The sequence below is a fragment of the Nomascus leucogenys genome, chromosome 17 (genome assembly GCF_006542625.1).
Source record: "Nomascus leucogenys isolate Asia chromosome 17, Asia_NLE_v1, whole genome shotgun sequence".
NCBI lineage: Eukaryota > Metazoa > Chordata > Mammalia > Primates > Hylobatidae > Nomascus > Nomascus leucogenys.
This window is the reverse complement of record NC_044397.1, coordinates 48,472,518-48,544,606: the sequence shown is the minus strand read 5'-3', so window position 1 is coordinate 48,544,606 and position 72,089 is coordinate 48,472,518. Positions and strand designations below refer to the sequence as shown.

The following is a 72,089-nucleotide window of genomic DNA, read 5'->3' as shown; positions in this document are numbered from 1 at the left end:
AGTTGTGAAAGGTTTGTAAAAAATTAAATCTTGTAAAAGAAATTCTTTGTGTTAACATATTGGCTAAAGTTAAAGGGGTATTCAGTTTTTTTTTATAAATTGAACACTAGAATAAAAGAACAGCTGGTTTCCTTTTAATGCTCCTTCCAAGAGCACTAATCTGCTTTTTCACAAAAATTGTAAAGTGTTATCAAAGGATTATAGGAATCTTACCTTATGATCAAAGTGATTAAGACTAGATAGATTTGCCTATAAGATTTTATTAAGAATTAGGTTTGACATCAATAGTGCACTAATGCAAGGGTGAGATTTAACAAACCATGAACAAGATTTTCATGTGATATTTAAAAAATGAAAGATTTTTGTCTGCTCTTTTGAATAAACTGGAGCAAAACGAAAAGAAAAAAAAGATTATTTGGAAAGTGAAGTCTTCCCTCTATTAATGAGTAAAGGTTTTTGCCTGTTTAAATTTTTTTTTTTTTAAGATGGAGTCCTACTCTGTCACCCAGGCTGGAGTGCGGTGGTGCAATCTTGGCTTACTGCAACCTCTACCTCCTGGGTTTAAGCAATTCTCTGCCTCAGCCTCCTGAGTAGCTGGGATTACAGGCACATGCCACCACGTCCGGCTAATTTTGTATTTTTAGTAGAGACAGGTTTTCACCATCTTGGCCAGGGTGGTCTTGAACTCCTGACCTTGTGATCCACCCGCCTTGGCCTCCCAAAGTGCTGGGATTGCAGGTGTTGAGCCACTATGCCCGGCCTTAAAATTTTTGAGTTATCATTTTGGTTAATGAGTGACTTATGATAACATGGGATTTGATATTTGACAAACTTTTAAAAATCAAATTATAAATTATGTATTTTTCTTACCTAAATATCTTTTAGACATTAGATCTCTTAAAGGACAGAAATGACATTTGGCTTATTTGGTATAAAAATCATACAGAAAGAATTGTCAGAAAGCATTGTCAGGCTGGGCACAGTGGCTCACACCAGAAATCCCAGCACTATGGGAGGCTGAGGAGGGTGGATCACCTGAGGTCAGGAGTAAGAGATCAGCGTGGGCAACATGGTGAAACCCTGTCTCTACTAAAAATACAAAAAAATTAGCCAGTTGTGGTGGCAGGCACCTGTAATCTCAGCTACTCAGGAGGCTGAGGCAGGAGAATTTCTTGAACCCAAGAGACGGAGGTTACAGTGAGCGAGCTGAGATTGCAGCATTGCACTCCAGTCTGGACATGAAGAGCAAAACTATCTCAGAAACAAAAAAGAAAGCATTTATTTTCAGAGTTAGATAGATACAAGCAGCCCTCCTCCAAAGATTGGTTCTTGATTTCAGTCCCCTATTCACACCCTTTATTGAGATGAGTCTCCACTTTCTCTGTATCAAACCCTCCCAATAAATCTAAGATGAAGAGAATGGAGCCAGGCAGTGTGCTGCCCAGGGAATCCTCTAACCCCTGGCCCATAGACAAACCCCATGCATACCCCCTCTCATGCTGCACTACCACCAGTGCCACCAGGGTTAGGTTTTGGTATCAGGATGGTGAAGGCCTCATTAAATGAGTTAGGAGGAGTCCCTGTTTTTCAATTGTTTGGAATAGCTTCAGAAGAAATGGTATCAGCTCCTCTTTGTACCTCTGGCAGAATTTGGCTGTGAAAACATATTGTTCTGGGCTTTTTTTGGTTAATAGGCTATTTATTACTGCCTCAATTTTAGAACTTGTTATTGGTTTATTCAAAGATTCAACTTCTTTAAAAAAAATTTCAAAAACAACAGATAAATCTAGAATTTAATAACAGATGTACCATAGTTCTTAAAGCATAATTTTTTTCTCTCTCCAGTCTCCCATTTTACTAAAGACAAATCATGGTATGACCAAGTTGCTTTATTATACTTGGCCTGATTATTTGTATAAAGTGCAGCAAGAATAATTATTTTTACATAGGTTTTAAAAATTGGATTTGATGAAACCTTGTTCCATGAAATGAATCTCAGATAAGACTTTTTAAAGCTGAACCCAGCCATGAGTCTATACTCTCAAATATGAGTTGCATAAATTTCTCTTTTGAGATCATAGGATAACTTGGGGCTCATGAGCCTGTCAGGAAGTGACATTAGTTACTTACCACAGGTTAGGAACCCTGTACAGGGACTGTGTAGACAAGGTATAAAGCCAGTTTTCCCAAGGGACCTTTATTGGCTCTACAAGTCAAGTTTGATTCCTTAAAGGAAAGCATGCCATTCTAGTCAAAGTCTTGGCAAAATAAATAATTTCTCCAATCGTGTCCTGTTACAGAAGAAAACATTCTTTTGCACTTATGCAAATTATGTTGCCATAAGTTAAGAATACTCACAAATAGTTTCCAAATTCTGGAGAAAACAGGTAGAGATAAACAAATGTGCTCCAAATTTTGTTTACAGAAGTATATTTTACTCAATTGCTAAAAGCTATAAACAGCTCAAAATAAAAGTTTCCTGGACTCTGAAAAACAAAACAAAGAATCAGTAATATTTTAAGCAAAGTAAAAAAAAAAAGATTACTTCAATCTTATATTAGTTTACTCCATGCAGTTATGTCCTGTTCTGCTTGATATTCATGGACATTTCTGCTCTCCATGAAAGTCCTGAAAGTTTTTTCTTTATTCTAATGCCAAAATTTCCAAATTTATCAGAAATCTGCATTTAAGAGCACCTGTCCACGTCCTATAGCTGATTATAAATCACCTTTCAAAGAGGATTAAAACAAGACAACAATTGTCTGTCGATGACAAAGAAGTCTTAGGACAGCCACTATTAAAGCCACAATTGACAGGGAGATTTTGGTTACTTCTGTTGCATACAACAATTTTACATAACAATTATTACTATTAATAACATACATAAGTCATATCAGAATTATAAGAGTTTTCCATTTTTTGAAACACATACCAATAACATATTTATACAAATACAACCCAAGGAAAGCCAAACACCATTTCATATTTGACAATGGTTTCTTTCTTTCTTTTTTTTTTTTTTTTGAGATAGTGTTTCACTCTTGTTGCCTAGACTGGAGTGCAATGCTGCAATCTTGGCTCGCTGCAACCTGTGCCTCCTGGGTTCAAGTGATTCTCCTGCCTCAGCCTCCTGAGTAGCTGGGATTACAGGTGCCAGCCACCACACCTGCCAATTTTTTTTCTTTTTTGTATTTTTAGTAGAGACAGGGTTTCACCATGTTGGCCAGGCTGGTCTCTAACTCCTAACCTCAGGTGATCCATCCTTCTTGGCCTCCCAAAGTGCTGGGATTACAGGTATCAGCCGCTGTACCCAGCCTGACAGTACTTTCTGACAATTCTTCCTGTGTGATTTTTATACCAAATAAGCCAAATGTCATTTTTGTACTTTAGGGGACCTAATATCTAAAATAATTTGGGTAACAAAAATAATTTATAATTTGATTTTATAAAATTTGTCAAATAGCAAATTCCAGATTATCATAAATCACTCATTAACCAAAATGATAACTCAAAAATTTTAAAAAGGAAAAAACCTTTACTCATTAATAGAGGGAAGACTTCACTTTCCAAACAACCTTTTTTTTTCCTTCCCTTTTGCTCCAGTTTATTCAAAAGGGCAGACAAAAATGTTTCATTTGTAAAATATTACATAAAAATCTTGTTCATGGGAAAAAGCTAAATCTCACCCTTGCATTAGTTGATGTCAAACCTCATTCTTAATAAAACCTTATAGGCAAATCTATCCATTCTTAATCAGTTTGACCATAAGGTAAGATTCCTATAATCCTTTTATAACACTTTACAATTTCTGTGAAAGAGCAGGTTAGTGCTCTAAGGAAAACCAGTTGTACTTTTATTCCAGTGTTCAATTTATAAAAAACTGAATACCCCTTTAACTTTAGCCAATATGTTAACACACAGAATTTCTTTCACAAGATTTAATTTTTTACAAACTTTTCACAACTTGATTAAACTTTCAGCACTATTTTACCTAACTTAAAACAATCCTGTTAACCCTTTAATTTAGGCCAAAATAATCCACATTCCCATGATATCTTGTAATGTTTTACCAAAAACACATTTTACTTTTTTTACATACCCAGCATGTAAAACTGTTTTTATTTTCCAATGATTACTAAAGTTATGTAAACTAAAATATACCATGGTTTTTATTTTTCTAATAAAATATTTGATTTAAGCTCTTATTATTTTTAAACCAATTAATCAAAGCTCTTTCATATTGCACACACAACACATATAAATACATAGATTTATATGTGTTTTGTATTTTTAGTAGGGACAGGGTTTCACCATGTTGGCCAGGCTGGTCTTGTCTTCTTCCAGCGCAAGAAGATCAAGTACCTGTAAGATTTTTCATTTGTCAGTTTCTTAACTGGATTACCACCCTGGCTTCAGGGTGGATCCCTAGGAGAAACAGGGCCAGGAAAGCAAAAACCAAGCAGTTTCTACAGCCTAATAAGTAGGCACAGCTGGAAGGCAAAACAGATCCTCCAAAATTAAACTACTATTTTTATACTAGAACCTGGATCCCAAGAAGAGGCTAGCTATCAGCCCATCTCCCACTGGCATTTTACCTCTCAGTGCTGGGAAGGAACATTTCCATATCTTCTAGGTGGCCAAGAGCACACTTCACTGATTCAAATGTGCAAAAAGCCGAGTATCCCCCCATAGCTGCCATTTGCCATCCCTAAATGTACATTTCCTACCCAGTTATTACATATCTAAATTCTCTCATAATGTGAAGTAATTTCTGATATCCTGGGAAGTAGAAACCATCAGATAATGCAGTGCAAAATGGAACAGAGCCTTGGACTTAAAGAGGGATCTATCCACTTCCAGTTCCTGGGGTTTCAGGAAGAAAACAGACGTTTTTCCCAAAATGCCTATTGTGGCACCTCCTCTTTTTTTTCCAAGGACTTCCAGGCTGTTAGAGCTTGAATATCTGCAATTCATTAAGCCAACTTTTGGGCCAGGCACGGTGGCTGATGCCTGTAATCCCAGCACTTTGAGGGGCCGAGGCGGGCAGATCACTTGAGGTCAAGAATTCAAGACCAGCCTGGCCAACATGGTGAAACCCCGTCTCTACTAAAAATACAAAAATTAGCCGGGTATGGTGGTGGGTGTCTGTAATCCCTGCTACTCAGGAGGCTGAGGCGGGAGAATCGCTTGATTCCAGGAGATGGAGGTTGCAGTGAGCCAAGATTGCACCACTACACTCCAGCCTGAGTAACAGAGCAAGACTCTGTCTCAAAAATAAATACATAAATAATAATAATAATTAAGCCAACTTTTAACCATGATGCTCTTTTTTTAAAAAAAATTTATTTAATTCTCTTATTACTTGACTTTAGCCATGCCAAACTGCCAGTGTTTCTGACTTTGGAACTTTACTAACATAACCTCCCAGGCAAAACCAATAAGCTTTTTTGTTTTTGTTTTTTGTTTTGTTTTGTTTCGTTTTTTGAGACAGAGTCTCCCTCTGTCACCCAGGCTGGAGTGCAGTGGCCAAACTCAGCTCACTACAACCTCCACCTCCTGAAACCAATAAGCTTTAACTAAGGTTATTAACCTAACCACAAGTGTACAAGGTATTTTCAAAAAGGTGGCAAGCACTTTTTACAAAATCTAGAATCTTCAAAGGTAGCTCAGAGAAAGGAAAATCCAAAATGGTTCGTGGAGGGGAAGAGAAGCCACAAATGTTCAGACAGATATCAAATCAGAAAGGACTCATTTCCTAAGCCAGAAATTGAACCCTGAACTCGGGCTGCCACTGTGAGACAGCAGAGCCCAGCTACTGAGCTACAGCACTGAGCAGTCTCCACTGGAGTCTCCCAGAAGAAGCCTCCAGCAACCAATTTGGAGCTTGCAAAGGTTTTTAACTGCTCAAGATCATTTTTAGGGTTAACTGTAACATAAATTTCAAAATTTCTGTATGCTAGATGGTAGAAACCAAGAGAAAGTACTGCCACATGGCTACAAGGTCAGGCTCCCAAGAACATAAAACAAGAGGGAAACTTCATCCATTATTTTGTTGTTGTTTGTTTCAGGGACTTCTTTTTTGTTTCTTTGGTTTTTTTGTTTGTTTTTTTGAGATGGAGTCTCTCCTGTCTCTCAGGCTGGAGTGCAGTGGCACGATCTCGGCTCACTGCATCCTTTGCCTCCCAGGTTCAAGCAATTCTCCCTGCCTCAGCCTCCTGAGAGGCTGAAACTACAGGCACCCACCACCACCCTGGCTAATTTTTGTATTTTTAGTAGAGACGAGGTTTTGCCATGTTGGCATGGCTGTTCTTGAACTCTTGACCTCAGGTGATCCCCCTGCCTGGGCTTCCCAAAGTGCTGGTATTACAGGCATGAGCCACCATGCCCAGCCTGTTTCAGGGACATCTGACCAGAAGTTTCAACATGTGATCTCTGGGCAAGATGGTGGCCCAGAGTAACAGAAAAGATAAGAAAGAGAGAGAGAGAGAAAGACAGAGAGAGAAAAGCATTGCCTATGGTGGAGCAGGAAAGGTGAGGAGCTCAGGAAAGCCAGAGAAAGATCCACGCATTGCAGTGAATCAAAATTTTAGGTGATTGCTTGTTGGTTGTGAAAGAATCTTTTTCAGCAGTCCTATCTGCTCTCAAGTTTCCCACTTTAGGGAGGAAAAAGCTCCCCATGTTCCATGATCCTGTACTTGCCTAATTTTGTCAGCCAAAGCCATTAGCAAAAAGTGCAAGGCAGATTAATCCAAAAACAAGGCCGGGTTCAATGGCTCATGCCACTTTGGGAGGCTGAGGTGGGTGGATCAGCTGAGGTCAGGAGTTTGAGACCAGCCTGGCCAAAATGGTGAAATCACGTCTCTACTAAAAATACAAAAATTATCTGAGTGTGGTTGTGGGCGCCTGTAATCCCAGCTGCTCAGGAGGCTGAGGCAGGAGAATCGCTTGAACCTGAGTGGCAGAGGTTGCAGTGAGCCAAGCTCTCGCCATTGCACTCCAGCCTGGGCGACAAGAGTGAGACTGTGTCTCGAAACGAACAAACAAACAAACAAAAACACAAAGACAATAGTGGTTAACATTCCATAATGCCAAATCTAATCTTAGCTCAGAGGGACTTTACTGAGAGGGGCCTCTAACCTCCTAAATCTTAGGAAAGACTCTAACCTTTTGAAGTTGTGCCTCAAACACAAGTTTTGTCAAGTGTTTTTGCCTTTCATTAAAAGGGACCTTTTATCTTATCCATCTTAGGAGAAACTCTAACTCCACCCAATCCCATTCTTTACCTGGGTGTGCCACCACTTACAAAAAGTTAGCCAATTGGTGATACAGTCTATTTCCTTTGGGTTGGGGGTTTCCTTGGTTTCATCCCTTTGTGATTCACTGAAAAGAAGCTTCCAGAAATGGTCCCAATCCAGAACTGAAGAGTGGGTTCTTGGATCTGATACAAGAAAGAATTTAGAGCCGGGGGTGGTGGCTTCAGCCTGTAACTCTGGCAATTTGGGAGGCTGAGGCGGGAGGATCACTTGAGGTCAGGAGTTCGAGATCAGTCTGGCCAACATGGTGAAACCCCATCTTTACTAAAAATACAAAAGTTAGCCGGGCATAGTTGTGCACACCTGTAATCCCAGCTAATCCAGAGGCTGAGGTAGAAGGATCTCTTGCACCCAGGAGATGGAGGTTGCAGTGAGCCGAGATGGTGCCACTGCACTCCAGCCTGGGTGACAGAGTGGGACTCTGTCTAAAAGAAAAAAAAAAAGGAAAAGAAAGAATTTTGGGTAAGTCTGCAGTGCAAAGCAAAAGCAAATTCATTAAGAAAGTAAAGGAATAAAAGAATAGCTCTCCGTAGGCACAGCAGCAGTGTGGGCTGCTCAACTAAGGATACTTACAGTTATTTATCGATTATATGCTAACCAAGGGGTGGATTATTAATGAGTTTTACAAGAAAGGGGTGGGCAATTCCCAGAACTGAGTGTTTCTCTTCTTTTTAGACCATGTAAGGTAACTTTCTGATGTTGCCATGGCATTCGTTAACTGTCTTGGTGCTGGTGGGAATGTCTTTCGCATTATAATTAGCGTGTAATGATCCGTGAGGACAATCAAAGGTCACTTTCATTCCCATCTTGGATTTGGTGGATTTTTGTGGCTTCTTTACTGCAAACTGTTTTATCAGCAAGGTCTTTGTGAACTGTATCTTGTGCCAATCTCCTATTTACCCTGTGATTTAGAATGCCTGACCTCATGGAAAAGCAGTCCTGTAGGTCTCAGCCCCATTTTACCCAGAACCTATTCCAGATGCAGTTGCTCTGGTTCAAACTCCTCTGACATGGCCACGGAGTGCTGGAATGTGGCTGGTCTGAACTGCAATGTGCTGGAAAGGTAAAATACAAGGGTACATTCAAAGATTTAGCTTCAAAAATGTATATGCTTTATTAACCATTACATACTAATCACATAGTAAAATAATAATATTTTGGAGTAAAATAATAATATATTGAGCTGATTAAATTGTTACAATCAATTCCACTTGTTGTTCCACCTGTTTCTTTCTTTTTTATTTTGAGACGAAGTCTCTCTGTCGCTAGGCTGGAGTGCTGTGGCACGATCTCAGCTCTCTACATTCTCTGACTCCCGGGATCAAACCATTCTCCTGTCTCAGCCTCCCTAGTAGCTGGGATTGCAAGTGCCTGTCACCACACCCAGCTAATTTTTTTATTTTTGGTAGAGCCAGGGTTTCATCTTGTCAGCCAGGCTGGTCTCGAACTCCTGACCTCAGGTCGTTCACCACCTAGGCCCCTCAAAGTGCTGGGATTACAGGTGTGAGCCACTGTGCCCGGCCCCACCTTTTTCTTTTTACTTTTTAACATTTGACTACTAGAAAATTCAAAATTTACATGTGGCTCATATTTTACTGCAGAGGACTGCCTCCTTTTTGAAATCTCAGGCTGCCTGCATGTATTAGTGCGTTTTCATACTGCTGTAAACAAATACCTCACACTGCGTAATTTTTTTAAGTGGCTTAATTGAATCATAGTCCTTCATGGCTGAAAAATCCTCAGGAAAATTACAATCATGACCATGACAGAAGGTGAAGGGAAAGCAAGGCACATCTCACATGGTGGAAAATGAGAGAACCGGGAAGGTGGGAGAGGGGACGTGCCACAGTTTTTAAACCATCAGATATCTTGAGAGCTCTCTTACTATCACAAGAACAGCATGAGGATAATCCCCCCTAATAATCCAATCACCTTCCACCCGGTCTCTGCCCTGACACGTGGGAATTACAATTTTTTTTTTCTTTGAGATGGAGTCTCGCTCTGTCGCCCAGGCTGGAGGGCAATGGTATCATCTCGGCTCACTGCAACCTCCACCTGCTGGGTTCAAGTGATTCTCCTGCCTCAGGCTACTGAGTAGCTGGGACTACAGGCGTGCGCTGCCATGCCTGGCTAATTTTTTTTTTTTTTTTTTTTTTTTGAGACGGAGTCTTGCTCTGTGCCCCAGGCTGGAGTGCAGTGGCGTGATCTCGGCTCACTGCAAGCTCCGCCTCCCGGGTTCACACCATTCTCCTGCCTCAGCCTCCCGAGTAGCTGGGACTACAGGCGCCCGCCAACACACCCGGCTAATTTTTTGTATTTTTAGTAGAGACGGGGTTTCACTGTGTTAGCCAGGATGGTCTCGATCTCCTGACCTCGTGATCCGCCCGCCTTGGCCTCCCAAAGTGCTGGGATTACAGGCTTGAGCCACCGCGCCTGGCCACGCCTGGCTAATTTTTGTATTTTTAGTACAGACAGGGTTTCACCATATTGGCCAGGCCGGCCTGGAACTCCGGAACTCGTTATCTGCCTATCTCAGCCTCCCAAAGTGCTGGGATTACAGGTGTGAGCCACAGCGCACGGACGGGAATTACAATTTGAGATTAGATTTGGGTGGAGCCATAGAGTCAAAGGATATCACTGCAAAGGATCCGCACCAAGGAAGGTCATAAAATCCGAAATTTTAAAATAATTGTCATTATATTATTTCAATTTGTGAATAACTATATTATATATCATTTATAAATGCATATGACGTTATACACAAGGTTAAATGCAAATATCCTCTGGTGTTGGCCTGGCTCAGATCAGGGAAGAAGCCTTGCCTGTAAAGGCTGCAGCTTAGGCTGTTATTTTTACTTCATTCAGCCCGGCGTCTGATCAAATATTCCGTCACTCAGGGCGTGAAGGGTGGGTCCTGAAACCTTATCCAATCAGGGGCCATATATTAGAAACTGTATAATCAGGCATGCAGCTGGAGAGAAGAAGACGTCTCTGTAATTTTATCGGTCCTTTTGTGTTTCTCTGCGTCCAGAGCTCCGGTTCTTCTCTTCACTGCTCTCCGTCCTCTGCTCCTAGAGGTCAAGCCTCTGTGGCCTTGGGTCCTGCAGGTATCTGCAAATTTATGGCTAAAGCCGAGAAATGGTGAGTGCTGGGTCTGGCATCGTGAGAGAGGGGTGGGGGTTGGTTTGAACCGGCTGCAAGTGACTGTAGCAGGGCCCAAACTTCCTCGCAGTCAGCTCCGGAGTCTGAGGATCCAAATCCTCCTTGCCCCAGTTCGGCTTTTAGTCCCCTCGAGCCGTAAGATGGTGCCTGGGCCAGCGGCTGGGACACTGGGAGTTCTGCCTTTTCCCTTTGCAGTGGCTTTGCCCTAGGCTGGAGCCCTCTCTGGGCAGCTCTGCACTCCCAGCGCCTCATCTCACCCAGATTGTGCAGGGATGGGAAAGTCATCAGGGGAGAATCCAGACTCAGGGTGCAGGATTCAAAAGTGGAAAGAGCTGTGGTCCCTGGGCTCCCTAGTTCCTCATTTTTCCTTTTAGAGATGTATGGGAGTCATTGTAAAAATATTAGAGAATTTAATCAAAGTGTGATTCAAGAATCATAGAGCGGGCCAGGCGCGGTGGCTCACGCCTGTAATCCCAGCACTTTGGGAGGCGGAGGCAGGTGGATCACGAGGTCAGGAGTTCGAGACCAGCCTGACCAACATGGTGAAACCCCATCTCTACTGAAAATACAAAAATTAGCTGGGTGTGGTGGCACGTGCCTGTAGTCCCAGCTACTTGGTAGTCTGAGACAGGAGAATCACTTGAACCCGGGAGGCGGAGGTTGCAGTGAGCCGAGATTGCGCCATTGTACTCCAGCCTGGGCGACAGAGCCAGAGTCCACTTCAAAAAAAAAAAAAGCAAAAGAAAAAAAAGAAAAGAATCATAGAGCGCCCAGCTATGGCTTGTGGGTTGTGATCCATGGGAGAGACTTGAAGAAAAGTCTGTTATAAGTTGCATGATGAAGTAAACCAAATTCAATAATTGGTTTAGTACAGTTATTTAGTTTTTTTATTTGTAAGATCCAGGTGAAAATTTATTGGTTACGTCATCAGAGATTCATTGGCAGATTGTGGTTGCCTAGGCCTTAATATTTTCTTCAAGATAATAGTTTCCAAGATAATAATTTCTTCAAGATAATAATTTCCAATAAAACCTCTGCCTCCCGGGTTCAAATGATTGTCCTGCCTCAGCCTCCCTAGTAGCTGGAATTACAGATGCAGGCCACCAGGCCCAACTAATTTTTGTATTTTTAGTAGAGATGGGATTTCACCATGTTGGCCAGGTTGGTCTCGAACTTTGGCCTCAGGTGATCTGCCTGCCTCAGCCTCCCAACGGGTTTGGGTTACAGGCATGAGCCACCGCGGCCAGTCGAATATTTTTTCTTTTACCTTTTATTTTAGGTTCAGGAGTACATGTGCAAGTTTGTTATATAGGTAAAATCATATCATGAAGTTTTTGTGTACAGATTTTATTATCACTCACGTAGTAAGCATAGTACTCAACAGATTTGTTTTCTGATTTTCTTCATCTTCCGACCCTCCACCCTGAACTGAGCCTCCGTGTTTATTGTTCTCTTATTTGCGTCCATGTGTTATTATTTCGCTCCCGCTTACAACTGTATGTTGATACAGTTTTTGATTTTCTGTTCCTGCACTAGTTTTCTAAAAATAACAGTCTCCAGCTCCATTGACGTTGCCGCAAAGGACATGATGTTGTTCTTTCTTATAGCTGCATCATATTTCATGGTGTTTACATACCACGTTTTCTTTATCCAGGCTACCACTGAAGACATACAGGATTATTTCTGGTTTTTGCTATTGTGAATCATTCCGTAATAAACATATGCATGCATGTGTCTTCATGGTAGAATAACTTACATTTATTGGGTATATTCCCAATTGTAGGACTGGGAATGGTAATTGTGTTTTCGGGTTTTTGAAAAAATGCCAAACTCTTTTTCTCAATGATTAAACAAATTTATACCCTCACCAGCAGTGTATAAGCATTCCATTTCTCCACAACCTCACAAGCATCTGTTTGGTTTTTGTTTTTTTTTTTGACTTTTTAGTCTAATTGTTTTTATTTGAATTATTTCTTTTTTCTTCATTAGTCTAGTGTTTTATCTATCTTATTATTTTTACACAGAATCAGCTTCTGGTTTTGTTGAACTTTTTTTTTTTTTGAGACAGAGTTTCACTTTTTCGCCCAGGCTGGAGTGCAGTGGGGTGATCTTGGCTCACTGCAACCTTCGCCTTCTATTTTCAAGTGATTCTTCTGGGATTACAGGCATGTGCCACCATGCCCAGCTAATTATTGTATTTTTAGTAGAGATGGGGTTTCACCGTGTTAGCCAGGCTAGTCTCAAACTCCTGACCTCGTGATATGCCTGCCTTGGCCTCTGAAAGGGCTGGGATTCCAGGAGTGAGCCACAGTGCACGGCCCGTTGAACTTTTTATAGTTATTTAGGTCTCAACCTTCTTCCTTTCAGTTCTGATTTTGGTTATTTCTTGATTTTTGCGAGCGTTGAAGTTGGTTTGCTTTTTTGAAATTCTTTTAACTGTAACATTAGATTTTTAAATTGAGATATTTCTAACTTTTTGATGTGGATGTTTAGTGATATACATTTTGTCCTTAACACTGCCTTAGCTGTAACCCTGAGATTCTGGTATGTTGTATTTAATCTCTAATTAGTTTCAAAAATTTTATTTCTGCCTTAATTTCATTATTTACAAAATAGCCATTTGGAAGCTGATTATTCAATTTTTATGTAATTGCATCATTTTGTATGTTTTTTGTATTGAATTATTATTCTATATATTTTCTTTTTAAAATTAAGGATAGAGAAACATAAGAATAAATAAAAATTCTGGCTATTAATCTAAATGCTGAAAATTATTCAACACTTAGTACCAGCTCCCAGGGTGCCATGAAAATTAAATCACATTATGTGTTATTCCCAGCACAGTGTTCTGTGACATGCTCCAGAGCACATAATAGCTGCTTAACAAACATTTTATGAGTACATGTGTACAGGTTTCCCAGGTGCAGACCTACTCAGATATTGCTGCCTTCTGTTGTCCCTGTAAACTTAAAAAAACCAACAAAAAATATAATATTTCAGGGTGGAGATTGGTTGTCTTTATTTGTACCAGATGTATTTACATTGTGACAAATGTGGTGGGTGTAAGGGACTCTTTGCTGTGCCTGCTTTCTCTCGCTGATGCTAATAATGTGCCTGGGAAAGCACAATCAGCATTTACAGGGGACTTGTTGAAAAAGCCCATTCCTGGACCCTTTTGGATCCTGCAGAATCACTTTGCATAAAGCAGGGCCAAGATTACCAAGTGATTTATAAACTTGAGGGGTTCAAGATACTCAGGAGAGTTTAGTTCAACCTTTGCATCAAAGGAAGGCTGCACTGCGTACCCTGTTTCAGTTTGGTAGGAAGAAGTCAGTGTGGTTTATGCTCCCATTACTGTAAAGAAGATTGCTGGTGTCTGACAGAGGAGGGCAGGGAAAAAGAAACATATTTTAATGATTATGGGGAAGCTCGCTGTTCTCTCATTGCTCTTAAATCTTTTTATTTATACACAACAAAAATGGGTGAATGTTTTCTGCAAGTCTCGGTCTTTCTGCCATGGATGTGTGTGGTGGTAGCAGGTGAATAGGTTGTGCTTTAAAGGCATATTCTCAAGATGCAGGTTTGATATGTCCAGAGAATCTTATCTGAAAATACATTTCAGAGAAAGAGGAGGAAAAGAAAAAAATCTCTTTTTCTCAGGTGAGCATGTCTCAGATCAAGCACAGTGTCCACTCTGCCTTTTGGAAAGCCATGTGTTCAGAACTTACAAATTTTTACATCTCTACTTGTGCTGTTGATCCCTAATGAGTTTGTTTCAACTATTTTTTGTGATTTGTATGATAGTGAAGGGGTTCTGAAAAAAATGTTTTTTCCTATATGCTGTAGCGTTCTATACATTCTCTTCATCTTGGATTCTTGTATGCCATGCAGAATTCTCACCACGAATTTATAACCTGCAATATTTAAAATGTTCCCATTGTAGCTGTTGAACATGAGAAGGTGTGGATACTCAAGATTTCTATTGGGGAAACACAGTTGTCTTTGGATATTAGTGAAAAGTGAAACATACTTGTTGAGGTTTCATCTGTGTGCTCTAGTAGTTCCATGCAGAACAGGGTTTAGAAAATGTTCATTTAAACAGAATGGCATTTATTACCCAGAAAGTTCTGAAAAAACTATTAGGAGATACTTGCTCTCCAGGGTGCTAAACAAAGACTACTTAAAATTACTATTAAAAATTACACGACAGGGAAGTTATCTGCACCTTCAACTTTGCATAAAACTGATGTTTCTTTATAATTAAATTCAGGCCAGGCACGGTGGCTCAGGCTTGTAATCTCAGCACTTTGGGAGGCCGAGGCAGGCAGATCACATGAGGTCAGGAGTTCGAGGCCAGACTGGCCAACCTGGTGAAACCCTGTCTCTACTAAAAAAATACAAAAATTAGCCAAGCGTGGTGCCATGCACCTGTAATCCCAGCTACTTGGGAGGTTGAGGCAGGAGAACTGCTTGACCGCAGGAGGCGGAGGTTGCAGTGACCTGAGATTACACCACTGCACTCTAGCCTGGGCAACAGAGCAAGACTCCGTCTCAAAAGAAAAAAAATATATATATATATATATATATATATTTAAAGTTAGTTACAATTTATTTTTCTGAGAGGAGAGAAATATCACAGCAGTGATGTTGTGTCCTGTGTGCATCAGCACATAATACAACTGTGTCCTAATAAAGTTGATAACAATTTTATTCACTTGGTTCAAGATCTCTATGACATTTTTTCCACTATAGAGTTAATTATTATTCTCTTAATTATTAAGTACACTTAGGAGATTTACTAGCTGAAGTGCATAAACCATCACATTTAATCTGGATGCTGTCCTTTCTTTTTAGATGACTTTTGCATATATTTGTCTTTTAAAAATGAAGGCTCTTATCTTTATTTACAGGTGAGAGAAACTGGGGAAAACCCAGACTCTGCCACTTACTGGATGTTTGACAAAATATTCTTACTAGGCTAGAAACATTGGTGAACTTGCTAAAAATTCAGAAATTCAGACTTTATCCCCAATCTCCTGAAAGAAAATCTCACAACAAAATATTTAGTTTATTGCACATATTTAGACTTAAGAGGTACCTTCCAACTCTGACCGGGTGAGGTGGCTCACGCCTGCAATCCCAGCACTTTGGGAGGCCGAGGTGAGTGGATCATGTGAGGTCAGGAGTTCAAGACCTGCCTGGCCAACATGGAGAAACCCCGTCTCTACTAAAAATACAAAAATTAGCCAGGCATGGTGGCCCACGACTGTACTCCCAGCTACTTGGGAGACTGAGGCAGGAGAATCAATGGAACCCAAGAGGCAGAGGTTGCACTGAGCCAAGATCATGCCACTGCACTCCAGCCTGGGCAACAGTGTGAGACTTGGTAAAAAAAAAAAAAAAAAAAAAAAAGGAAAGAAAAGAAAAAAGGACATATCCATGTTGATGCCCTTAATTTTATAATTTGTCATCCAGAAAATTATCAAAGCTACTGTGGTGTTGTGGATCTTATGCTCTCCTCTTTTCTCAGACTTAGAGAATACTTCCATGTTAAAAATTATCTTAGCGAATAATTTTAGTCACTCTTATAAGTGAGAACCACTTCTTTTTACTCTCTTTTTTAACTTGAGTCAACTAAAAATCTCTGCTTATGGCCATATGGTCTGTTCATGAGTGTTTTTTTTTTTCTTTCAGGAACTATTGACATTCAGAGACATAGCTATAGAATTCTCTCTAGAGGAATGGCAATGCCTGGATCGTGCTCAGCAGAATTTATATAGAGAGGTGATGTTAGAGAACTACAGAAACCTGGTCTCCCTAGGTGAGGAAAACTTCAATACACAATTCCTAATACATTGCCTTTCTCTCTTTTCTAAGATGATTTTGGTAATTTCTGCATTGCATGAGTGAATTTTAGCCCTCTGATTTAAAGAAAATCTTGGGGATTCATTGGTGTAGAACAAATTCTTCAAGATGTTTTATCTTGACCTGAACTTTTCCCTTTCCTGAGCTTGTGTACCTTTTGCTCTGGTTTAGTGGCAATTCCAAAAATGTCGTGGCATAAAATAGCGTTGCCCACGCCTTAGAATTCAGTTGCCACCAATTTTTGATTTAGTAGTACTGAGTAGTGAAATTAAGGACTTACAAATTTAAAATATTTTCTAAATATTTAGAAAGTTCTGTTATGAATCAATATTAATTTTCTAGAATTTTCTATTATATCCTCTTTACTGAGCATAATACTAGTTTGGTAATTAAAGAATTCAGCAAGATTTATATGACCGGGTACAGTGGCTCACACCTGTAATCCCAGCACCTTGGGAGGCCGAGGCATGCAGATCACAAAGTCAGGAGTTCGAGACCAGCCTGGCCAATATGGTGAAACTCCATCTCTACTAAAAATACAAAAATTAGCTGGGCGTGGTGATACGTGCCTGTAGTCCCAGCTACTCGGGAGGCTGAGGCAGAAGAATCGCTTGCACCTGGGAAATGGAGGTTGCAGTGAGCCAAGATCGTGCCACTGTACTCCAGTCTGAGCAACAGAGTGAGACTCCATCTCAAAAAATAAATAAATAAATAAATAAATAAGATTTATGTTACTTTTTTTTCTTAATAAAACAGGTATTACTCTCTCTAAGTCAGACTTGATCACCTGTCTGGAGCAAAATAAAGAGCCCCAGAATATAAAGAGAAATGAGATGGTATCCAAACACCCAGGTAGGTGAGAGCGAATGAAGCAGATGACACAGATGAGATATCCACAAGTCAAGGAGGTAGCCAGTCTTTAAAATGTGGTCTGCGGAGCTGTGCTTTGATGGAAAGAGTTTCTGAGAAGCTTGAGTCATTTTTTTTTTTTTTCTCTCACATTGGGACACCTTCTGCTCCATGCTGTTAAATTCTCTAAGGATTCTACTTTCACTTCAATAATCTTTCTTCAAGTTCACAGTGTGAGCCAAAGTTTTCTTTATGGCTTATCAGGGACTGCACAAACTGACTACTTTGCCATTGCTTTTGGGGACACACTAATATCTGCATATTTTTGAGAAACTCTATGTTAAACCATTTAAAAAAATTTTTTTTGCAGCATGTCTAAAATGTATGAGAATAGTAATTTCTGTTTCATTGGTGGTTGTCCATTTTTCTGTACATGCCATTCTGTTTTTGTTAATATAGCCTTGAAATATAGTTTAAAGTTTTTTACAATTTTTTCATTTTTTAATTTTTATATATGTATTTATTTATTTATTTAGATGGTGGGTTATGATACTTGCTGTAGGGGGATATGCAAGCAGGGTACCTCATGTCTTCATTTTACTGTGTTGCATATTTTAGATATATATTCATAAGTGGTATTGCTGTATTATATAATAATTTCATTTTTATTTATTTGAAGAATATTCATGATATTTTTTATGATGGCTGCATCTTTTTTCTCATCAACAACTTACGTAGGTTTCGATTTCTTTACATCGTCAACATAGTTGGTATTTTAAAAAAAATTATACTGGCCATCGTAATTGATGTAAGGTAATTTTGTTTTGTATTGTGATTTTATTTTGCATTTTTCTATAAATTATTAATTTTGTGCAACCTTTCAAATACTTCTTCCCATTTGTATATCTTTTTATTAAAATTTATTTTTATTTTTTTATTTTATTTTTTTGAGACAGAGTCTCGCTCTGTCGCCCAGGCTGGAGTGCAGTGGCACAATCTCGGCTCACTGCAAGCTCCACCTCTTGGGTTCACGCCATTCTCCTGCCTCAGCCTCTCAGAGTAGCTGGGACTACAGGCGCCCACCACTATGCCCGGCTAATTTTTTTTGTATTTTTAGTGGAGACGGGGTTTCACCGTGGTCTCGATCTCCTGACCTCATGATCCGCCTGCCTCGGCCTCCCAAAGTGCTGAGATTACAAGCATGAGCCACCGCGCCCAGCCTAAAATGTAGTTTAATCATCTGCCCATTTCTTTATTCTTTTCTTTTTTTTTTTTTTAAACAGAATTTTGCTCTTGTTGCCTAAGCTGGAGTGCAATGGGGCGATTTTGGCTCACAGCAACCTCTGCCTCCCAGATTCAAATGATTCTCCTGCCTCAGTCTCCTGAGTAGTTGGGATCAGGGATGTGCCACCATGCCCAGCTAATTTTGTATTTTTAGTAGAGATGGGTTTTGTCATGTTGGTCAGACTGGTCTCGAATTACTGACCTCAGGTGATCTGCCCACCTCAGCCTCCCAAAGTTCTGGGATTACATGAGTGAGCCACCACACCTGATTCATTTGTGCATTTCTAAATCAAGTAATTCAATTATTGTTGTGTACTTCTAGGAGTTGTTTATATATTTTCAATATTAAGCCTTATCACATGTGATTTTCAAATACTGTCATCTATTTCTTGGGTGACACTGTCACTCTATTAAATGTTTTATTTTATTGCAGAAATTTTGAAGTTTAGCCTACTTAAATTTTTCTGTTCTTCTCTTTGTTGCTCATGCATTTGATGGCGTATCTAAGAAAATGGTGCCAAGACCAATGTCATGTCTTTCCACTATATTTTTTTCTAAGAGTTTCATTAGTTTTTTTTAGTCTAAGTATTTTGTTTAAAATATTTTTTGTATATGATGCAATTAAAGCATCCGACTTCATTTTTTCAATGTAGATATGCAGTTTTCAACATTATCTGTTGATGGGATTATATTTTCTCCATTGTCTGCTCATGGCAACCTTGTGGCAGATTATTTGATTATACACAGAAGAGTTCATTTGTGGGCTCCTTATTTTGTTCTATCATGTCTTTATTTGTCTTTGTGTGAATACCACATAGTTATTGTTATTGTTGCTTTTTATTATGTTTTGAAATTATGAAGTATAATGCCTCTGTTTTTCATGTGTGTTTCTCTAGATATAGTTCATAAAAAAATTTTAAACTTTTAGGTCAGGCGTGGTGGCTCCTGCCTGTAATCCCAGCACTTTGGGAGGCCGAGGTGGGTGGATCACGAGGTCAAGAGATCAAGACCATCCTGGCTAACATGGTGAAAACCCATCTCTACTAAAAAATATAAAAAATTAGCCAGGTGTAGTGGCGGACACCTATAGTACCAGCTACTTGGGAGGCTGAGGCAGGAGAATGGCATGAACCCAGGAGGTGGAGCTTGCAGTGAGCCAAGATCACACCATTGCACTCCAGCCTGAGCAACAGAGTGAGACTCTATCTCAAAGAAAAAAAAAAGATTAAACAATATTTCAGCAATAAATATACTTTTGGAATTTTGATAGAGATTATATTAAATTTGTTCACCACTGTGGGATATATTGACATCTTAACAAATTAAATTGTCACTTAAATATGTTGAGCCTTGAGCAAAAATATTAAATTAGGTTAAATTGAATTATTTGACCCTGTGCAAGAATACACTGACTAGTGTGTTTATTTCCATATATTTTTGATTTGCCAGTTTTACTTATTTTCTTTTTAGTTTTATTGAGCTTTGGTTAGAAAATATACACTGTATGATTTTGCTCTTCTTAAACTTTTTTTTTGACACAGGTTTCTTACTCTGTTGCCCAGATAGTGCAGTAGCACAATCTTGGCTCATCACAGCCTCAACCTCTTGGACTCAAGTAATCCTTCCACCTTGGCCTCCTGAGTGGCTTGCACCAGACCTACCCCACCATGCCCAGCTAATTTTTAATTATTTGTAGAGACAGGGTCTCACTATGTTCCCAAGGCTGGTATCAAACTTCTTGCCCTGAGTGATCCTACCACCTTGGCCTCCCAAAGTACTGGGATTACACCTGTGAGCCACTGCACCTGGCTGATCTTTTTAAATTTACTAAGACTTATGTGTTCTAACAGAATGCACCAAGTACAAATAAGAATATTGTGTATCCACTTGCTTTTGACTGGAGAGTTCTGTACATGTCTGTTTAGCCTATTTGGTTTGTGATATGGTGTAGGTGCCCTCAAAATCTCATGTTGAAATGTAATCTCCAATGTTGGATGTGGGACCTAATGAGAGCTGTTTGCATCATGGAGACAAATCCCTCATGAATGACTTGGCACAATCATAGAGTTCTCACGCTATTAATTCACATGAGAGCTGGTTGCTTAAAGGAACCTGGTTCCTCCAACTCACACTCACATCATCTTTCACCATGTGACATGTTTGGTTCTTTTTTGCCTTCCACTATAATTGCAAGCTTCCTTATATCCTCACCAGAAGCAGATGCTGGCATATACTTCTTGTACAGTCTACTGAACTGTGAACCAAAGAAATCTTTTTCATTGTAAATTACCCAGTCTGAGGTTATTTTCTATAACAATGCAAAATGAATTAATACACAATATAATGTTCTTCAGGTTTTGTTTTTTAATTGATTTTTTACTTAAACTTTTTATTTATTTTTGAAAGTGAGATCTTAATGTTTATAATTTTATGTTGCTATTTTATTTCTTGCTTCATTTTTGTCAATATTTGCTTTATATATTTTGAAGCCCTGATATTATATATGCGTATACATATAGATAGACATAATAGTTATAGATTCCTAGTAAATGGACTCATTTTACCATTATGTAATATTAATCTTTGTCTCATGCTAGTAATTGAATCATTTGCTTTTGTGTGTCTATAAAGATTTTTTCTTTGTGCTACGTTGGAGATTTTATAAAACCTCTTAATGTTACAATAGTATATTTTAAACTGGTAAAAAAAATGACTTCAGTTGCATAGAAAAATTTGTCCTCATTATATCTGCACTGTACTTCTTATTGATCTTGCTAATTGTATCTTTTTATGTTTTATGATTATTTTTATGCTTATATCTTTCAAATTTTAAAGAATAACTAAAAATGTTTTCTGTACCATCACAATAATGCCACAGAATTTTATTTTTTTTGTATATGCATATGTTTTTCAGAAAGTTTTGTATTTTCATATACTTGTTTTTCATTATATTATTTTAAGTGGAAAGACCTCTTTTCAGCATTTTATTTAGGGCACATGCAGTGCTTATATGCTTTTCCAGCATTTGTTTGTTCTGGAAGATCTTTATTTTGTAGTACATTTTTGCTGATTACATTATTTTCACAGTGAAGATTCTTTTTCAGCCTTTGACCATTTAACACAGTTCTTTTCTGACCTGCAAGGTTTCTGTTGACAAATTCACTGGTTGTCTCGGAGGACTAGGCTTATAAATAATACCTCACTTTTATCTTGCAGCTCCCAAGATTATCTTCTGGTTTGTGACTTTTGAAGCTTGCTTAAATATGTGTTATGGATCTTTTTGTGTATATCCTAGTTCGTTTGTTTAGCTTCTTCATTTTTTACATTACTTTTTTCATACTTTAAAATTATTTCACTTATTCTTTTTTTACTTCCACAATTGTTTATTTTTATTATTCCAAGCCTTTTGTTGACATTCTCATTTATCTGATGTCTGCTTTTCCATTTTTCTCATTGAGCAAAATATGGATTATCTTAAATTTTAAAAATTAATGTATACATCTTTATTTTTGTAGTTGCTTTTTGAAAATTTTGATTTTTTTGATTGGACCATGTTGCCCAAATATTTTGTATACATTGTAATCTTGGTTGAGATTTAGACATTAACATAAAACTACCTTTCACAATCTTTATAATGCAGCTCTTTCTTGGCATAGCCTGAAATCACTTGTCTTGGGTAGACATTCTGGGAGTCTTGCAAACATGTTCTCAGGATGTGTCTTGTCTGCAATTTTGTATTTATTTTTCAGTTAAGACTTCTTCATATTTCCCCTTTACTGGTCAGTAACTACTTTCTACATCTATTTCCTGTCCATGATAGTGCAGTCTTTCTGCTGTTGTAACATTCACTTTTGATCTCAGAAGACTTAAAGCTGTCATTAAAGGCACCATGTTCTTCTATTGGGGATGAGGAAGGGCTGTGTTGGGCAAATGTAGCAGACTTTTCTTTTCTCTATATATGGTTCTTGACATTGTGCTCACATGGTGCACACACTTACTTTACTTGTAAATTTCCAACAAAGGTATTTTGATAACTATGATTTTGTTACATTTATACATCTGTGAAGGAATTATGGCCTGTGGTATTTTGATATGCCATTTTGCTAATGTACCTTGAATAATTTTATAAATTTGATTTGTACAGTATGTTTATCTGAGTCTAGTAAGTGCAGTAACTTGTGATTTTTATGTCTTTCAGTTACGTGTTCTCATTTCAACCAAGACCTTCAGCCAGAGCAGGGCATAAAAGATTCACTCCAAAAAGTAATAACAAGAACACATGGAAAATGTGGACGTGAGAATTTACAATTAAAAAAGTGTTGTAAAAGAGTGGATGAGTATGAGGTGCACAAAGGAGGTTGTAATGAAGTTAACCAATGTTTGTCAAATACCCAAAACAAAATATTTCAGACTCATAAATGTGTCAAAGTCTTTGGTAAATTTTCAAATTGCAATAGACATAATACAAGATATACTGGAAAGAAACATTTGCAATGTAAAAAATATGGCAAATCATTTTGCATGTTTTCACACCTAAATCAACATCAGATAATTCATACTACAGAGAAGTCCTACAAATGTGAAGAATGTGGCAAATCCTTTAACCACTCCTCAAATGGTACTACACTTAAAAGAATTCTTACTGGAGAGAAACCCTACAGATGTGAGGAATGTGGCAAAGGCTTTAGGTGGCCCTCAAACCTTACTAGACATAAGAGAATTCACACTGGAGAGAAACCCTATGCATGTGAAGAATGTGGCCAAGCCTTTAGGCGCTCCTCAACACTTACTAACCACAAAAGAATTCATACTGGAGAGAGACCCTACAAATGTGAAGAATGTGGCAAAGCCTTTAGCGTATCCTCAGCCCTCACTTACCACAAGAGAATTCATACTGGAGAGAAGCCCTACACATGTGAAGAATGTGGCAAAGCCTTTAACTGCTCCTCGACCCTTAAGACACATAAGATAATTCATACTGGAGAGAAACCCTACACATGTGAAGAATGTGGCAGAGCCTTTAACTGCTCCTCAACTGTTAAGGCACATAAGAGAATTCATACTGGAGAGAAACCGTACAAATGTGAAAAATGTGACAAAGCTTTTAAGTGGCATTCAAGTCTTGCTAAACATAAGCTAATTCATACTGGAGAGAAACCCTACAAATGTGAATAATGTGGCAAAGTCCAGCCCTCAGGCCTTATAATACATACAATAATTTATACTGGAAAGAAAGCACTACAAGTGTAGAGAATGTGGCAAATCCTTTATCTAGTTCCACACCTTAATTGTACGTAAGAGAATTCATATTGGACAAAAATCTTATAAATGTAAAAAAATGTAACAAAGCCTTTAACCAACCCTCAAACCATAATAAGCCTAAGAGAATTTATTTAAAAACAGTTTTTTTTGAGATGGAGTCTCACTTTGTCATCTAGGCTGGAGTGCAGTGGCATGATCTCAGCTCACTGCAACCTCCACCTCCTGGGTCCAAGTGATTCTTCTGCCTCAGCCTGCCAAGTAGCAGGGACTACAGGCACATGCCACTATGCCTGGCTAATTTTTGTATTTTTAGTAGAGATGGGGTTTCACCATGTTGGCCAGACTGGTCTAGAACTCCAGACCTCAGGTGATCCACCCACCTCAGCATCCCAAAGTGCTGGGGTTACAGGCAGAGGTCACCACACCTGGCCTGCCAGTGGTCTTAACTGAAAATAAGTTGAAGAATTTTGTTCTCATAAATCAAATTTGTATTGTTTTTCACCCTATTTAGATTTTTAAAAAAATTTTGTGGGTAGATAGTGTGCATACACATGCTGAAACCAGCTTGGTTGGGGAGACCCTAACCCAGCAGTGCCAGAGGAATTAAAGACACACACACAGAAATATAGAAGTGTGAAGTGGGAAATCAGGGGTCTCACAGCCTTCAGAGCTGAGAGCCTCAAACAGAGATTTACCCACATATTTATTAAGAGCAAGCCAGTTGTTAGCATTGTTTCTATAGATATTAAATTAACTAAAAGTATCCCTTATGGGAAACGAAGGGATGGGCCAAATTAAAGGAATAGGTTGGGCTAGTTATCTGCAGCAGGAGTATGTCCTTAAGGCACGGATTGCTCATGCTATTGTTGGTGGTTTAAGAACACCTTTAAGCGGTTTTCTGTGCTGGGCAGACCAGGTGTTCCTTGCCCTCATTCTGGTAAACCCACAACCTTCGAGCGTGGGCTTTATGGCCATCATGAACATGTCACAGTGCTGCAGAGATTTTGTTTATGGCCAGTTTTGGGGCCAGTTTATGACCAGATTTTGGGGGGCTTGTTCCCAACATACACACTTACAGCATATATGAGACATTTTAACACAGGCATATATTATTTAATTATCACAGCAGAGTAAATGAGGTATTCCTCACTGCAAGCATGTATTTATCCTTTGTATTACAAACAATCCCATTATACAGTTCTAGTTATTTCAATATGTGCAATTATTAACCACAGGGTCATTTTATGATTATAAAAATTACATGATTATAATTAATATCCATACATTTCTGAGTCTTGATTAAATATTTTTAAAAACTTGTTTTATATGTATTTTTGTACATGTGGCCTCTCTGCTGACAAACAAAAACAGACTTTTAGTTTTTATTTACGTAGAGTTACATATACAAACATATTTCTCTAAAGATATATCAGCCAGACACAGTGGCTCATGCCTGTAATCTCAGCACTTTGGGAGGCCGAGAGGGGCAAATAATTTGAGGTCAGAAGTTCAAGACCAGCCTGATCAACATGGTGAAACCCCATCTTCACTAAAAATACAAAAAATTAGCTGGATGTGGTGATGCATGCCTGTATTTCCAGCTACTAGGGAGGCTGAGGCAGGAGAATCACTTGATCCTGGGAGGCAGAGGTTGTGGTAAGCCAAGATGCCATCACTGCCCTCCAGCCTGGATGACAGGGCAGGACACTGTTTAAAAAAAAAAAGATATACCTTATGTATAAGAAAGTTATGTAGCAAGTGAGTATGTTTGTGAGTTTGTATGCATTTTCAGAACAGAAGAACAATATTGAAACAAAAAAGATCATTTTAATAAGGTGGATAATTAACAAAAAACCTGGAAACCTCAGAGATCCTCAAAAAAATAAATCTATATTCTGTGCCTTGTATTGAATTCATTACTGTAAAATCATATCCCACCCAAATCTTATCTCAAATTGTAATCCCCACATGTTAAGGGAGGGACTTGCTGGGAGGTGATTGGAACATGAGGGTAATTTTCCCCCATGCTGTTCTCATGATTGTAAGTGAGTTCTCAAAAGATCTAATGGTTGTATAAGTGGTGGTTTTTTTCTGCTCTCTCTCCCTCCTGCTGCCTAGTGAAGAAAGTACTTGCTTCTCCTTTACTTTCCACTGTAATTGCAGGTTTCCTGAGACCTCCCCAGCCATGCAGAATTGTGAGTAAATTAAACCTCTTTTCTGTATAAATTACCCGTTCTCTGGTAGTATCTTTATAGTGGTGTGAAAACAGACTAATAACAGAAAATTAATACTGGGAGTTTGGGGCACTATAAAGATAATTGAAAATGTGGAAGTGACTTTGGAAATGGGTAATAGGCAGAGGTTGAAACAGTTTAGAGAGCTCAGAAAAAGATAGAAAAATATGGGAAAGTTTGGAACTTCTTAGAGACTTGTTGAATGCTTTTGACCAAAATGCTAATAGTAATATAGATGATAAAGTCCAGGCTGAGGTGGTCTCAGATGGTGATGAGAAACTTATGTTTAAAGTGGAAGCAGAACATAAAAGTTTGGAAAGTTGGCAGCCCGATCATGAGGTAGAATATAAAACCCCATTTTTTGGAAAGAAATTCAAGGCACTGCAGAAATTTGCAAAAGTAAAGAGAAGCTGAATGTTGATAGCCAAGACAATGGGGAAAATGTCTTCAGGTCATGTCAAAGATCTGAGGCAGGTCCTTCCATCATAGGCCAGGAGGCCTAGGAGGAAACAATGGTTTCATGTTTGAGGTCCAGGGCTCCATTACTCTATGAAGCCTTGGGACTTGGTGTCCTGCATCCCAGCTGCTCCAGATCCAGCTGTGGCTAAAAAGGGTCAAGGTACAGCTTGGGTTGTTTCTTCAGAAAGTACAATCTTCAAGCCTTGGTGGCTTCCATGTGGTGTTGGGCATGCGAGACACATGTAAGACAAGAGTTGAGCTCTGGGAACCTCTGCCTAGATTTCAGAGGGTGGATAAAAATTCCTGGATGTTCAGGCAGAAGTCTTCTACACGGGCAGAGCCCTCATGGAGAACCTATAATAGGGCAATGCAGAAGGGAAATGTGGGGTTGGAGCCCTCATGCAGAGTCCCCCCTGAAACTGCCAACTGGAGTTGTGAGAAGGCCACTATACTCCAGACCCCAGAATGACAGATCCACCATGAGCTTGCACTGTGCACCTGGAGAAGCCACAGGCACTCAATTCCAGTCCATGAAGGAGCTGCCCAAGGCCATGAGGCCTACCCCTTGCATCAGCATGCCCCACATGTGAGACATGGAGTCAAATGAGATAATCTCAGAGCTTTAAGATTTAATGACTGCCCTGTTGGAATTCAAACTTGCATGAGGCCTGTAGCTCTTTGGTTTTGGCCATTTTCTCCCATTTGAAATGGGAGAATTTATCCAAGACCTGTACCCACATTGTATCTTGGAAGTTTCTACTTTGCTTTTGATTTATAGGCTCATAGGTAGCAGGGACTTGCCTTGTCTCAGATGAGACTTTGGAGTTAGACTTTTGGGTTAATGCTAAAATAAGTTAAGACTTTGGGGGACTCTTGAGAAAGCATGTTTGGTTTTGAAATATATAAAGGGTGTGAGATTTGGAAGGGGCCACGGGCAGAATGATACTCATGGTGTTCTCACAATAGTGAGTGAGTTCACATGAGATTGGATGGTTTCATAAGTGGTCATTTTTCCTGCTCTTCTTCACTTGGTGAAAAAGATACATGCTTCTCCTTCACCTTCTGCCATTATTGTAAGGTTCCTGAGGGCTCCCCAGCCATGCTGAACTGTGAGTCAAATTAACCTCTTTTCTTTATAATTTGCCTAGTCTTGGGTGTGTCCTTATAGCAATGTGAGAATGGACTATTAGACACAGTAACTTAATAACAAAGGTATCTTTATTATCTTTAATTTACAAAGAAATAAACAGAGCCAGGGAGAGAAATAACTTGCTCACAATAGCAGAGCCAGTATTAAAACACAAGCAACTTTGACTCCAGAGATAATACTCTTGAATACAACAATAAAAACCGTGTCAAACAGAAGTTACCTTTAACATTCATTCTTAAAAATTTAACAAAAATGAAAATGGATACATTTGTATTGTTATATATGTGTATATGTGAATGTATATTATAAATAAGGAATACTTCATACAAGCCAGAAAAAGATAAATAATTTATGAATAAAATTGAAAAGTAGTTCAATTAATTATTATTTGCAGATGATATCTTTGTTTACTTAGAAAGACAACAAAAGCAACTGAAAGGCGATTTTAGAAATCTATTCAAGTGGGTAGGCAAAATTCTCAAGTGACCCTCAGGTTCCCACTTCAGTGCACACCTGCTGTGTAATCCTTTTCTCTTGAGTGTGACAAAATGCATGACTGTGGTGGGACATTATTCATGTAATTATGTTACTAATGTATTGGCTTCCTGTTTATCATAAGAGAGATTATCTTGATTAGACTAAACTTAATCAGAGGTGTTTTTAAGAGAAAGAGCACATCATGGAAAAACACCGTGATGTGCAGAAAACAGGGTTTGAGAGCAGAGAACTGGTTTGACCATAAATTTACCAGGGCGGAGTTTTTCCCCACCCTAGTAAGCCTGAGGGTACTACAGGAGACCAGGGCATATCTCAGCTCTTATCTCAACTGCCTAAGACAGACATTCCCAGAGTGGATGTTTATAGACCGCCCCCCAGGAATGCATTCCTTTCCCAGGGTTTTAATTTTAATATTCTTTGCTAGGAAAAGAATTTAGTGATATCTCTCCTACTTGCATGTCCGTTTATAGGCTCTCTGCAAGAAGAAAAATATGGCTCTTTTGCCCAACCCTGCAGGCAGTCAGACCTTATGGTTGTCTTCCCTTGTTCCCTAAAAATCACTGTTATTCTGTTCTTTTTCAAGGTGCACTGATTTCATATTGTTCAAACACACATGTTTTACAATCAATTTGTACAGTTAACACAATTATCATAGTGGTCCTGAGGTGATGTACATCCGAAGCTTACGAAGATAACAGGATTAAGAGATTAAAGACAGGCATAAGAAATTATAAAAGTATTATTTAGGAATTGATAAATGTCCATATGAAAATGAAATCTTCACAATTTTTGTTCCTCTACCACGGCTCCAGCTGGTCCCTCCGTTTGGGGTCCCTGACTTCCCACAACAGGTCAGGACTTCAATACTAGCCTGGCCAACATGGTGAAACCCTGTCTCTACTAAAAATACAAAAAAATTAGCTGGGCATGGTGGTGCATGCCTGTAGTCCCAGCTACTCAGGAGGCTGAGTCAAGAGAATGACTTTAACCTTAAAGGTGAAGGTTGCAGTGAGCCAAGATCACACCATTACACTCTAGCCTGGGTGACAGAGTAAGACTCCATCTGGGGAAAAAAGAAAAAGAAAAGAAATATGTCAGAATGCCCTTTGTTGACAGATCCCAGACAAGAGAGTCACATCACCTAATTGTTGGGGCCAATGATATGTCACAATTATCCATGTGGGCAGGGCCCAGAAAAAAAACGATAGTCAAATCACCTAAGTGCTGAGCTCATTGATATGTCACAAGTGTCTCTGTAGGCAGCCTGCATGTAGAAGAGGAGAATCACATCACTTAGGTGCTGGGTACAGTGTAATGTCACTATCTTTCTGAGAGCAGGGCCCAGGCACATGAGTCACACCTCTTTGGTTCTTGGCCCAGGTATCTGTCACAATTTTATTTGTGAACTGGGCCGTCTAGAGAGTCAAATTACTCACATGTTGGACAAAGTTATATGTCATAATAACACTGTGGAAAGGTCCAGGGATAAGTTCCACCATCCTGCACATGTCTTCACTCCAGGTAAAAGATTCATCATTGTGCTTGTAATTTGGTCCCAGGTACATGGCACAATACAACCTGTGGGGAGGGAGAGGCCAAAAAAGACACATCACTTGGGTGCTTGTCCAGAAATATGTCACAATCCCCCTTGTAGGCAGAACCCTGGCAGAACAGTCGCATCACCTGGCTGCTGGGCCCAGTGACATATCAAAATCCCCCCTGTAGGCAGAGCTTACGCAGGAAAGGAGACCCACTTCACCTAAGTAATTAGCCTAGACAGGTGTCACAGTGGCCCCCATGGGCATGGCCAAGGCAGGAGAGTGACATCGCCTTGCTGCTTTGCTCAGCAATGGCTCACAATCTCTCCAGTGGGCAGGAACCAGGCAAGAGGAGAATCACATCACCTAGGTGCTGGGCTAAGTGATCTGTTCCAATGCTTCCTGTAGGAAGAACTCAGTCAGGAGAATCACATTACCTGAGTGCAGTACCCAGCTAAATGTCACAGTGCACGCTAAGCGCAGAGCCAAGGCAGTAGAATGAAGTCACATCACCTACATAATGAACCCAGAAATAAGTCACAATGCTCTTTGTAGGCAGGGAGCAGGCAGGGGAGTCACAGCACCTCGGTGGATACTGGTCATAATGAAATATAAAAATGCCCTTGAGAAGCAGAGCCCAGGAAGCAGTTTCACATTACTTAGGTGGGTGGTCCAGGTGTATGTCACAATTTTATCTGTGGACTGGGCCTGGGAAAGAGTCAAATCACTCAGGTTCTGGACAAAGGTATATTTCCCAATCACATATTTGAGAATGTATAGAAATGAGTTTCACAGTTTCACACAAGCCCTGGCTTCATGTATGAGAGGCAACCCCTCCTGTGAGTGGGGTTCAAGTAAAGGAGTTACAGTCTCAACAATGCACAAATCCATGCACAACAGCCCCAATCTCACCTGCAGATTGTGTTCTGACAGGGAACTCACAGCCTCACAGGTCTGCTGAATCATGGTTCCAGAGTCACCAAACCACCTGGAAACCAGATCCACATATGAGAGTAACAAATCCAACTTGCCACTGTTTTTATGTGTGAGATTAAGTGCCTCATTTGTACGTTCTGTTTATGTGTAAAATGAAGAGCCTGTCAGCTGGGTCTGCATACAAGAGTCATAATCTCAGCTGTTAGCTAGGCCATGTTATCAAACTGTATCACTCTAGGGCTTCCTATGATAGTCTTGAGTGTTGTAATGTTCTATGAACTTTATACAAGTAGGAGACCCAGGACATTACCTATGGCCTAAGCCTGGCTACACAAGTCAAAATATCTCCCACTGGCTGTGTCCAGGTAAGAGAGTCATCATTGTGCCTGTGAGCTGGGCCCAGGTATATGCCACAATTTCACCTGCCGGCAAGAACAAAACAGGAGAGTCACATCACCTGGGTGCTAGACCCAGTGATATGTCACAATGCCAACTGTGGGCAGGGCACAGGTAGGAAAGTCACATCATCTGAGTTCTTGGCTCAGCAGTATGTCACAATTCTTTCTGTAAGTAGGGCCCAGAGAGCAAGAAGAGTCACATTACCTAGCTGCTGAGCCTGGCAATATCACAGTGCTCCCTGTTAGCAGGGCCCAGGAAAGAGCACAGAGTCATATCATACAGCTGATTGGCCCAGAAATTTGTCACAATCTTCACTGGTGGCAGGGCACAGGAAGAAAAGGAGAGTCACGTTACCTGGGTGATGGACCCAGCCAAATGTCACGAACTTGCCTGTAAGGAGGGTTCAGGCAGGACAGGAGAGTCACATTACCTAGGTTATGGGCCCAGAGAGATTTCACAATTTCTACTGAGACCAGGGTCCTGGAATGAGAGAAAAGTTATACCACTTCTGTGAGGTGTCCAGAGGTATGTCACAATGACCCCTTTGGGCTTGCCCACACAGGAAATGGGAGTCATATCACCTAGGTAATAAACCCAGAGTCACGTCACAATTTTTCCTGAAGGCAGGGCCAACGCAGGAGAGTCACATCGCCTAGGTTCTTGGCCCAGCAATATGTCACAATCCTTTCTAAATGCACAAGCAGCAAAGAAGAGTCATATAACTTAGGTACTGGGCACAGAAATATGCCACAATCCTCAATGGAGGCCAAGATGAGGCAAGACAGTAGAGTCACATCACACAGGTGATAAGTCCAAAGATATGTCACAATGCACCCTGTGGTAAGGCCCAGGCTGGAGAGTTACATCACCTAGGTACTTGACCCAGGTATATGTCACATTCCCAACTGTTGGCTGGGCCCAAGCAAATTAGTAAAATAAATTAGGTGCTGTGTGAAAGTATATGCCACAATCACACCTGCGGGAAGGACCAGGAATAAATTTCACAATTCTACATATTTCCCAGCTTTAGGTCTGAGAGTCTACACTTTTCTGGTGAGTTGCATGCAAATACACGAGACACAGTCTTAACACTGGACAGGATCCATGCATGACAGCTCCATCTCCACCTGCAAACAGTGTCCGCATAAGGTAGGCACAGCCTCACCAGGGTGCTGAATCTTGGTCTCGGAGTCACTATTTTATCTGTTGACCAGTACGTGAGTCAAACTTTCAACTTTTCATTGCCTCTGGGTGTGAGATTCAGAATCTCAACAGTGAGCTGTGTCTATATGAGGTAGTGACCATCCTTATTTTTGGCTGGGTATCCACATGGAATTCACAGTTTCCTCTATGTTTTTGGCTCTGTTATGACACTCTTTGTACCATCTGAGGTCTTCACACGGCATGCTTGAGAGTGGAATTCTGCTCTGAGAACTTTATGTTTTTATGGATCCAAGATCTTACCTGTTACCCTAAGCCCAGGCAGAAGTCAACATAATTTATCTTGTCTGGGTCCAGATATAAGAGTCATCACCATGTTTGTGAGCTGGGTCCAGAAATGAGTCACAATATTACTTGTGGTCAGATCCATGTATGACAGTCACAATTTGAACTGTGAACTGTGTCCACAAGGCAAAGTCAGGATGTCACTAATGGGATCTCTCCCTGTGTATGGGTGGCAATTCTTACTGTCAGCTGGCTGTGCATATGAGAATTACTCAACTTTGTATTGGGTTGTGTTGACACTCTCTGTACCACCATAGGGCATTATACCGTACGCATGAGTGTTGTGATTTTTTTGTGACCTTTGTACAATTAGAAACCCAGAACCATCCCCATTTTCCTAACCCTAACAATGAGACAGCATCTCTTCTATTAGCTTGGTCCAAGTATAAGAGACAACACTGCCTGTGAGTTCGTCAAGAAATGACTTCCCCTTCGACCTGTGGCCAAATCCACATATGACAGTCATGATTCCAACTGTGGTCTGCATCCATATGTGAGATTTATAACCTCACCAGTGGGCTGTGTCTAAGTTTAAGAGTGATCATCCCATTGTTGGCTGGATGTGCCTATGAGAGTCACAATCTCACCTGCTCGTTGGACTGCGTTGTGACACAGCTCATAAAACTCATGGAATTTATAAAATATTTGGGTCATAATTTCTTGTGACCTTTTATAAGAAAACCCAGACCCTTACCTGTGTCCCTAAATCTAGCCAGGAGAGTAAAAAATCTGTTGTATTGGCTGGGTCTTTGTATGAGAGTCGTCATCATGTCTGCTAACTGGGCCTGGGTATATGTAACAATTTCACTTCAGAGTGTGGATCAGGTAAAACAGTCATATCATCTGAATTCGGGGCCAAGGGATATGTCAACATTCTCCTTGTGTGCAGTGCCGTGGCAGGAAAGCCACGTCACCTGAGTGCTGGGCTTAGTGATATGTTACAACACATGCTGTGAACATAAGAGGATAGTCACATCACTTAAATGTTGGGCCCAGAAATGTCACAATTCCCACTGTAGGCATGGCCCAGGCAGGAGGGTAACATCATTTGGGTGCAGGATCCAGTGATATGTTACAATTCTTACTGGAAGCAGGACCCAGGCAGAAGGGAAGAGTAACATCACCTAGGTGATGGGTCTAAAAATAAATATATTATGATTTCCCCTGTGGGCCACGTTCAGGCAGAAAAAGATGGTAACATAACCCAGGTAATAGACCCAGAGATATGTCCAAATTTCCCCTAAGAAAAGGGCCAAGAACAGGAGAGTAATATCACCAAGGTGTGGCCCAAATATATGTCACTGTCTCATGTGTTTTATCCAGGCAAAATAATCAAATATCATGAGCTGGGCAAAGGTATATGTCACAATCACACCTGCAGGAATGTCCAGAGATTAGATTCACAATGTCACATTGGTCCCAACACCAGGTATGGGAGTAAACACTTGTGAGTTGGGTACAAGTTTGCAAGTCAGAATCTCAGTGGTGACCTGGATTCCTGCATGAGAGCCCCAAGACCCCTGCAGACTTTTTCCTGGTAGAATAGTAACAGCCTCACATGTGTGCTGAATATATGAAAGTCATCATCTTTTTCTGTGGAACAGATTCACATATAAGAGTCACAGTTCCAACTTTTGACTGTCTCTGAGCATAAGATTCAGAAGCTCAGCAGTGACTGGGTTGTGTCCATATGGCAAAGTGACAATCCTGACTGTTGGCTGTGCCTATGAGAGTCACAATCCCATCTGTGTGCTGAGTCCTGTTAAGACACTCTCTGTGCCACTCAGGAACTTTATAAAATATGCATATGAGTGTTGTAATCTCTGACCTTTCTACAAGTAGAAGACCCAGTAAATTGCCTATTTCCATAAGACTATTTGGAAGAGTCAAAATATTTTCTATTGTCTTGGTCCAGGTAAGAGAGTCATAATTACGCCTGTGAGTTGGGCTTATGTATATGTCACAATCTCACATATGGGCAGGGACCAGGCAGAAGTTCACATCACCTGAGTGCTAGGCAAGGAATATGCCAATATTTCCCATGTCAGCAGGGCCCAGGAGGAGAGTTACATCAACTGGGATCTTGACTCAGTAATATGAACAATTTCTTCTGTAGGCCGAGCCCAGGCAGGAAAAGAGAGTCATATCATGTAGGTGCTGGGCAAAGCAATATATCTCGATGTCTCAATGTCTCCTTTAATCTTGGCTTAGGCCAGGGAGCAGAGTCATGTCACCTAGTTTATGGGCTCATTAATATGTCACAATCTTCGGTGGGGCTCAGCCCAGCTGGGAGTGTAGAGTCACAGTTCCTAGGTGATGAACCAAGAGATCTGTCACAATGCTTTCTATAAGTTGGGCCTAGAAAGAAGGGGAGAGTCACATCACCAGGTGATTGACCTAGAGATATGTAAAAATTTCTCCTGAAAGCAGAGCCCAGGCAGGAGTATCACATCACCTATGTAGCCCAAGTATGTGTCACAATTTCAACTATTGGCTGGGCCCAGGCAAAAAAAGTAAAAGCAGTCAGGTGCTGGGCAAAGGTAGATGTCACAATCACACTTGTAGAAAGATCCAGAAATAAAATTTCTAATCTTGCAAATGTCCCAGCTGGAGGTATGGGAGTCAACGCCTCTTGTGAGTTGAGTCTATGCATGCAATTCACAATCTCAACAGTGGACAGGATCCATACGTAAGAGCCTCAACTCCACCTGCACACAGTGTCTTAGTAGGGCAGAGACACCCTAAGAGGGGTGCTGAAGTTTTGTCCAAGAGCTGAGTTCAGGAGAATTGCTTGAACCTGGGAGGTGGAGGTTGCAGTGAGCAGAGATGGTGAGACTGCACTTCATCCTGGGCTACAGAGTGAATCTCACAGGTTTGAGACTGAGAACCTCAAAAATGGGCTGTATGCATGTGCTGAGGGTGAAAATCTTAATTGTTGGCTAGGTGTACCTATGGGAGTCACAATTTCACATGTGCACTGGCCTATTCCAACATCTTTGTACCACCCAAGGTCTTTATAAAATATGCATGAGCATCCTAATAGTCTGTGACCTCTCTACATGTAGAATACTCAGGAGCATACCTGTTGTAATAAGCCTAACTACAATTAAAATCTCTCTTATTGGCTGGGTCCACGTATGACAGCTATCATCAGGCCTGTGAGCTGGGCCTAGGTATATGTCACAATCCCATCAGTGGGCAGGAACCAGGTAGGTGAGTCACGTTACCTTGGTTCTGTACCAGGGATACGTCACAATACCCCTTAAGGGCAGGGCCCAAGAAATAGAGTCATAGGCCGGGCGTGCTTGTTCACCCCTGTAATCCTGGCACTTTGGGATGCTGAGGCGGGCAGATTGCCTGAGGTCAGGAGTTCGAGACCAGCTGGCCAATATGGTAAAAACCCCTTGTCGCCTAAAAATACAAAAATTAGCTGGGAGCGGTGGTGTGCGCCTGTAATCCCAGGTACTTGGGAGGCTGAGGCAGGAGAATCACTTGAATCTGGGAGGAGGTGGTGGTGAGCCAAGATCGCCCCACTGTCCCACTCCAGCTTGGCTGACAAAGTCAGACTCTGTCTCAAAACAAATAAACAAAAAAAGAGAGAAAGAAATAGAGTCATAGACCAGCTTGGGCAACACTGGGAGACCTTGTCATTAAGAAAAATTTAAAAATTAAGTTGGGCATGGAGGCGTGCTCTTGTAGTCCTAGCTATTGGGAGGCTGAGGTGGGAGGATCGCTTGAGTCTGGGAGGTTGAGGCTGCAGTGAGCTGAGATGGCACCACTGCTCTCCAGCCTGGATGACAGAGTGAGACTCTGTCTCAAGAAAAACAAAACAAAAAACAAAAAACCTTTTTCCTCCCAGTTAGGATCTGGTTTCCATCCTCCTAGTCACCCTTTCAGGTCTTTGCTTCCGTGTAACCTGCTTGGGGTGGTGCTCCTCCCCCAACCTCAGTGTTCCTGTGGTACTGGGTACTTCCATTCATTCCATCCATAACAGGGGAAGGTGGAATAAGGAAACCACCTTCACCTTCATTCCCAATTGCAAGACAAATGCTTGGGAGTAGGGTGGTCTTGATTTAAGGATTTAATCTGGTAGATCCTTACAGGCAGTGACAGCAAAGCCTTAGCCAAATCATCAGAAGTGCAAAAGGTCTACTCTGGAGATGGGGAAAATGGAATCCCTGTACATAAGAAAAAGGAGACACAGGGCTGGCTTGTGAGAAACAGGAACGAGGTAAGCCACTGAGAGATGGGACATTGGAAAAGACAGAAGAAAGAGTCAAGAAGGATGAAGGAGCTCTGAGAAGTGAGATGCTCAGTGCTACTGGGAAGAGGATAGAGGGGTGGCTCAAACCCTCATTAGAATCATCTGCTGCTCCCACCAACACCACAGCGACTGGGTGTTTGTTCCAAGAATAGAACAGGGCTGAGTTCCAGATCCGGGCTGTCATGGGACCTAACAGGGACCCTTCGTGGGGATAGCAAGAAGGTTCACTGACTGACCAAATTCAGAGGAAGGAGGAATCTGACCTTCAAAATCACTATGACCATCAGAATGACTTAGGAGATCAAAGAAATACTGGAGTGGGTGTGAGACCTTTAACAAATCTGTGCACTCAAGCAGTGCAGAGACAAACCTCCCAGTGGGTAATCAGAATTCAGACCCCACCTCTAGAGAGCTTTCTCTGGCCAGCAGCAGAGGAGGAAGTCAGAGATTCAAAGTAGGCTGGAGATGCGATGCACTTTTGCTGACTTTGAAGATGGAGGGGGCAAATTGAGTAAAATGTGGGGGGACATCTACTTACAGAGAGTGGGTCCTAGCTAGCAGTGAGCAAGGGAACAAGGATCCCAGTCCTACAACCACGAGGAATTGGAAACTGGCAACAACCAGAATGGGTTTAGAAATGGGTTCTTCCCAGCACCTCTAGATGAGAGCCCAGACTGTTTGATACTCTGATTTTAGCGTTTTGAAAACCAAAGCAGAGAGCCCAACGGAGTCTTCTGGACCCTGAACCATAAGTTCTACAGAACTATGAGCTAGTAAATGGGTGTGTTCTTAGCCACTACATTTGTGGGGACTTGTTATGGAGCAATAGAAGACTAATATACCTCTCATGTCCTGCCCGGTGGTGACCTCAGCAGCACTTTCTAAGTCTAGGGGATTCATGTAATACACTTTTTTTTTTTTCGAGACAGAGTCTTGCTCTGTCACCCAGGCTGGAGTGCTATGGCACAATCTCAGCTCACTGAAACCTCTACCTCCAGGGTTCAAGCGATTCTTGTGCCTCAGCCTCTTGAGTAGCTGGGACTACAGGCATGTGCCACCAGGCCTGGCTAATTTTTGTATTTTTTTCTAGAGACAGGGTTTTGCCATGTTGGCCAGGCTGGTCTTGAACTCCTGACCTCAGGTGATTCACCTGCTTCAGCCTCCCAAAGTGCTGGGATTACAGGTGTAAGCCACTGAGCCCAGCCATATCAACTTTTTAAATTATAATTTAATAAAATGAGAAATCAATAGCCAAAGAAAAATTTAAAAAGTCACAAATATGTGGATAGTAAACAACATGTTCCTGAACAACCCATGGGTCAAAGAGAAAAACCAAAGGGAAATCAGAAAGTATATTGACAAAAAAAGAAAATAGAAACAACATATGTTAACTTCTGAGATACAAAAACAAAAAAAGACAAACCCACAAAACAGTTCTAAAACAGAAATTTGTAGTACTATATTGCTATATTAAGAAAAAGGAAAAGATGTCAAATAAAAAACATAACTTTAATCCACAAAATACTCAAAAAAAGAACAACTAAATAATCCCAGCATTAGCATAACAAAAAAAAAATAGGCCAGGCTAGGAGGCTCACGCCTGTAATCCCAGCACTTTGAAAGGCCGAGGTGTGTGGATCACCTAAGGTCAGGAGATCAAGACCAGGCTGCCCAAAATGGTGAAACCCCGTCTCTACTGAAACTACAAAAATTAGCCGGGCCTGGTGGCACGAGCCTGTAATTCCAGCTACTCGGGAGGCTGAGGCAGAAGCATCGCTGGAACCTGAGAGGCGGAGGTTGCCACGAGGCGAGATCACGCCACTGCACTCCAGCCTGGGCGACAAGAGTGAAACTCCATGAAGAAAGAAAGAAAGAAAGAGAAGAAAGAAAGAAGAAAAGAAAGAAAGAAAGAAAGAAAGAAAGAAAGAAGAAGAAAGAAAGAAAGAGAGAGAAAGAAGGAGACAGAGAGAGAGAGGAAGGAAAGAAGAAAAAGGAATAAAAATTAGAGCAGAGATGTTCTCGCTCATAGGTGGGAATTGAACAATGAGAGCACATGGACACAGGAAGGGGAACATCACACTCCGGGGACTGATGTGGGGTGGGGGGAGGGGGAGGGACAGCATTAGGAGATATACCTAATGCTAAATGACGAGTTAATGGGTGCAGCACACCAACATGGCACATGGATACATATGCAACAAACCTGCACATTGTGCACATGTACCCTAAAACTTAAAGTATAATAATAATAATAATAATAAAAATAAATGAAATACAAAGATAAGGTACAAAAAAAAATTAGAGCAGAGATAGATTTCATAGATACTTAAAAGACACAAAAAAGATAAGAAGCAGAGAAAGAATTTACATATAAAAGGTATTTAAATAAAAAAAAATTTCTTTTTTAAAAAAGAAGAGGCCGGGCGCAGTGCCTCACACCTGTAATCCCAACACTGTGGGAGGCCAAGGTGGGTGGATCATGAGGTCAGGAGTTCGAGACCAGCCTGACCAACATGGTGAAACCCTGTCTCTCCTAAAAATACAAAAATTAGCCAGGTGTGGTGGCTTACACCTGTAATCCCAACTACTCGGGAGGCTGAGGCAGGAGAATTGCTTGAACTCAGTAGGCAGAAGTTGCAGTGAGCTGAGATTGATCCGTTGTACTCCAGCCTGGGCAACAGGATGAGACTCTGTCAAAAAAAAAGGAGTAAATTCTTTTTTTAATTTTTAAGTTGAATGATTGTCTTATTTTTATTTTGTATTTATGCTTACAATAAGCAGGCCCAAAAAATTTATCCTGAACTCATCATCATTTGAGTTCCAGTAGGGTTTGTATTTAGGCACCAGAGGTGTGGTTTTGAGTTTGTGAAAGAGCTTTTGTGGAAAAAAAAAAAAAAGGCAGAATAAGAGAACCTGATATAAAAAGTCTATGGGGGCAGGGCACAGTGCCTCAGTCCTGTAATCCCAGCATTTTGTGGAGGCTGAGGTGGGTGGATCACCTAAGGTCAGGAGTTTGAGACCAGCCTGGCCAAAATGGCGAAACCCTGTCTCTTAAAAATACAAAAATTAGCCAGGTGTAGTGGCACACACTTGTAATTCCAGCTGCTTGGGAGACTGAAGCAGAATCATCATTCAAACCCAGGAGGCAGAGGTTGCCGTGAGCCAAGATCCTGTCACTGCACTCCAGCCTGGGCGACAAGAGTGAAACTAGGGAAGGAAGGGAAGGAAAGGGGAGGGGAGGGGAGGGGAAGAAAAAGAATGAAAGAGAAAGAAAGAAAAAAGGAGAGAAGGAAAAAAGAAAAAGAAAGAAGAAGAAAGAAAAAGAGAGAAAGAAAGAAAAGGAGAGAAAGAAGAAAGAAAGAGAAAGAAAGAAAGAAAGAAAGAAGAAAGAAAGAAAAGAAAAGAAAAGAAAGAAAGAGAAAGAAAGAAAGAAACCTATGGGTAGGGAACAGTACACAGTTGGTGAAAAGACTGGTTGGGGCTACAGAGACTGGTCCAGGCAAGATAGCTCTGACTTATAAATGTGTGCATGCAGGCAGATGGGAGGGATGGATGACCCAGAATCCTAGGCTAGTGGAGAAAATGGGTCACTGGTGCAGATTCAAGATCTGGGCATAAAAAGAAGCCATGAATCCTCTGGGCACTTAAGTAGCCTATAGGTGGAAAACTCTAGAAGCAGAAGTAATCTCAGCACAATTTCTGAAGGTGAAGGCTTGTCATGGGAGGAGTGTAGCTACATAACTGCCCAGTGTGCATGGGTGTGAGTGTGCAGGAATCACTTTCTAGCAGCAAGGTAGGGAGAGGAGTCTGCCCTCAGAACTGCTTTCCTTTGAGTTCTCAGTTCCCCCTGAACCCGGATGAGACATGGAATCACAGGACAATTCACAGTGCAACAGCTTGTATGCTGAAGAATAGAGTCTCCATTCCCCGAAAGACTCACAGTCTCCCTCCAGCCAAGGCTGCAGTGATGTCTTTCTTTTTAGACGAAATACACGGCATTTGCTGACACCAGCCCTCTTCAAAACCAACTGGGTGTTCAACAACTCAATTCTGACAGAATCAAGAGTCACCATGGACCCGACCACATCAGGACTCAGTTCCTCAATACAGTCCCCAATGCACACACCAGTGACAGGCACCATGGGCCCATCTATGCCTATAAACTGCTATCTATAAATTATGGGCTTTTTTAAACTTCTCCCTGAAGTTTAATAATTTGATAAAACTACTCATAAATTTGATAGAACTTTACCAAGTTATTATAAATAATATAATTCAGAAAATACCAATTGGAAAAAAAATGTATAGGGCACAGAAAAGTGGGAGAGAAAGACGGGGTGGATGGTGAGTCCTGGTAAATAGCTACAATTAAGAAAACTCTCTAATGCTTTGTGTTCTGTAAGAACCACTTACTGCAAAGAAAGGTCCCTACCATTATGACTGATGGTCAGGATCATTACCATTATTCTTCACACACAATTAAATAATTTTGTCTTCAGGGTTCACAAGAAAATACCTGTCGAGCAAACTTTGCTTAAGTTTTTATCTTTCCCCCAGACCCCTGGACTCTGCTCCACCTCCAGTCTGAGCAAACATACAACCCCTCTTCATGTCCCTCCCAAGAACAGGCTGACTTCAGGGTGCAACATTCCCTATTGCATTGATTTTTCCACCCTCCATTCTGCCCTCCTCTCCCACCTTCTTTCTAATCTTTCTTGCTCCTCCCTGTGAATGACAGCCCTTTTCAGCCTAACTTTGAGACGTATGTAGATATTATGTTTGGTGCTTCCCCCATTGCAACACTATTAATTTTATTTGAAACAGAGTCTCACTCACTCCAGGCTGGAGTACAGGGGTGCGATCTCTGCTCATTGCACCCTGTGCCTCCACGGTTCAAGCGATTCTCCTGCCTTCGCCTACTGAGTAGCTGGGATTACAGGCGCCCACCACCACATCTAGCTAATTTTTGTATTCTTAGTAGAGACAGGGTTTCACCATGTTGACCAGACTGGTCCTGAACACCTGACCTCAAGTGATCCACCTGCCTTGACCTCCCAAAGTGCTGGGATTATAGGCATGAGCCACTGTGCCCAGCCACAACACTACTTTAGAATAAAGTTATTTCATACCTACATATAAATTTATTTTATTTGACAGTATCTAAAAACATCCCCAAAACAATAACAATTACATCCTGACAGAGGACCTCAAAACCCTCCTCCCATCTCGACTCTCACTGCACCTGCCCATAGATCCCCACAGTTGAGATGGTGACATATACTTTGACCCAGCTTACAGGCATTACACATAGGCCCAGCCAAAGAGAGAGATTTTGACTCTCATAGATAGGCCTAGGGCAATGGGTAAGGTCCTGGGTCTTCTACTTGTATGAAGATCACAAAGGATTATGACACCCATGCATATCCAATAAATCCATGGGTGGTACAGACAGTCTCATAACAGGGCCCAGAACACAGGTGAGATTGAGAGTCTTGTATGAACACACAGCCAAAAGTAGAAATTGTCACATGCCATGTGTACACAGCTCATGATTGAGGTTCTGAATCTCAAACCCAGGGGCAGTTAAGAGTTGTAATTGTGACTCTCATATATGGATCCAGTCCACAGGTGAAGTGGGGACACTCCAACCAGGATTCAGCACACCATTGAGGTTGTGACACCCCTACTGGGACACAGCTTGGAGGGATTGGGGCTCTCATGAGAGGAAGCAATCCACTATTGAGATTGTGACTCATGTACTTGGGCCTAAGTCTCAGGAGTTGTTGACTCTTACACCTGCAGTGGGAAAATGTGTTGAATTGGGAGTCTCATTCCTGGGTCTTCCTGCACGTGTCATTGTGACATGCACTTCTACTTAGAACCTTCGTAATTTGATAGTCCTTCTGGTCTCAACACACAGATATCCTGTGACTTATACCTGGGCCAAGCACCTAGGTGATGTGACTAATTTGTCTGGCCACTTCCTTCAAAGGAATTGTAATATATCTCTTTACTGAGCACCTAGGTGATGTAAATCTTCTTTCCTGCCTGGACCCTGCCCACAGATAAGGTTATGACATATCACCAAGCCTAGCACTTAATGATGTGACTGTCCTATCTTGTTTGTGCCCTGCCCTGAAGAAGCATTGTGACATTACTGGCCTAAGTAAAAAGGTAATTCAGGTCTTCTGCCTGGGACATGTGCACAGGGGGGATTGTGAAATATTTCTTGGCTTGTCAACATGGTGATGTGATTCTCCTCTCTTGCCTGGAACTGTTTTACAGTTGTCATCACAACATATTGCTGGGCCCAGTACTGGGTGAAGTTACCCTTCCCCTAGGGCCCAGCCCACAAGTGGCATTGTGGCATCTCTCTAGGCCCATCGCCTACGTGATGTGACTCTATTCTTCTAACTGGACACTTTCCACAAAAGAAATTGTGACATATAGCTGGACCCAGCTCCCTGGTGATGTAACTGTCCTGTATTGGCCCTATGCAAAGGGTGCATTGTGATATATTGCTTGGCCAAGTAGCTAGGTGATATGACTCTCCTGAATGGGCCCTGCTCTCAGAGAGGATTTTCACCCATCACTTGGCCAATCATAAAGGTGATGTGTCTTTCCTCTGTTGCCTGGACTCTTCCCAAAGTAAGAATTATGGCATATCACTTACACAGCACCCAGGTGATATGACTCTTATGTCTGGTTCCTGCCCACAGGTGAAATTGTGACACATACATGGTGGTCACAGCTCAAAGGTGAGATGATGACTCTCATACTTGGATCCAGCTAAGAGAACAGATTTTAACTCTGATATCTAGGCTTAGGGCAACAGGCAAGGTCCTGGGTCTCCTACTTAAATAAAGGACATAGTGTGTTATGATACTGAGGCATATTGTATGAAGACTGCATGTGATACAGTGTCATAACAGGACCCAGAACAAAAGTGACATTGTGACTCTCATATGCACATCCAGCTGATAGAATTGTCACCCTCACACACAGTCAGTGGTCATTGGTGAGGTCCTAAATCTTACATGTAAATGCAATCCAGACTTGCAATTGTGACTGTCATATGTCGATGCAGCCACAGGTGAGACAGTGACTCATTTTTGAACCCAGCTCACAGGAACAGTAATGGAACTAATACCTGGACCCAGTCAATAGCAGAAATTCACAATCTGGGACATTTTCCAGCTAAAGGTATAAGAGTCAACACCTCTTGTGGATTGAGTTCAACTATGTAAGTCAATCACAACAGTGGACTAAATCAATGCATGAGAGCCCAAATCTCACCAACAGACTGCGTTTTGATAGGGGAAGCACAGCCCCCAGGTGTTCTAAATCCTGGACTTGGTGTTATCATCTCATCTGTCGATTGGATTGATGTATGAGATTCACAATTCCAACTCTACTGGCTCTTGGTGTGTGATTCAGAACCTTAACAGTGGGTTCTGTTAATGTGGAAGGGTGATAAATCCTTACTTTTGTCTGAGTTTACATACAACAGTCACAATTTTCCCTGTGTGCTGGGCTCTACTGTGGCACTCTGTAGCACTTGAGGGCTTCATACAATGTGCATGCAAGTCATAATAGTCTGTGACCGTCCTACAAGTTGAAGACCCAGAACCTTAGTTTTTGCCCTAAGACTAACTACAAGAGTCAAAATATCTTCAGGTATGAGTCATCATTCTACCTGTAAGCTGTGCCCATGTGTATTTCCCAATCCCAACTATGGAGACAGACCAGGCACAATGGTTGCATCACCTGGGTGCTGGCCAGAGAGATGTCAAAATTGCCACTTTGAGCAGGGTCAAAATCTCCCCTTAGTGCAGGGGCAATTCAGGAGGGTCATATCACCTAGGTGGTGGGCCCAGAGATATGTCACAATACCCCCTATGGGCAGGGCCAAGGCAGTACAGTTACATCGCCTAGAAGCTGGGGCCAGTGATATGTCACAATGCCTCTTGCGGGCAGGGCTCAAGCAGGAAAGAAGAGTCACATCACCTAGGTGATGGGTCTAGAGATATTTCACAATGCCTTCTGTAATAAGAACCCAGGATAAAGAGTTATATCATCTGGGTTAAAGATCCAGTGATAGGTCACAATCCCAACTAAGGACAGAACCCAGGCCAAAAAAGAGGCTCACTTCACTTTGATGATTGGCCCAGAGATATATTGTAATTTTTCCTGAGGACAGGGCTCATGCAGAAGAGGAACATAAATTTTGTGCCTGGCCCAGGTATATGTTACAATCTCAACTGTACACTGGGCCCAGACAATAGAGTAAAATTAATCAGATGCTGGGAAAAGGTACATGTCACAATCACACCTGCAGAAAGGTTTAAGGATAAGATTTAAAACCCCACAAATGTGCTGGCTTCACTTATGACAGTCAACATATCTTGGGATATGTGTTTAAGTACTTGAGTCACAACCTCAACAGTGCACTGGCTCTGTGCATAAGAGCCCGAACCCCACTTATAAACAGTGTCCCAGTAGGGGAGTCACAGCCTCACAGGGTTGCTGAATCTTGGTGTGAGAGTCACCATTCTACCTGTGGACTGCATTCACTTCTGAAAGTCACAATTCCAACTTTTGACTGCCTCTGAGTGTGAGATTCAGGACATTTTACGAAGGCTGTGTTCATGTGAGAGGGTGACAATTCTTATTGTTAGCCAGGTATGCATATGAGAGTCAGAATCTCACCTGTTTGCCGGTCCCTGTTATGACACTGTACCACCTGCGGGTTTTATATGGCACATGTGAGACTCACAATCTGCTTCGAGACCTTTGTGCTTGCCCAGGCTTTTGTTACAATCCCAAATGTAGGATCACGCCCATTGCCCTAAGCCCAGGCATGACAGTCAACATCTCTCCAATTTTTAGGTCCAGGTAAGGGAGTCATTTTTGTTCCTATAATCTGGTTACAGAAATTGGTCAATATCCTTCCTGTGGCTCAATCCACATGTGACAGGCATGATCCAACTGTTGACTGTATCTGTCAGTGAGATTCAGGAAATATTTTGCTCTCTCCCTATGTAAAGGTGACAATTTTAACAGTCAGCTGAATGTGCATACAATACTCACAACCTCAGTGTTGTGCTGGGTCCTATTATAACACTCTCTGTCCCATCTGAGGGCTTTAGACAATATGCATGTGTGTTGTAATCACCTGTGATTTTTTTTTTTTAAGTAGAAAAGCCAGAATTTTATTTTTTGGCCTAAACCCGGCTATGAGAGTCAACACTTCTCCTATTAGCAGGGTCCGGGTATAAGAGTCATCGCTGGGTCTGTAAGCTGGGTCCAGCTATGAGTCACCACCTGACCTTTGGCCAGATCCACATTGCATGGTCAGTATTCTAGCTGTGTACTGTGTTGTCATATGAGAGTTAGGACCTCACCAGTAAGTTTTGTCAGTGTGTGAGGGAGACAATTTTGTCAGCTGGGTGTGCCCATAAGAGTCACAGTTTTACCTCTGTGCTGGACCCTGATATGACACTCTTTATATCACCCAAAGACTTTACAGAATATGCATGAGTGTGATATATTGTGTGATCTTTGCACATGTAGAAGGCCCAGATCATTACCTGTTTGTCTAAGCCTAGCTAGAAGGATTAAAATCTCTTCTATTGGCTGGGTTCACATATGCGAGTCTTCATTATACCTGTCAGCTGGGCCTAATGTGTGACCATCCCCTCTGTGGGCAAAGACTAGGAGGGAGAGTCGCATCAACTAGGTGCTGGGCCAGCAACATGTCAATATTTTTACTATGGGCAGGGTCTTGGCAATAAAAGTCACATCTCCTGGGTGCTAGGAAAAGCAATATGTCACAATCCACCCTGTAAACATGTTCCAGGTAGAAGACAGTCACATCATCTAGGTGATGGGCCCAGTGATATGTAACCATTGCTCCTGTAAACAGATTCAAGGCAAAAAAGAGTCACATAACAAAGGTGATGGGCCTAAAGATATCTCACAGTAACCGCTGTGGACTGGCCCAGGCAGAAAGGAAGAGTCACATCGCCTAGGTGATTGGCTCAGAAATATGTCACAATACCCCGGGAGGGCAAAGCCCAGGCAGGAAAGTCACATTATCTAGCCACTCAATCTAAGTATATTTCACAATCTAAACTGAAGGTGGGGCCTAGGCAAAAGAGAAAAATCAGTCAGATACTGAGTGAAGGTATATGTCACAATCATGTCTGTGAAAAAGTCCAGAGATAAAATTTACAATCTCTCACATGCCCAACTTCAGGATCAGAGTCAATACCTCCTGTGAGTTGCACACAAAATGCATATTGTGGCACCTCCTCTGTTTTTTCCAAGGAGTTCCAGGCTGTTAGAGCTTGAATATCTGCAATTAATTACATTGACCTTTGGGCCAGACATGGTGGCTCAAGCCTGTAATCCCAGCACTTTGGGAGTCTGAGGGGGGCAGATCATGAGGTCAGGAGTTGGAGGACAGCCTGACCAATATGGTGAAACTTGGTCTCTACTAAAAATGCGAAAATTAGCCAGGTGTGGTGGGCACCTGCAATGTCAGCTACTTGGGAGGCTGAGGCAGGAGAATTGCTTGATCCCGGTAGGTGGAGGTTGCAGTGAGCCAAGATTGTGCCACTGCACTCCAGCCTGAGTGACAGAGCGAGACTCCATCTCACAAAATAATAATAATAGTAATAATAATTAAGCTGACTTTTAACCGTGATGCTCTTTTTTAAAAAAATTATTTAATTCTCTAATTACTTGACTTTAGCCATGCCAAACTGCCAATATTTCTGACTTTTGAACTTTACTAACATAACCTCCCAGGTGAAATCAATAAGTTGTATTTTTGTTTGTTTGTTTCTTTTGTGGCAGATTCTCTCTCTGTTGCCCAGCTGGAGTGCAGTGGCCAAATGCGGCTCACTATAACCTCAGCCTCCTGAAACCAATAAGCTTTAACTACGGTTATGAACCTAAACACAAGTGTACAAGGTATTTTCAAAAAGATGGCAAGCACTTTTTACAAAATCTAGAATCTTCAAAGGTAGCTCAGAGAAAGGAAAATTCAGGATGGTTCATGGAGGGAAAGCAAATCCGCAAGTATTCACGCAGATATCAAATCACAAACGACTCATTTCCTAAGCCAGAAATTGAACCTGAACTCAGGCTGCCACTGTGAGACAGCAAAGCCCAGCTACTGAGCTACAGCACTGAGCAGTCTTCATTGGAGTCTCCCAGAAGAAGCCTCCAGCAGCCAGTTTTGAGCTTGCAAAGGTTGTTTACTGCTCAAGATCATTTTTAGGGTTAACTATAACATAAATTTCAAAATTTCTGTATGCTGGATGGTAGAAACAAAGAGAAAATACTGCCACATGGCTACAAGGTCAAGCTCCCAAGAACATAAAACAAGAGGGAAACTTCATCCATTTTGTTGTTGTTTATTTCCGGGACTTCTTTTTTGTTTCTTTTTTTTTTTTTTTTAGCTTTTTGAGACAGAGTCTTGCTTTGTCTCCCAGACTGGAGAGCAGTGGTGCAATCTCGGCTCACTGCAACCTCTGCTTCCCAAGTTCAAGCAGTTCTCCCTGCCCCAGCCTCCTGAGTAACTGGGACTACAGGCACCCGCCACCACCCTGGCTAATTTTTGTATTTTTAGTAGAGACAAGGTTTTGCTATGTTGGCCAGGCTGGTCTTGAACCCCCACCTCAGGTGATCCACCTGCTTTGGCCTCCCAAGGTTCTAGGATTACAAGCATGAGTCACCATGCCCGGCCTGTTTCAGGGACTTCTGACTAGAAGTTTCGACACGTGATCTTTGGGGAAGATGGTGGCCCAGAGTAACAGAAAAGATAGTAAAGAGAGAGAGAGAGAGAGAGAGAGAAAGCATTGCTTATGGTAGGGCAGGAAAGTCGAGGAGCTCAGGAAAACTAGAGAAAGACCCACCCATTGAATCAAAAGTTTAGGTGGCCGCTTGTTGGTTGTGAAAGAATCTCTTTTGGCAGTCCCATCTGCTCTCAAGATTCCCACTTTAGGGAGGAAAAAGCTCCCCTTGTTCCATGATCCTATACTTGTCTAATTCTGTCAGCCACAGCCATCAGCAAAAAATGCAAGGCAGATTAATCCAAAGACAAGGCCCCATATGGTGGCTCATGCCTGTAATCCCAGTACTTTGGGAGGCCGAGGTGGTAGATCAGCTGAGGTCAGGAGTTTGAGGCCAGCCTGGCCAACATGGTGAAACCTTGTCTCTACTAAAAGTACAAAAATTATCTGGGTGTGGTGGTGGGTGCCTGTAATCCCAGCTACTCAGGAGGCTGAGGCAGGAGAATCGCTTGAACCTGGGAGGCAGTGGTTGCAGTGAGCCAAGATCTCGCGATTGCACTCCAGCCTGGGCAACAAGAGACTCTGTCTCCAAACAAACAAACAAACACAAAGACAATCGTGGTTAACATTCCATAATGCCAAATCTAATCTTAGCTGAGAGGGACTTTACTGAGAGGGGTCTCTCACCCCCTAAATCTTAGGAAAGACTCTAACTTTTCGAAGTTGCACCTCAAACACAAGTTTCGTCAAGTGTTCTTGCCTTTTATTAAAAGGGACCTTTTATCTTATCTGTCTTAGGAGACACTCTAACTCCCCTAAATTGGGCTATTAACCCAATCCCATTCTTTACCCAGGTATGCCACCACTTACAAAAAGCCAATTGGCGATTCAGTCTATTTCCTTTGGGTTGGGGGTTTCATTAGTATCATCCTTTTGTGATTCACTGAAAAGAACATTCCAGAAATGGTCCCAATCCAGAACTGAAGAGTGGGTTCTTGGATCTTGTACAAGAAAGGATGCAGAGCTGGGGGTGGTGGCTCATGGCTGTAACCCCAGCACTTTGGAGGCAAAGGTGGGCGGATCACTTGAGGTCAGGAGTTTGAGACCAGTCTGGCCAACACGGTGAAACCCCATCTCTACTAAAAATACAAAAATTAGCCGGGTATGGTGGCGTGCGCCTGTAATCCCAGCTCCTCCAGAGGCTGAGGCAGGAGAATCTCTTGAACCCAGGAGGCAGAGGTTGCAGTGAGCCGAGATGGTGCCACTGCACTCCAGCCTGGGTGACTGAGCAGGACTCTGTCAAAAGAAAGAAAGAAAAGAAAGAAAAAGGAAGAGGAAGGAAGGAAGGAAGGAAGGAAGGAAGGAAGGGAGGGATTTTTGGCGAGTCTGCAGTGCAAAGAGAAAGCAAATTTATTAGGAAAGTAAAGGAATAAAAGAATAGCTACTCCTTAGACATAGCAGCAGTGTGGGCTGCTCAACTAAAAATACTTACAGTTATTTCTTGATTATATGCTAAACAAGGAGTGGATTATTCATGAGTTTTGCAAGAAAGGGATGGCAATTCCCAGAACTGAGTGTTTCTCTTCTTTTTAGACCATATAAGGTCACTTTCTGATGTTGCCATGGCATTCGTTAACTGTCATGGCGCTGGTGGGAATGCCTTTCGCATGCTAATGCCTTATAATTAGCGTGTAACCATCCATGAGGACAATCAGAGGTCACCTTCATTCCCATCTTGGTTTTGGTGGATTTTTGTGGCTTCTCTACTGCAAACTGTTTTATCAGGAAGGTCTTTGTGAACTGTATCTTGTGCCAATCTCCTATTTATCCTGTGACTTAGAATGCCTGACCTCATGGAAATGTAGTCCTGTAGGTCTCAGCCCCATTTCACCCAGCACCTATTCCAGATGCAGTTGCTCTGGTTCAAACGCCTCTGACATGGCCACAGAGTGCTGGAATGTAGCTGGTCTGAACTGCAATATGATAGAAAGGTAAAATACAAGGTTACATTAAAATATTTAGCTTTAAAAATGTATATGCTTTATTAACCCTTACATACTAATCACATATTAAAATAATATTTTGGATCTATTGGACTGATTAAATTGTTACAATCAATTTCACTTGTTATTCCACCTGTTTCTTTCTTTTTTATTTTGAGACAGAGTTGCTCTGTCACCAGGCTATAGTGCGGTGGCACGATCTCGGCTCACTGCAACCTCTGCCTCCTGGGTTCAGGCGATTCTCCTGCCTCAGCCTCCCAAATAGCTGGGATTACAAGTGTCTGTCACCATGCTTGGTTAATTTTTGTATTTTTAGTAGAGACAAGGTTTTGCCATGTTAGCCAGGCTGATCTCAAACTCCTGACTTCAGGTGATCTGCCACCTCAGCCTCTGAAAGTGCAGGGATTACAACCGAGAGCCACTGTGCCCGGCCCTACCTTTTTTTTTTTTTTTTTTTTTTTTACTTTTTAGTATTTGGCTACTAGAAAATTCAAAATTTACATGTGGCTCATATTTTACTGCAGAGGATTGCCTCCTTTTTGGAATCTCAGGCTGCCTGCATGTATTAGTCCGTTTTCACACTGCTATATAAACAAATACCTCACACTGCGTAATTTTTTTAAGTGGTTTAATTGAATCATAATTCTATATGCCTGAGGAATCCTCAGGAAACCTACAATCATGACCATGACAGAAGGTGAAGGGAAAGCAAGGCACACCTTGCTTGGTGGAAAAAGAGAGAGAACCGGGGATGGGGAACATGCCACGTTTTAAAATATCTTGAGAGCTCCCTTACTATCACAAGAACAGCATGAGGATAATCTCCCCTAATAATCCAATCACCTCCCACCTGGTCTGTGCCCTAACATGTGGCGAATACAATTTTTTTTTTTTGAGACCGAGTCTGGCTCTTTCGCCCAGGCTGCAGTGCAATGGCACGATCTGGGCTCACTGTAAACTCCACCTCCCGGGTTCAAGCGATTTTTCTGCCTCAGCCTCCTGAGTAGCTGGGCCTACAGAGGCCCGCCACCACTCTGGCTAAGTTTTGTATTTTTAGTACAGACAGGGTTTCACCGTATTGGCCAGGCTGGTCTCCAACTCCTGATCTCGTTATCCACCCGCCTCGCCCTCCCAAAGTGCTGGGATTACAGGCCTGAGCCACCACGCCTGGCCATGAATTACAATTTGAGATGAGATTTGGGTGGAGCCACGGAGCCAAACCATATCACTGCAAAGGATCCGCAGCAAGGAAGGTCATAAAATCTGAAATTTTAAAATAATTGTCATTATATTTTTTCCGTTTATGAATAACTGTATTATATATCATTTATAAATGCATATGACGTTATACACAAGGTTAAATGCAAATATCCTCCGGTGTTGGCCTGGCTCAGATCAGGGAAGAAGCCTTGCCTGTAAAGGCTGCAGCCTAGCCTGTTATTTTTGCTTTATTTCGCCCAGTGTCTGATCACATTTTTCGTCACTCAGGGCGTGAAGGGTGGGTCCTGAAACCTTATCCAATCAGGGGCCGTATATTAGAAACTGTCCAATCAGGCGTGCAGCAGGAGAGAACAGGACGCTTCCGTAATTTTCCGGGTCCTTTGTGTTTCTCTGAGTCCAGAGCTCCAGTTCTTCTCTTCACTGCTCTGCGTCTTCTGCTGCTAGAGGCCAAGCCACTGTGGCCTTGTGTTCTGCAAGTATCCGCAGATTTATGGCTAAAAGACCGGGATCCCCTGGAAGCCGAGAAATGGTGAGTGCTGGGTCTGTCACCATGAGAAAGGGGTGGGGGCTGGTTGGAACCGGCTGAAAGTGGCTGTAGCAGGACCCAAACTTCCTCGCAGTCCGCTCCGGAGTCTGAGGACCCAAATCCTCCTTGGCCCAGGTGGGCTGTTAGTCCCCTCGAGCCATAAGATGGTGCCTGGGCCAGCGGCTGGGACCCTGGGAGTTCTGTCTTTTTCCTCTGCAGTGGCTTTGCCCTGGGCTGGAGCCCTCTCTGGGCAGCTCTGCACTCCCAGTGCCTCATCTCACCCAGATTGTGCAGGGATGGGAAAGTCATCAGGGGAGAATCCTGACTCAGGGTGTGGGCTTCATAAGTGGAAAGAGCTGTGGTCCCTGGGGTCCCTAGTTCCTCATTTTTCCTTTTAGAAATGTATAGGAGTCACTGTAAAAATATTAGACAATTTGATCAAAATGTGATTCAAGAATCATAGAGCGCCCAGCTACGATTTGTGGGTTGTGGTCCATGGGAGAGACTTGAAGAAGTCTGTTATAAGTTGCATGATGAAGCAAACCAAATTCAGTAACTGCTTTGGTAAAGTTATGTAGTTTCCTTATTTGTAAGATCCAGGTGAAAATTTCTTGGCTATGTCATCACAGATTAATTAGCAGTCTGTGGTTGACTAGGCCTGAATTTTTTTCTTCAATATAGTAATTTCCAAGAAATGCAATTTTTTTTTTTGAGAGGGAGTCTTGCTCTGTTGTCCTTACTGGAGTGCAATGGCACTATCTTGGCTCACTGCAACCTCTGCCTCCTGGGTTCAAGCAGTTCTCACACCTCAGCCTCCCGAGTAGCTGGGATTATGGGTGCCCATCACCGTGCCTGGCTAATTTTTGTATTTTTAGTAGAGATGGGGTTTCACCATGTTGGCCAGGGTGGTCTCGAACTCCTGACCTGAAATGATCTGCCCTTCTCGGCCTACCAAAGTGCTGGGATTACAGACATGAGCCACCACCCGTGGCCATAAGAGATACATTTGAGTTAAATTTTTTTTTTTAGTGAGAGCCGAGAAAAATCAATCCACCTTAGTCTAATTGCCTGCTGTTTAAATATTTTTACACTCTACAGGAAACTGGCTTTCCCTTGCTTTTTTTTTTTTTTTTTTTTTTTTGAGACAGAGTCTTGCTCTGTTGCTCAGGCTGCAGTGCAGTGGTGTGATCTCAGCTCACTGCAACCTCCACCTCCTGGGTTGAAGTGATTTTCCTGCCTCAGCCTCTTGAGTAGCTGAGATTAAAGGCACCCACCACCACGTCCGGCTAATTTTTGTATTTTTAGTAAAGATAGAGTTTTGCCATGTTGGCCAGGCTGGTCTCAAACTCCTGGCCTCAAGTGATCTGGCCGCCTTTGCCTCTTAAAGTCCTCTGATTACAGGAATAAGCTATTGCAGGCAGCCTGCATTGTTCAATTGTGTCTTTTTTTTTTTTTTTTGAGACGGAGCCCCATTCCATCACCCAGGCTGGAGTGCAGTGGCTCGATCTCACCTCATTACAACCTCCACCTCCCCGGTTCAAGTGATTCTCCTGCCTCAGCCTCCCGAGTAACTGGGATTACAGGCCTGCACCACCACACCCAGCTAATTTTTGTATTTTTAGTAGAGATGGGGTTTCACCATGTTGGCCAGGCTGGTCTCGAACGCCTGACCTCAGATGATCTGCCTGCTTGGCCTCCCAAGTGCTGGGATTACAGGCATGAGCCACCATGCCGGGCCTCAACCGTGTCTTAAACAAGGTCTTAAGTCAGTTTCCCTATTCTCACAGACTAACTGGCTTGCAGTAAAATATCAAATTTCCAGTTCCATCTGACATTCCCAAATGCCAACTTTTCTTTCTAATTCACATTATTACCTATTTGTCCTTTCTTGTATGTTTCAGACACAGTACTTACACTAATTATTTTTTTAAAACTCATTGGATGACACTTAAAAAGTGCCATTCAATGCTTTGTAAAAAAAAAGCTTCCCATTTATAAATATTTCACATAAGAAGAAAGCAGAGGTCGGAAGCAGTGGCTCACGCCTGTAATCCTAACACTTTGGAAGACCAAGGTGCAGATCACTTGAGGTCAGGAGTTAGAAACCAGCCTGGCCAACATGATGAAACCCCATCTCTACTAAAAATACAAAAAAATTAGCCAGGTGTGGTGGTGGGCGCCTCTAATCCCAGCTACTCAAGAGGCTGAGACAAGAAAATCACTTGAATCCAGGAAATGGAGGTTCCAGTGAGCCAAGATCATGCCACTGCACTCCAGCCTTGACAACAGAGTGAGACCATGTCTCAAAAAAAAAAAAAAAAAAAAAAGAAAAGAAGAGAAAAGGCAGAGAGTAATCCTCTGACACTGCATTGTAAAAAATCTATGTGCCTCTTCCTTTGTCTTGTCCAAGCTCAGACATCTTATCATAATGTGTGGGTTGAGTTTTTTTGGGGGAAACCCTACAGAGTAATGTTTCTTCAGCCACACTTTAGGTTTTTCCTGGTTCTGGGTCTTAGTACTGCTTTGAGATAAACCAAGATACCCACCGTGGCCCTGTCTGCCAGAGTGTCTAGTGAATATCAACCCACCTTGGCCGTGTCTGCTGGAGTGTCTAGTGAATATCATCTCCTGAGTTATTTTCTTTTAGAGAACAGCACATGATATGAAGTGTAGCCTTGCAAGAGAAGAGAGCAAATGAATGCCTTGGGGCTGTGAGCAATCTCCTAGTATACTTTTCCTATAAAAAGCTAAACCCTTGTGACATTAGAATTGTCTTTACACAGCTCAGCTTCCATTTCATGGAGACACATTGCTAGTCAGCCAATCATATGCTGGTATTGAGGGAAAAACACAGAAGTAATTTCTGCTCTCTGGATTCTGTCAGATTTGTGAAGGGAAATAAAAACTATTTCTAAAGACAAGAAAAACTGACCCCAATAAGATGGTGCAAGAATCTCAAAGTGATTGCACCTGGGGAACTCACCAAGGCACGGTGCAATGTCTCCTGGAATGGTTGTCATTGAGCATTTCAGTGAGCAGGATGTGTGTGGGAGACTCTCTCAAGTGATTAGATAGTTTGACTTGACACATGAGTCAGACGTGTCTGTGTTCCAATCAGCACTGCCACTCCCTGGGTTGGTCACCTTGAAAAGATATTTTCACTTCTTTAAACTTATGTTAGTTAACTGTAAATTGCATTTTGTCAGTAGAGCTCAATAAGTAAGAAAATATTTACAAAGGTCATAAAAGGATGAGTTTCAGAAAAAAAAATTTAGTCATGTATTCTGTTTGTTAGGAATTTGCATTTACACTTTTTCAGAGTGAGCATAGAAGTTTTCTCAGGTGTGTTATTTTTTGGCTGTGTGATTTCACGCAGTATTCTAAGGCTTAGCTTTGCGAATATTACCAAGGGAAATAATATGAAAAATGTCTCTTCCATATGGCTGTCGGAAATGAATACATTTGCACAAGAAAATGTGGTAGATAACTGGGGAATGACATAGATTCATCAAAACATCAGCGTCTCTTTTTGCAAAATTATTATGTGACAGTAAATACTTCTGTTCTACATCCTGTTATCTTATTTTTATTTTTATTTTTGAGACGGAGTCTCACTCTATTGCCCAGGCTGGAGTGCAGTGGCATGATCTTGGCTCACTGCAACCTCCGAATCCTGGGCTCAAGTGATTCTCTTGCCTCAGCCTCCCAGGTAGCTGGGATTACAGGCACCTGCCACCATGCCTGGCTAATTTTTGTATTTTTAGTAGGGACAGGGTTTTGCCATGTTGGCCAGGCTGATCTCGAACTCCTGACCTCAGGTGATCCGGCCACCTGGGCCTCTCCAAATGCTGGGATCACAGGCAAGAGCCACTGCTCCTGGCCCTGTTATCTTGATTTCTGAATTTTATGCTAAACTTTATGAGATGGGACTGTGCACCTTCTAGGAATTTGGTCATAGTACTAATTACAGAATGTCCTGTTATGGACATAAGAAAATGATATGTGTATTGTCTGAAAGAGATAGATACTTTTGCTTTTCTCATTGAGCTATAAAATATAAGCACCTTAAAATTTTTTCCCTTTGTATAAACACTGTGTTCCAGTAATTTTTCTGAATTTATCTAACACTTAGTTTCAAAAACTAAGTGAACATCTCTGACTTGGAAATTAAAGCCTGAGCCCTGTAACTCCAAGCTAAGGGCAATATTGAGTCTGCAAAAGGAGGTTAATGAAGCCCTAGTCAGTTCTTTCTAGGGAGCCTCTCCTGCAGATGTCCCAGCCTGCTCACCCAGCAATGCAAGAAGCCTTTATACTGAGATAAGCAACAGAGCCCAGGAAAGTTGGGGACCCACAGGCAGATGCAGTTAGAGTTAGAATAGATGGGAATTGGAAAGACCTTACTGAAAATAAAGATGTTGATGTTTTGGGGCAGTTTCTAGACTTTGTAAAATAAAGCAAAATCAGATTTAGGTAATAAGTTCTGAATCCCAACAACAGAAAAAAGTACCAGGTATAAGATTTTTAAGGATATCAATGTTTAGGCAGACAAGCACTTTCTTTCATGGAGAATAGCAAACAAATTTAGAAAGAAGGTGGAGTAAGAATGGTATGATAGAAGGGGGCAAAATTAGATTCTAGATCAGAGAATGTTTTACCCTGAAGATAGCATGTTTTTAAGGAAAGACAGAAAATGGGGTTGTATGTTGGCTCAGACTGAAAGTAGCTCAAATGTCAGAAGCCCTGGGAAAAAAGAAAAATGTAAGCAAAGTTGATTAAGAAGTATTTTGACCACTGAATTAAAGTATTTAGCAGATTCTTTTATAAGTAGAAATTTGCAGTCTATGTCTGGCTATGTGATAAGTGAGAAAATACAACACCATCTAAGTCATAATGGGGAGAATGTTTCTATTAAGCTGTTGCTGAAGACCACAAAGGATGGAGAATTTTATTTTATTTTGTTTTATTTTATTTTATTATTACTTTTTTTTTTTGAGACAAAGTCTTGCTCTGTCACCCAGGCTGGAGTGCAGTGGCACAATCTCAGCTCACTGCAACCTCCACCTTCCAGGTTCAAACAATACACCTGCCTCAGCCTCCCAAGTAGCTAGGATTACAGGCCCACCACGTCTAATTTTTTGTATTTTTAGTAGAGATGGGTTTCCTCCATGTTGGCCAGGTTGGCCTCAAGCTCCTGACCTCAGGTGATCCACCCGCCTCAGCCTCCCAAAGTGCTAGGATTACAGGCATGAGCCATCATGCCAGGCTGGAGAATTTTACTAATCACAGCCATTTACCAAGATTATCTGTATGCTCCATCTTCTCCAACATTTTTTTTGTCTTATACATCTTTTCCATTTCACTGTTTCTTGGTTGCATGTTTTATAGCAAACTGGTTAACATAAGTACAGGATTTTGCAGAATTCTGTGAGTATCTCTATCAAATTATTGAACTTGAGGGAGATGATGGGAGTCTCCAATTTACAGACAGTAGCTGAGAAGCATAGATGGGTCCCTGGGATTTGTGACAGGCATATGCAGTAAGGGCAATATGATGAGACTGAGCTCTGAATTATGGTCTATGCTGACTCTGGGTGGTATCAGGATGGAAATGTTAGACAATAAGTTGGTGTTAAAAAATTGCTTGTTGCCAGCCTGGCCAACATGGTGAAACCCCATCTCTACCAAAAATACAGAAATTAGCCGAGTGTGGTGATGGGTGCCTGTAATCCCAGCTACTCGGGAGGCTGAGGCAGGAGAATCACTTGAACCCAGGAGGTGGAGGTTGCAGTGAGCTGAGATTGTGTCACTGCACTCCAGCCTGGGCAACAGAGTGAGACTCCATCTCAAAAAAAAAAAAAAAGGGAAAAAATTGCTTCCTGGTTAGCAAACTCCACAGATTTGGTATCAGAAAAGAGATATTACAGAGGCCTGGCCTGGAGGGGGACTCTGGGTGTCTGGTAAGGGGAGGCTGTGTTCTCCTGCACACAGGCTGTCACACTGCACATTGTCCTGTGATTCTAGGTCTCCTCTCAGGGTGAAAGGGGACTAAAAACTTAGAGAAAAGGAATTCTGATAACAGACCTCCTTCTTTCACCGCTACCACCACATGATTCTCACACATTCACAGACAGACCCACTAGACATTGATGCATCCACACCCCTCCCAGGACTAGGCATCACCCTCAAGTATTCCACCACAGCGCTTTTGCTTTTAGTGCTTCTTGCCAAAATCCCATTAATGTGCTTACAAGTTTCCTGGCATATCCCGAACCCCAGACACTGAATCTGCAGTAGCAACCTGTTTCCTCCACCAATGTAGGGATCTGTACCACTTGATCACAGTCTAATCTGCCTGCATGGACACAGGACTAAATCAGAGTATAGCCCCACATGGACCACTGTCTGTAGTACAAACCAGTCCTATCACTTACCTTGCGCTCTTTCCCACCCACGAATTTTTTTTTTTTTTGAGACAGAGTCTTGCTCTGTCACCCAGGCTGGAGTACAGTGGCCTGATCTCGGCTCACTGCAACCTCCACCTCCCGGGTTCAAGAGACTTTCCTGCCTCAGCCTCCTAAGTAGTTGGAATTATAGCTGCATGCCACCACGCCTGGCTAAATTTTGTATTTTTAATAGAGACAGGGTTTCACCATGTTGGCCAGGCTTGTCTCGAACTCCTGGCCTCAGGTGATCTGCCTGCCTCAACCTCCCAAAGGGTTAGGATTACAGGTGTGAGCCACCACGCCCGACAGAATTTTTTTTCTTTTACCTTTTATTTTAGATTCAAGAGTACATGTGCAAGTTTGTTATATAGGTAAAATCATATCATGAAATTTTTGTGTACAGATTATTTTATCAGTCAGGTACTAAGCATAGTACCCAATAGATTTTTTTTCTGATTTTCTTCATCCTGTGACCCTCCACGCTGAACTGGGCCTCAGTGGCTGTTCTCTTATTTGTGTCCACGTGTTGTCATTATTTTGCTCCCACTTATAAGTGACAACATACAGTATTTGATTTTCTGTTCCTGCACTAGTTTTCTAAAAATAACGGTCTCCTGCTCCATCCATGTTACTGCAAAGGACATAATGTTTTTCTTTCTTATAGCTGCATCATATTTCATGGTGCGTACATCCCACATTTTCTTTCTCCAGTCTACCATTGAAGACATACAGGTTTATGTCTTGTTTTTTGTATTGCAAATAGTGCTGTAATAAACATGTGCGTGCATGTGTCTTTATGGTAGAATAACTTACATTCATTGGTTATATTCCCAATTGTGGGATTGCTGGGTCAAATGGTAATTCTGTTTTCAGGTTATTGAAAAATTGCCAAACTGTTTTTCTCAATGGTTAAACAAATTTATACGCTCACCAGCAGCGTATAAGTATTCCATTTCTCTACAACCTCACAAGCATCTGTTGTTTTTGGACTTTTTAGTCTGAGTGTGTTTATTTGAATTATTTCTTTTTTCTTCATTAATCTAGTGTTTTATCTATCTTATTAATTTTTTCATAGAATCAACTTCTGGTTTCGTTGAACTTTTTTTTTGAGGCAGAGTTTCACTCTTTCGCCCAGGCTGGAGTGCAGTGGCGTGATCTCAGCTCACTGCAAACTCCGCCTTCTGGTTTCAAGCAATTCTCCTGTCTCAGCCCCCTGAGTAGGTGGGATTGCAGGCACCCACCACCATGCCCAGCTAATATTTGTATTTCCAGTAGAGACAGGAGTTCACCATGTTGGCCAGGCTGGTCTTGAACTCCTGACATCATGATCCGCCCGTCTCGGCTTCCCAAAGTGCTGGGATTATAGGTGTGAGCCACTGTGCCTGGCCCGTTAAACTTTTATAGTTATTTATGTCTCACCTTCTTCATTTCAGCTATGATTTTGGTTATTTCTTGTCTTTTGCTAGCTTTGAAGTTAGTTTGCTCTTACTTCTGGAATTCTTTTAATTATAACATTAGGTTTGCAAATTGAGATCTTTCTAACTCTTTGATGTGGAGCTTTCTCTCGCTGATGCTAATAATGTGTCTGGGAAAGCACAATCAGCATTTACAGGGGACTTGTTGGAAAAGCCCATTCCTGGACCCTTTTGGATCCTGCAGAATCACTTTGCATAAAGTAGTGCCAAGATTACCAAGTGATTTATAAACTTGAGGGGTTCAAGACACATTCAGGAGAGTTTAGTTCAAACTTTGCATCAAAGGAAGGCTGCACTGCCTGCCCTGTTTCGGTTTGGTAGGAAGAGGTCAGTGTGGTTCATGCTCCCATTACTGTAAAGAAAATTGCTGAAGTCTGATAGGGGAGGGCAGGGGAAAAAGAAACTTACATTTTAATTGTTATGGAGAAGCTCGCTCTCTCATTGCTCTTAAATCTTTTCAGTTATACACAACAAAAATGGGTGAATGTTTTCTCCAAGTCTCGGTCTTTCTGCCGTGGGTGTGTGAGTGGCGGTAGCAGGTGAATAGGTTGTGCTTTAAAGGCATCTTCTCAAGATGCAGGTTTGATATGTCCAGAGCATCTTATCTGAAAATACATTTCAGAGAAAGAAGAGGAAAAGAAAAAAATCACTTTTTCTCAGGTGAGCATGTCTCAGATCAAGAGCAGTGTCCGGGCCAGGCATGGTGGCTTACGCCTATAATCCCAACACTTAGGGAGGCTGAGGCGGGTGGATCACAAGGTCAGGAGTTCGAGACCAGCCTGACCAACATGGTGGAAGTCTGTCTCTATTAAAAATACAAAAATTAGCCGGGCGTGGTGGCACACACCTGTAATCTCAGCTACTCAGGAGGCTGAGGCAGGAGAATTGCTTGAACCTGGGAGGTGGAGGTTACAGTGAGCCAAGATTGCACCACTGCACTCCAGGCTGGTCAACAGAGCAAGACTGTCTCAAAAAGAAAAAAAAATGCAGTGTCCACTCTGCCTTTTGGAATGCCATGTGTTCGGAACATGCAAATGTTTACTTCTCTGCTTGTGCTGTTTATACCTAATGAGTTTGTTTCAATTATTTTTTGCTATTTTTATGATAGTCCAGGGGTTCTGAAAAAATTTTTTTCTGTATAGCATAGTCTTCTTTTTTTGTTTTTGTTTTGTTTTGTTTGTTTGTTTTGAAACTGAGTTTTCACTCTTGTCCCCCAGGCTGGAGTGAAATGGCACAATCTTGGCCCACTGCAACCTCTGCCTTGTGGGTTCAAGCGATTCTCCTGCCTCAGCCTCTCTAGTAGCTGGGATTACAGGTGGCTGCCACCCCGCCCAGCTAATTTTTGTATTTTTAGTAGAGACAGGGTTTCACCATGTTGGCCAGGCTGGTCTCGAACTCCTGACATCAAATGATCCACCCGCTTTGGCCCCACAAAGTGCTGGGATTACAGGCGTGAGCTACCGTACCTGGCCATACCATAGCCTTCTAGATATTTTCTTCATCTTGGATTTTTGTATGTCATGCAGAATTCTCACCACAAATTTATGACCTGCAATATTTAAAATGTTCCCATTGTAGCTGTTGAACATGAGAAGGTGTGGATACTCAAGATTTCTACTGGGGAAACACAGTTGTCTTTGGATATTAATGAAAAGTGAAACATGTCTTGTTGAAGTTTCATCTGTGTGCTCTATTAGTCCCATGCAGAACAGGATTTAAAAAATGCTGACATAAACAGGATGGCATTTATTACCCAGAAAGTTCTGAAAAAACTATTAAGAGATACTTGCTTTCTAGGGTGCTAAAGAAACGCTACTTAATGTTACTGTTAAAAATTACAGAACAGGGAAGTTATCTGTTATCTTCAACTTTGCATAAAACTGGTGTTTCTTTTAATTAAATTTATGCCAGGTGTGGTGGCTCATGCTAGTAATCCCAGCACTTTGGGAGGCCGAGGTGGGTGGGTCACCCGAGGTTAGGAGTTCAAGACAAGCCTGGCCAACATGGAGAAACCCCATCTCTACTAAAAATACAAAAATTAGCCACGCATGGTGGCTCACACCTGTAGTCCCAGCTACTTGGGAAGCTGAGGCAGGAGAATCGCTTGAACCCAGGAGGCGTAGGTTTCAGTGAGCCAAGATCGTGCCACTGCACTCCAGCCTGGGCAACAGAGTGAGACTTGGTCTCCAAAAGGAAAAAAAAAAAAAGAAAAAAGAAAAGAAAAAAAATTGACATGTCCATATTGATGCCCTTAATTTAATAATTTATCATCCAGAAAAGTATCATATCTACAGTGGTATTGTGGATCATATGCTATCCTCTTTTCTCAGAGTTAGAGAATACTTCAGTGTTAAAAATTATCATTGAATAATTTTAGTCACTCTTATAAGTGAGAAACATTTCTTTTTACTCTCTTTTTTAACTTGAGTCAAATAAAAATCTCTGCCTACGGCCACGTGATAAGTGTTTGTGTGTTCATGAGTGGTTTTTTGTTGTTGTTGTTGTTGTTTTTCAGGGACTGTTGACATTCAGAGATGTAGTCATAGAATTCTCTCTGGAGGAGTGGCAATTCCTGGATCATGCTAAGCAGAATTTATATAGAGATGTGATGTTAGAGAACTACAGAAACCTGGTCTCCCTGGGTGAGGATAACTTCAATACACAATTCCTAATATATTTCTTTTCTCTCTTTTCTAAAATGTTTTTTGGTAATTTCTGCTTTGCATGAGTGAATTTTAGCTCTCTGATTTTAAGAAAATCTTGGGGATTCATTGGTGTAGAACAAATTCTTCATGATGTTTTATCTTGACCTGAACTTTTCCCTTTCCTGAGCTTATGTATCTTTCGCTCTAGGTTAGTGGCAATTTCAAAAATGTCATGGCATAAAATATCATTGCCCACACCTTAGAATTCAGTTGCTGCCACCAATTTTTGATTCAGTAGTACTGAGTAGTGAAATTAAGGACCTACAAATTCAAAATATTTTCTAAATAATTAAAAAGTTCTGTTATGAATCAATATTAATTTTCTAGAATTTTCTATTATATCCTCTTTACTAAGCATAATACTAGTTTGGTAATTAAAGAATTCAGCAAGATTTATGTTACTTTTTTTCCTTAATAAAACAGGTATCGCTGTCTCTAAGCCAGACTTGATCACCTGTCTGGAGCAAAATAAAGAGCCTTGGAATATAAAGAGAAATGAGATGGTAACCAAACACCCAGGTAAGTGAGAGTGAATGAAGCAGATGACACAGATGAGAGGTACAAAAGTCAAGGAGGAAGCCAGTCCTTAAAATGTGGTTTGAGGAGATGTGCTTCCATGGAAAGAGTTACTGAGAAGCCCGAGTCATTTTTTTTTTTTGCTCTCAGATAGGGACACCTTCTGCCCCAGGCTTTTAAATTCTCTAAGGATTCTACTTTCGCTTCATTAATCTTTCTTCAAGTTCACAGTGTGAGCCAAAGTTTTCTTTATGGCTCATCAGAGACTGACTGCTTTGCCATTGTTTTTGGGGCACACTAATATCTGCATATTTTTGAGAAACTATGTTAAACCATTAAAAAATTTTTTTTGCATCATGTCTAAAATGTGTGAGAATAGTAGTTTCTGTTTCATTGGTGGTTGTCTGTTTTTCTGCACATGCCATTCTGTTTTCATTACTATAGACTTGAAATATAGTTTAAAGTTTTTTTTACAATTTTTTTATTTTTTAATTTTTATCCATGTATTTATTTATTTAGAGGTTGGGTTATGAGACTTGCTGTGGGGGGATGTACAAGCAGGATACCTCTTATGTCTTCATTTTACTGTGTTGCATATTTTAGATATAGATTTATAAATAAAATTGCTGTATTGTATAATTCCATTTTCAATTATTCAAAGAACATTCATATTTTTTATGATAGCTGCATCTTTTTTTCTCATCAACAACTTACATAGGTTTCAATTTCCTTACATCATCAACATAGTTGATGATGAAAAAATTTATAGTGGCCATTCTAATTGATGTAAGGTAATTTTGTTTTGTATTGTGATTTTGTTTTGCATTTTTCTATAAATTATTAATTTTGTGCAACCTTTCAAATAGTTCTTCCCATTTGTATATCTTTTTTAATTAAAATTTAGTTTAATCATTTGTCCATTTCTTTCTTTTCTTTTTTTTTTTGAGACTGAATTTCACTCTCGTTGCCCAGGCTGCAGTGCAATGGCAATTTTGGCTCAGGGCAACCTCTGCCTCCCGGGTTCAAATGATTCTCCTGCCTCAGCCTCCTGAGTAACTGGGATTATAGGAATGTGCACCATGCCCGGCTAATTTTGTATTTTTAGTAGAGATGGAGTTTCACCATGTTGGTCAGGTTGGTCTCAAACTCCTGACCTCAGGTGATCTGCCCACCTCGGCCTGCCAAAGTTCTGGGATTACAAGAATGAGCCGCTGCGCTCAGCTTGCTTGACCATTTCTAAATCAAGTAATTCAATTATCGTTGTCTACTTCTAAGAGTTGTTTATATATTTTCAATATTAAGCCTTATCACATGTGATTTTCAAATATTGTCACCAGTTTCTTGGGTGGCACTGTCACTCTATTAAATGTGTTATTTGATTACAGAAATTTTGAAGTTTAGCCCAGTTAAATTTTTCTGTTCTTCTCTTTGTTGCTCATACATCTGATGGCATGTCTAAGAAAATGGTGCCAAGACCAATGTCACGTCTTTCCACTATATTTTCTTTCTAAGAGTTTCATTAGTTTTTTTTCAGTCTAAGTATTTTGTTTAAAATATTTTTTGTATATGATGCAATTAAAGCATTCAAGTTTATTTTTTCAATGTAGATATCCAGTTTTCAACATTGTCTGTTGAAGAGATTATATTTTCTCCATTGTCTGCTCATGGCAACCTTGTGGCAGATTATTTGGTCATACAGAGAAGAATTCATTGCTGGGCTCCCTATTTTGTTCTATCATGTCTTTATGTGTCTTTGTGTGGATACCACGTAGTTATTGTTATTGTTGCTTTTTACTATGTTTTAAAATTAAGAAGCATATTGCCTCTGTTTTTCATGTGTGTTTCTCTAGATATAGTTCAAAATAAAATTTAAAAATTTTAAACAATATTACAGGAATAAATATACTTTTGGAATTTTGATACAGATTATATTAAATTTGTTCACCACTGTGGGTTATATTGACATCTTAACAAATTAAGTTGTCACTTAACTATTTTGACCCTTGAGCAAAAATATTAAATTAAATTCTTTGACTTGTGCAAGAATACATTGAAAAGTGTGTTTATTTCCATATATTTTTGATTTGCCAGTTTTACCTTTTTTATTTTTAGTTTTATTCAGTTTTGGTTAGAAAAAATAGGCTGTATGATTTTGCTCTTCTTAATTTTTTTTTAAACAGGGTTTCTCCCTCTGTTGCCCAGACTCTAGTGCAGTAGCACAATCTTGGCTCACTGCAGCCTAAACCTCCTGGACTCAAGTAATCCTTCCACCTTGGCCTCCTGAGTGGCGGACACTACAGACATACCCCACCATGCCCAGCTAATTTTTAATTATTTGTAGAGACTGTGTCTCACTGTGTTCCCAAGGCTGGTGTCAAACTTCTTGCCCCAAGTGATCCTTCCACCTTGGCCTCCCAAATTGCTGAGAGTATACCTGTGAGCCACTGCATCTGGCTGATCTTTTGAAATTTGCTAAGACCTATGTATTCTAACAGAACATACCAGGTGCAAATAAGAATATTGTGTATCCTCTTGCTTTTGACTGGAGAGTCCCGTGCCCTCCAAATCTCATGTTGAAATTTAATCTCCAGTGTTGGATGCGGGGCCTAATGAGAGGTGTTTGTATCATGGAGACAAATCCTTCATGAATGACTTGGCACAATCCCCTTGGTAATCATAGAGGTCTCCCTCTATTAATTCACATGAGAGCTGGTTGCGTAAAGGAACATGGCTACTCCACCTCATACTCACATCATCTTTCACCATGTGACATGTTTGGTTCTTTTTTGCCTTACCCTATAATTGTAAGCTTCCTCATATCCTCACCAGAAGCAGATGCTGGCATATCCATCTTGTACAGTCTACTCAACTGTGAACCAAAGAAGTCTTTTTCTTTATAAATTACCCAGTCTCAGGTTATTTTCTATAGCAATGCAAAATGAATTCATACACAATATAATGTTTTTCGGGTTTTCTGTTTTTTAATTAAGTTTTTATTTCAATTTTTTATGTATTATTGAAAGTGAGGTCTTAATGTTTATAATTTTATGCTGCCATTTTATTTCTTGCTTCACTTCTATCAATATTTGCTTTATATATTTTGAAACCCTGATGTTATATATGCTTATACATATAGATAGACATAATAGTTATAGATTCCTAGTAAATGGACTCATTTTACCATTATATAATATCAATCTTTGTCTCATGCTAGTAATTGACACATTTTCTTTTGTGTGTCTATAAAGATTTTTTCTTTGTGCTACACTGGAGATTTCATAACACCTCTAAATGTTACCACAATATTTTTTAAACTGGTAAAAAAAATGACTTCAGTTGCATAGAAAAATTTGTCCTTGTTATATCTACCCTATACATCTTATTGATGTTGATTATTATATCTTTTTATGTTTTATGATTATTTTTATGCTTTTATCTTTCAAATTTTAAAGAATAACTAAAAATGTTTTCTGCATGATCACAATAATACCACAGATTTTTATTTTTTGTATATGCATATGTTTTTCAGAAAGTTATGTATTTTCATACGATTATGTATTTTTTTCATCATGTTATTTTAAGAGGAAGGACCTCTTTTCAGCATTTTGTTTAGGGCACACACAGTGCTTATGCTTTTCCAGCATGTGTTTATTCTGGAAGATCTTTATTTTTTCTTTCTTTTGTAGTACATTTTTGCTGCTTTTATTATTCTCACCATGAAGATTTTTTTCAGCACTTTGACCATTGTACACAGTTCTTTTCTGACCTGTAAGCTTTCTGTTGTCAAATGTCTCAGAGGACTATTCTTATAAATAATACCTCATTTTTTTCTTACAGCTCCCAAGATTGTCTTCTGGTTAGTGACTTTTGAAACTTTGTTTAAATATGTGTTATGGATCTTTTTGTGTATATGCTAGTTTGTTTAGCTTCTTCATTTCTTATGGTTTTTTTTTACTTTTAAATTTTTTCAGTTATTCTTTTTTAATTCCACAATTGTTTTGTTTTTAGTATTCCAAGCCTATTGTTGATATTCTTATTTTTGTGATTTTATTTAGGTGTCTGGTTTTCCATTTTTCTCACTGAGCATAATATGGATTATCTTATGTTTTTAAAATTAATATATGCCTCTGTATTTTTGTAGTTGCTTTTTCAAAATTTTTGATTTGTTGATTAGATCATGTTGTCCTCATGTTTTGTATACATTGTAATCTTTGGTTGAGATTTCAACATTAACATAAAACTACCTTTCATGATCTTTATAATGCAGCTCTTTCCTGGCATAGCCTGAAACCAATTTTCTTTCTTGGCTAGAGATTCACAGAGTCTCTCAAACATGTTCTCAGGATGTGTCTTGTCTGCAATTTTGTATTTATTTTTCCATTAAAAGACTTCTCCATGTTTCTTCTTACCAGTAGGTAGCTACTTTCCACACCTATTTTCTGTCCATGTACTACAGTCTTTCTGCTGTTGTAACATTCACTTTTGATCTCAAAAGACTTAAAGGTGTCATTTCAAAGTACACTACCATTTGATTCAGCACTTTCTATCATGGAAGACAGAAAGGCCCCCATAAACCAAAAGTAAAGATATAGGTGCCAGTATTTTTCTGGTCTTTTGTAATAAAAGCCAGTTTACTCCTAAAGACACCATGTTCTTCTATTGGGGATGAAGAAGGGCTGTGTTGGGTAAATGTATCAGACTTTTCTTTTCTCTCTATATGGCTCTTGGTATTGTGCCCACCTGGTGCACACACTTTATTTCTAAATTTCTAGAGAAGGTATTTTGATCACTATGTTTTTGTTACATTTATACACCTATGAAGGAATTATGGCCTGTGGTAATTTGATATGCCATTTTGCTAATGTACCTTGTATAATTTTATATATTTGATTTGTGAAGTATATTTATGTGGGTGTAGTAAGTGAAGTAATTTGTGATTTTTATGTCTTTCAGTTACATGTTCTCATTTCACCCAAGCCCTTCCGCCAGAGCTGGGCATAAAAGATTCACTCCAAAAAGTAATACCGAGAAGATATGGAAAATGTGGACATGACAATTTACAAGTAAAAAAATGTAAAAGCGTGGGTGAGTGCGAGGTGCAGAAAGGAGGTTGTAATGAAGTTAACCAATGTTTGTCAACTACCCAAGACAAAATATTCCAGACTCATAAATGTGTCAAAGTCTTCGGTAAATTTTCAAATTCCAGTAGACATAAGACAAGACATACTGGAAAGAAACATTTCAAATGTAAAAAATATGGCAAATCATTTTGCATGGTTTCACAACTAAATCAACAGCAGATAATTCATACTAGGGAGAATTCCTACAAATGTGAAGAATGCAGCAAACCTTTCAACTGCTCTTCAACCCTTACTAAACATAAAAGAATTCATACTGGAGAGAAACCCTACAAATGTGAGGAATGTGGCAAAGCTTTTACCTGGTCCTCAACCCTTACTAAACATAAGAGAATTCATACTGGAGAGAAACCCTACAAATGTGAAGAATGTGGCCAAGTCTTTAGCCGTTCCTCAACACTTGCTAACCACAAGAGAATTCATACTGGAGAGAAACCATACACATGTGAAGAATGTGGCAAAGCCTTTAGCTTATCCTCATCCCTCACTTACCACAAGAGAATTCATACTGGCGAGAAACCCTACACATGTGAAGAATGTGGCAAAGCCTTTAACTGCTCCTCAACTCTCAAGAAACATAAGATAATTCATACGGGAGAGAAACCCTACAAATGTAAAGAATGTGGGAAAGCCTTTGCCTTCTCTTCAACTCTTAGTACTCATAAGAGGATTCATACTGGAGAGGAACCCTACAAATGTGAAGAATGTGACAAAGCTTTTAAGTGGTCCTCAAGTCTTGCTAATCATAAGAGTATGCATACTGGAGAGAAACTCTACAAATGTGAATAATGTGATAAAGTCCAGCCCTCAGACCTTATAATACATAAAATAATTTATACTTGAAAAAATCACTACAAGTGTAAAGAATGTGGCCAAGACTTTAACCAGTTCCAAACCTTTATTGTACATGAGAGAATTCATATTGAACAAAAGTCTTATAAATGTAAAAAAAGTAACAAAGCCTTTAACCAGCCCTCAAACCTTAAGGAACCTAAGAGAATTTATTTGAGAAAAAAAAATTTTGGAGATGAAGTCTCACTTTGTCACCCAGGCTAGAGTGCAGTGGCATGATCTCAGCTCACTGCAACTTCTGCCTCTTGGGTTCAAGCAATTCTCCTGCCTCAGCCTCCTGAGTAGCTGGGATTACAGGCGCATGCAACCACACTGGCTGATTTTGTATTTTTAGTAGAGATGGGGTTTCATCATGTTGGCCAGGCTGGTCTTGAACTCCTGACTTCAGGTGATCTAACTGCCTCTCAGCCTCCCAAAGCCTAAAAGAGTTTATATTAGAGAGACTGTATGAAGGTAAAAAATGTGACAAAACCTTTAAGCACATCTTAGGCCTTACACAATATCAGATAATTCATTCTAGAGAGAAACCCTACAAAAACAAAAATGTGGTTAAAAGCTTTAGCTTTTAACTAGTCTTGAACCCTTACTCTACATTAAGAGAATTAATACTGAAGAGAAACCCTACAATAAGGAATATGGAAATGTCTTTAAAAAGTCCTCAAACTTTTTGTTTGAATAAATGTAAGAATTGATATTGGAGACAACCCCTGCAATTGTAAAAAAAAAAAAAATGTGGCAAAGCCTTTAACTGGTTCTCCATCCTTATTAATTAATAAATTTTATACTGGAGAGAAACTCTACATACATAAAAAATGTAACACAGCATTTAACCACACCTCAAACTTTCTAATAAAGAGAAATCATCCTGGTGAGAAACTCCAGAAATGTGTTAAATGTGGCAAGGCCTTTAAATGGTAGTCACACATTAGGGTAGGTAAGATAATTTATACTGAAGAAAACTCCTACAGAAATGAAGAATGTGGCAAAACTTTTAACAAATTCTCACACCTTTTGGCACAAAAAAGCATTTATACCAGAGAAAAATTGCACAAAGAATGTGAAAAGCCATTAATATCTGTTCACATCTTACTCAATATCAGAAAGTTTATACTTAATAAAAGCATTATAAGCCAGGTGTGGTGGCTCATGACTGTAATCCCAGCACTTTGGGAGGCCAAGGCAGGTGGATCATGAGGTCCGGAGTTCAAGACCATCCTGGCCAACATGGTGAAACTCCATCTCTACTAAAAATAGAAAAATTAGCCAGGCATGGTGGCATGCACCTGTAATCCCAGCTACTTAGGAAGCTGGGGAGGAGAATTACTTGAACCCAAGGGGCGGAGGTTGCGGTGAGCCAAGATTGGGCCACTGTACTCCAGCTTGGGCAACAGAGCAAGATTGCATCTCAAAAAAAAATATTATAAATGTGATTACTGTAAAAAGACCTTCAGAAAATACAGGCCTTTAAAGTAAAGACTATTCTGAAGACAAACATTTCAAACATAAAGGGGATTGTAGTACCTTTACTTGTAACATAGATTTTATTGTACACATTTTATATTAAAGGAAAACCCTGAAGCAGATGCTCAAACTTTTGTGAACATCAGAGAATTTATATTTGAGAGAAAGCCTAAAAATGTAATGAATGTGAAAGAACATTTGTTCAAAAACTACAGCTTAGAAAACACCAGTTTCTACTAAAAAATATTTTTGCAGATGTAGCAGATGGGGAAAATATATTTAATCAAAAATTAAGTCTATATAAACGTTTGAGGATTCACAGTAGAAAGAATGAAGGCACTGAAACTTCAGACATTACACTAAATCAGGGTGCTAGGTATAAAAATGATCCAAAACTAACATTATATATATTTTAACCAAGTAGATTTTTTTGGAGATTTATAATTACATTCGAGGTATGCTTCTTTTTCTGTAAAAAAAAATATAGATTTTCTGAAAAGCAAATAATAAAGTAACTCAAGTCTCGTTACCTCATGTTGATTCTTTCTTCCCATTGTTTGTGAAAGTATTTGATCAATTGTTTCATCAGAGATATGAGAGATTATTTTTATAGGTGTCCATTATTCATGAACTTTCCTATGAAAGAGTAAGGACATTAGGTTGTAACATGCATAGTGAAAAACCTAAATGGAGAGGCTCTTTGTGGTTGACTTATAAAATTATTTTAGTGATGTATAACATGGGTGTTCCCAGTAATATTCTGAATTCTAGTGAGAGGAAAACCTTTCAATGTTAGTAGTAAATTATTTTCTCAATTGTACCTTTGTGTAATAAAATGCAATAAATTTAAAATTTTTTAAAGATTATGTATGAACTTAATTTTTTCATTAAACAAAATTGTTTTTAATGTGTTAAGACTTGTGCTTTGATAAAAGTGTTAATTTGCTATCAATTTTAACGTGTCCCATCTTACTTAAGGTTCTAGGTTAAAGATGGTAACAGTATAGTATTTGTTAATGTAGGGGAATGACATGTCTAGTAATCTCTTTTTTGCCAGTGTGTGTTTGTTTGTTTTGAGACAGAGTCTTGCTCTGTCACCCAGGCTGGACTGCAGTGGTACAATTTTGGCTCACTGCAGCCTCCACATCCTGGGTCCAAGTGATTCTCCTGCCTCAGCCTCCCAAGTAGCTGGAACTACAGGCACATGCCACCACACCTGGCTAATTTTC

The 72,089-nt window shown here is 40.7% G+C and overlaps 2 protein-coding genes across 2 annotated transcripts; both read left to right on the top strand.

Moving 5' to 3' along the window:
• Positions 1–10,447: 10,447 nt before the first annotated feature.
• LOC100601706 (putative zinc finger protein 735) lies at positions 10,448–23,648 on the top strand. Its single transcript, XM_003279257.2, has 4 exons — positions 10,448–10,454; positions 16,170–16,296; positions 17,097–17,192; positions 22,672–23,648. The coding sequence occupies exons 1-4, from the start codon at positions 10,452–10,454 to the stop codon at positions 23,646–23,648; spliced, it is 1,203 nt and encodes a 400-aa protein (XP_003279305.2). The 5' UTR covers positions 10,448–10,451.
• An 8,173-nt stretch (positions 23,649–31,821) lies between these two features.
• LOC100602041 (zinc finger protein 679) lies at positions 31,822–69,398 on the top strand. Its single transcript, XM_003279258.2, has 5 exons — positions 31,822–32,002; positions 52,145–52,273; positions 62,704–62,830; positions 63,317–63,412; positions 68,363–69,398. Exons 2-5 carry the CDS (start codon positions 52,235–52,237, stop codon positions 69,334–69,336), a joined length of 1,236 nt encoding a protein of 411 aa, XP_003279306.1. The 5' UTR covers positions 31,822–32,002; positions 52,145–52,234; the 3' UTR covers positions 69,337–69,398.
• The last annotated feature ends 2,691 nt before the right edge of the window (positions 69,399–72,089 follow it).

Coding starts and splice junctions, on each gene's coding strand:
- LOC100601706 (XM_003279257.2), top strand. Junction 16,297..17,096: donor CAGAAACCTGGTCTCCCTAG/GTGAGGAAAACT, acceptor TTAATAAAACAG/GTATTACTCTCTCTAAGTCA. Junction 17,193..22,671: donor GATGGTATCCAAACACCCAG/GTAGGTGAGAGC, acceptor TATGTCTTTCAG/TTACGTGTTCTCATTTCAAC.
- LOC100602041 (XM_003279258.2), top strand. CDS start 52,235: ATGGCTAAAAGACCGGGATCCCCTGGAAGCCGAGAAATG. Junction 52,274..62,703: donor CCCCTGGAAGCCGAGAAATG/GTGAGTGCTGGG, acceptor GTTGTTTTTCAG/GGACTGTTGACATTCAGAGA. Junction 63,413..68,362: donor GATGGTAACCAAACACCCAG/GTAAGTGAGAGT, acceptor TATGTCTTTCAG/TTACATGTTCTCATTTCACC.